Source organism: Nicotiana sylvestris, chromosome 1 (assembly GCF_000393655.2).
Source record: "Nicotiana sylvestris chromosome 1, ASM39365v2, whole genome shotgun sequence".
Lineage (NCBI taxonomy): Eukaryota > Viridiplantae > Streptophyta > Magnoliopsida > Solanales > Solanaceae > Nicotiana > Nicotiana sylvestris.
Window position 1 is genome coordinate 11132581 of NC_091057.1, and position 72089 is coordinate 11204669.

The following is a 72089-nucleotide window of genomic DNA, read 5'->3' on the forward strand; positions in this document are numbered from 1 at the left end:
AATATAAATCGCTTCCTAATTTGGGTGCCTCGTTGTGCCCGAGGTAAGACTAGCAACAAATTAAATTTGGAGAACTTATAATGCTAAATGCCTCATTTTATTGATAAAAACAAGACGAGTCTTAAAACAACTGAATGATAAAAATATCACTAATGGCTAGTGTCCTTATTACATTATGAAAGCAGAAAATAAGAGTCCTACTACTTGGTCCCAGAAGGACCTTCCCCAGATTCGGTACTCTTGCCTCCCTCGTACAGCTGCACCAGCTCGCGCAGTCCCAGCAGCAAGTAAGCTCGGGCCAGGTGCCCACCTTTATTACCCTCAGCATTCTGACAATTGTCGATCCTCTTCAGAAATTTACCTTCTAATTCCACTAAGCCTCGTTCCAGATACACCAGCCGATTGTTGGCGTTGACAGCCATATCCTTCCACTCGTTGATCAGCTTCTCGTGGGCTTCCTGTATTTCCCGATATTCGTTCTCGCATCCTTTTGCGCAGTTCATTATATTTAACCTTTGCTGTAGTCTTTTCATCAATAAGCCTATGACCATGGACAAACCCTGGGTGACCCAAACCAATGTGATCATCTTCCAACCAACCTGTGTAGTGTGGCACACACCCGGCATGATACCTGTCTGGTTCAATAGACTCTTTCCCTAAAACGAGCTTGCAGTGCCACATATGCTGAGCGTGACAACTGTACGGGCTGTCATCATCTTGAAAGTCGCCTATGAAATTACTCATTTTCTCTATCCTGGGTATGATTTGTTTCCTTCCGGCTTGCCTCATGACTCGGAGGGGGACGCAAGGATGAGTTCCCCTCAGGCCAATGAGTATGAGGAATGGTGCGTCTCGGGAACGGATAATGAACTCCCCTGTTGGGAACCACTCGAACATCCACTGAATTTGCTCTTCTTTTAGATTCTCGAACAACTCTACCCATCCACTGGCGTCCTCTGGCTGAGCGAATATGTTGGGCGTGAAGTTCATTCGCTTTGGGTGATGAAAGGTGATGTGGTCATCCCAATCCCTGCGTATGATTTCCTGTTTGTAGTCGCCTTTCTGAAGGTGTTCTATAAGCCAAAGCTGAAGTAACAGATTACAACCCTCGAAGTGCGGAGCCCCTTGTTGACATTTTCCCAAGGCTCGATAGATTTCAGCGATGATCATAGGTACTATGCTGAAAGACTGCCCGTCAATTCCTTCCATTAAGGTCTTGGTCACCATGGCTAGTCTGGTGTGGATCCTAGCCTTCTTCATAGGGAAAATTATCATGCCCAAGAAGCAAAACATGAACACAAACACCCTTCTATGTATATGCCCCAAAGAGATGAGGGCGAATTCGTCCATGTAGGTGCGATAGGACTTGTTGTGGCCATACCTCTCGTATAAGAAGTCGAAGGGTATGTAGGAGTCCTTCAAGCAAGAAAGGTCGGGGTTTTTCTTGAGTCCCATCATCTTAAGAAAGCCTCTACTTTTGCGATTCTCCGGCATAAGCAAACCCGGAGTTTCCCAAGGGATACCAGCTAGGCCCCCTATCTCTTCTAGCAGAGGGGTCATTTCCAAGTCTCCGAAACGGAACACTGATCGATCACCATCCCAAAACAAAGTGGCAGCCTCAATGATCTTGTTATTGGGTTGGATTTCCAGAAGTGAGGGTAAATTCCCTAAGTACTTGCGGACGAGGGTTTGATCACTACCATGAAGATCTTCCCACCAGCTTAGCAACCTTGGGTGGATGTTGGATACCATACCGAATCTGGGGACCTCGTGACTCATTTTCTGCAAAACAAAATGTTAGGCCCTTAACCCCCACCGAACTCGACTATTTAAATCAATAATTAGCAAAATGGCATTTAGTTCTTCAAATAAATGCACATAACGTTGAGGTGTCTGTTTGGGTTTCGAGGAAACCCGATGGACTTTGGTTTAGGCTATCTTAATGAGTCATTATGCGGACAACATAACTGACTTGGCTATGTTTGACCATGATGTATGAACAGTTTAATAGAGTAAGGTTTCTACTTTGAAGTGCTAGACAAGGTACCCTTGAGCGGACAACTCAAGAGGGAAAGGCGCGGAACCGTCGACTACACCGTTGATCGACTGGTTTTACCGCAAATATGCCTTTGCCACATTTAGGGGTTATGATATTCGGAAGGGCGCAACCACTCATTATAAGCGTTGCTATAGGATTTGTTTTGGCACGAGTGGGATATGATGTTGAGAGATGCAATTACAATAATGAAACAAATTACATGTATTTTCACGTTCATAAAGTAAAGATTACAATAAATGCTCGGAAATGAAAACGGAATTGAGATAATGGTAAAGCAGTAAAGGGGAAAGCAATTAAAGGAAAAGAAAACACGAAGAGTCAAGTTAGTATTCATGGAGAAATGATTAAAAGCAGGAAATAAAGGTAATAAAGGAAGCAATAAAGTCAAAAAAAGAACGTAATGGTAAAAGCCTTAAAGCATCTCCCCAGTGGAGTCGCCATGCTGTCGACGCCCCCCTTTTTCCCTAAAGAGCGAAATCGGGTTTACGACATTATGGACAAAATAACTCTTATTCCCGTTCGAGGAATCGGGTTATGGAATTTGAAGAGTTGCCACCTAATGATTATAGTGCATTAGGACACTTTTAAAGAAGATAAGATTTTTTTTTGAAAGGTAAACCAGAGTTCGGGTAAGGGCTTGAGATTATCTCGAGGGGAAGGTGTTAGGCACCCCTCAAGATCCACTAGTGTGGTTCACGGCCGTGCTTAGTTATGACTTTAAGAAGAGTAGGAATAAACAAGCAAAGTTTGCACATAACAAGTTGAAAATTTTTGAAAGAAAAAAGACACAAGTGATTTTAAAAGGAGAAAGCTTAGTTGAAGAAACATTAATTTAAGAAAACATCAATAACTAAAGAAGGAGAAAAGGGGTCCTAGGTTTGAATATAATATGAATCAGTTTGGTGTAATACCCAGCAATCATTCTCGCACGAGATATTAGCACACCGTCATCATCTCCATATTCTACCCTTCCCACCCCGTCAAGGTATTAAACGCGATTAGTCTCGTTTGCTTATTGCATGCTAATACCCATCCCGACCTATTAGTCCTGGGGTATTTGGACTTCTAATCTTAAAAGGGGAGAAAAGGGGTGAGGGCATGTATGGAGTTTAAAGGTAAAAACGCTAAGGCGTCAATCAAAAACAAATAGCACATAAGGGGAATAAAACAAACATACAAAGGCTGCACATAAAACCCCTTAAGCCATACAACAATTAGTTTAGCATGACTTGCAATTACTGATTTGGTCTTAAGATTAAAACTGACAGTGGACAGATTAGTTTAACACATAGAGTTGGATAATAAGTCTACTTTGAGCCCCTCAGGTCCGGTTTGTTAGAAATTGAAGTATTTTAGGTGAATGATTTAGAAAAATACTGATTTCAGAAAAGGTAATCTGATGCAGAAGAATTTTAAAGGAAAGTACAGATTTCGAAAGCATCAAACTGTTTGAGTGAAAAAGCCAAAGAGTTATGCAAGAATTTTGAAGGCAAGAGTATTTTTTGAAAAAAAAGGATTTGGTTGTAGAATTATTTTAAAGGCAGTTTCAGGGACTGATTAAAATGCTTAGGCAAAACTATTTAAGAAAAACTGTGTCTGGAAAAGAATGCAGATTTGTAGAGTCTGAAAGCACACATGGTTTACAAAAGAGTTTTGTTGAAAACATTATTTAAAGAAACGTTAAAAAAACCAATTGACAGACTGCTGTTACTTAAACGGATTGAGCGAGTTGCAATTAATCCTATATGCATGACATCTACGTTCGATTTTTTAAAGTGGGTTGTTAAAGCATTGGTAAAAGATGAGCGTAATTATCCTACAGTTTTCCTAACGCATGTGCAGTTCCTATAGACATGATTTCTATCATGCTTGCAATACAAAATCCTATAGGCATGATTTTCTGAATGGTATGCAATATTAAATCCTATAGGCATGGTTTCTAAGTGATTTGCAATGTTAAGGTCCTATAGGCATGATTTCTAGATGATTTGCAATATTGAAATCCTATAGGCATGATTTCTACCCATTGACTGATGCGAATAACATAAACCCCTCCCACACCCTTTTATTAATATTCCCCAAGTCTTTTTACAAAGTTATTACAAAAGTGGAAGGGAAAGACTAAAAATAAATACATCAAAACTAAAAACAGACCCGAGGAAGCCCAAAGCAACCTTAATGTCCAACACATGCATTTTACCAATTCCAGATTCCAAGACTTTCTCTTACTCAGAATATTTTCAAAGTTCGAAGGAGCTTCAAGAACTCCAAGCAATGCTTAACATTCTGAATAATTGATATAGTAACAGAATAGTGCAGTGTGGAAGTGCCAACCCTCAGGCATCCAAGTTCAGAGGGAGCTCTAGGGTCCCAAAGCATGGCTTACCAAAGGGGGACAGAACTTAAAGAACTAAGAGTAAGTGTAAAGTGAAGGGGAAATTGAGGAAACCAAAGCAAAGGGCGGTTATACCCAGCCATGGGTAAGACTGGCACACCCCTGACCCTTTACTTAGCTTAAACAGATAAAGAGCAAACTTTAGAAGTCAGACAGAAGCCTGGATGGTGATTAGAACACCACCAGACTCTAGTCAAGGCTCAACACATAAAGGGGAATAAAGGGAAAGGGATCACATGAAACATTCATATAAACATCAAGAAAAGCATAACAGAATTTAAAGATGCAGGAGCATGAAGCAAAAACATAACAGACTAATGTATAGTCATATAATACCAGAAGGCTAAACATGTAGTGAGGAATTATGTAAAGGTAGAAGTAAACACGTAGTTTTGGAGCATGATATTTAAATTATAGAGATATACCAGTTGCAAGTTTCAAATAGCAGAATGACAAAGTAAGAAAACAGCCAGAGAAGCAAACACAAGCAGGACAACCAGAGATTCCCAAAGTCTAGCCTTGGCTTTCAGCCGGCTAGACAGAGCAGTAACACAGGTAGCAGAAAAGAGAGGGAAGCTTTGAGTGTGTGTGTGTGTATTGAACTCTAAATGTTCCTCTGTTTGAAGAAAAGAAGTGAGGTATTTATAGTTTGAAAACAGGTAGTAAGTAAGGTAAAAATAATTAAATATCAAATCAGAATCAATTAGGAGAAGGGACTTCCTTTAATTAAGGAGTCGATCTTGAATAGTAAAGGGCAAGGTTTTATTTAAGGAAAGAAAATCAATAACACATTGTGCAATAAAAGGTGAATACAAAAGAGAAGTTCTTCAAATACGCGGTTCAGGTAAATAAGGTAAGAATAAAATCAACTAACACATAGTAAATCAAGGAATTAAAGATTCGACAATATTGAATCAAGTCAGAAAATAGATCCAAATTAGACAAGGGAAGAATCAAATAAGCTCACATAATAGTAGTTTGAAATCAATCCCCAAAAATTAGGGTTATTTTGAAAGGAAAATGTTTGACTATAAAAGATGCATAAACTTAAACATGCAGGGCTAAGATTAAACAAATCGAGTAGTCATGCAATCAAAAGTAGAAGAACATAGCTATGAGAGAAATCAGAATGTCTTGCAAAGCTTAGCAAGAATCAGAGAACATGAGACGAATTTAAAAAATTAGGGTTTTGAAAGTAAACAAGAAACAAAAATACTCGCACACAAGTAGTCTGAAAACCCCAAAAAATCTAGGGTTTCCTCCTCGCAGACGAAAGCATAGCGAATCAGGCAAAGAATAAACTCAGAAAGTCCAAAGAACATAAACATTCATGGAAGCATAATGAAAGAAGAGACAGTAAAGAATTTACTCGAAAACCCTAGAAGAAAATATAGTACAGAAAATGCCTAGAAATCATAGTGAAAACACTTAGGATTTACAGTGAAGCCAAATAATGTAAGAAATCACAGTAGAACAAGTAAAAATCACAGAAACCCTAAGTTTTGAGAAGATGAACAGGTTTTGAAAAGCAAAAACTTGAAATGATGTAAGAAATACTTTGAAAACCTCATAAATAGCACGAATCTAAAGCAGATATAGAGAGAAACAAGAAAACCTCGAAATGGCTTAGGGTTTCAGAGAAACCCTAGAAGATGAGAAAGGTCTGGAAAGGGGCTGGTCCGAGTCGAACGAGTCAGAGATGAACTCGTAGTGCTAGGACACGCCAGAGATGAGCCGGAGATGGCCATAGAACCTGAATCGGAGGAACTTTGAGCCAGGGTCTTCAAGGTCAGACCTTGAATCTTCATGCAAAAGGAGAATAAGGGTGAGTGGGGTAGATATAGGTTACACAGGGCCTGGGAAGCCATAATTTCCGGTGGAACGAAGTTGTAGATCAACGGAGAGGGCTAGGGTTTCAGAGGGTGGTTGAGAGCATTTTGAGAGACGATGGGATACAAGGACGGCTGTTCTGTGTGAATGATTAGAGTTAGGGGGTCGATTGGGTTAAAAAAGGAAAGGGCCAACGGGGACCGTTGCTTAAAACAATCAACGGCCCTGATTTAAGATGGGATCCGGGCGGGTCCGTTTGGTTGGGTCTGGGTCGGGTAAAATTCGAAATCGGGTTGTAATTGGGTTGGATTGGGGTTGAAATTGAGGGTGCAATTTGGGCTAAAATTGAAATAAAAAGAGACTGCAATTTAAATAGCCAATTTTCCCCATTTTGATTTTATAAAAATAGTAAATAGTGTTTAAAATCAAATTAAAAATACCGAGTTAATAAGCAATGCATAAGTATTAATTAAAAAATATTAGAAATGATTTTTTGATTACGAATGCTATTAAATCGAGAAATAGGCTAAAATTGTAATTTCATGCAATTTTAGTTTAAAAATACCAAAAGGACTTGTAAAATTATGCAAATCAGTTAATAGGCCAATTATAATAGTTTAAGCGACCGTGCTAGAACCACGGAATCTGGGAATGCCTAACACCTTCTCCCGGGTTAACAGAATTTCTGGTTCGCAGACTTCAAAAGGAAAGTCAAAATTTCCTCGATTTGGGATTTAAAATAAATCGGTGACTTGGGACACCAAATAAACTATCCCAAGTGGCGACTCTGAATTGAATAATTAATCCCATTTCGAATAATGTCACTTAAATTGGAAAAACTCCCTTATATACCTTCGGGTGTGTAAAAAGGAGGTGTGACAGATCCATGCGACTCTGCTGGGGATCCAAACCCAGAACTTCGGTTCAGGGTTCAAGAATTCGAGCTTAGAATAATTGTTATAGTTGGCTTGTTTTATCTGATTTTTACATGTTGAGCCTAATGTGCTAAATGCCGCTTTTACCGCTTTGATATTGTTTGGACTGTATATGAATTGCTACGAAACCCTCCTCTCTCTGAGTCTTCTAAATCATCTGGGAAGTGTGCACTTCGTGTGACTTCTTTTCTGTTAGAGTCTTATCCCAATTTTAGAACGAGGTTTGGACAAGTTGCAAAGCCGGTGAAGCTTCTGTATTCCCGGTACGCTGCCCCCTCGGCTCGAGCTGTCCGCTCGGGTAAGCCAGGTCTAGAACAATAAACCCAGGTTTTTAAACCTAGTATAACAAGCCTCATGCCAGATCCCTAGTAGGAACGTTTGTTTGCATCATGTGCATTTGACCTTGGAGACTCAACACATGGGTTGGGTCTGTCTAGGACAGGTGTATCCAAATGAAAAAGACCATCCTGATGCATCTTACGTGCTACTTGCGCATCTGTTTGTTTCGGCTTGCATGTTGACCGGCTTCTAGGACAGAGGAAGAAAATAAAAATAAAAATCAAAAAGAAAATAATAATATAGGAGTGAGAGGTAGGTATTTAGAAAATTCTGAAACTCTGCCGAAATTCCGGGAAAAAAAAAGTCATCTCCAAATGAGCCAAAGTTTTCAACTGCCATGTTCTATCAAAATTGGCGAACTACGCGGGTCTGATTCTCACCGGATGTGAGATACGTAGGCAAACCTCATCGGTTCTGGCCCATAATTTTCAAAAAAAAATCCAAAAATATTTTCCTTTACTTCCTCTCTAGAAAAGTCTTTTTTTTTAAACCCCAATTTTCAAAAAAAACAAAAAAAAATATTTTCCATTACTTGCTTCTTTAGAAACTAATTGTTTTTTTTTAAAAAAAAAATATACAAAAGTATTTTCTTTTATTGCTTCTTTAGACCCTAATTGTTTTTAAAAAATATATATATATACAAAAATATTTTCTTTTAATTTCTTCCAAAAATCCAAAAATGTTTTCATTCTTCTTTCAAAATTGAAAAGAAAATTCAAAATTCAAAAATATTTCATTTTTTTAGAAGCATTTTTTTCATAAATTCAAAATAAAATTCCAAAAATATTTTTCTTTCTTCTTTAGAAGTTTTTTTTTCTATCGAAATTCCAAAAAAAATAGTAAAAGTCTAAATTAAAAAAAAATCTTTCTTCTTTCGAAATTCCCCCCCAAAAAAAATTGAAATCAAAAATATTTTCTTTCTTCTTTATAAGTCTTTCTTGCGGAAATTAAAATATTCCAAAAAAAGAGTTAGTTTATTTACTTTATTTTTGGTCTTCCCGAACTACGCTAGTTTGATTCTCACCGGATGTGGGATACGTAGGCAACCCCCATCGGGTCCAACTTCATTTTTGTAAAAATAGCCCAAAAAGAACAAAAAATTTTGTTTTGATTGTAAATAAAAAGGTGATGTCATTCTTGTCTAAAATAGTTGAATGTCCCAAAAGGGCGCCGGAAGGCCGTTTTTGCAAGAACAACCACCTTTAGTAGTTTTTTTTAAGGTTTTGGCCGTTTAGCAAACACAGCCTTAAAATCTTCTTCCCCGAAGTGCTGAAAGGCCGTATCTGTAAAGCCGGATTTTTTATGAAATTTTTAAAAAAAAATAGTGATAACCTTTTCTTGAGTCAAAATGAGTCATAACCTTTTAAATTAAATTACCCTAATAAATGTGCAGGATGAGCACAGATGAAAACAAACCCTTCGCAGCTCTTGAAGAGATCCCCTTACAACTCCACATGTGGTGGAATGACCTAGGAAAATGTAGCTGAGGAACTGTGATAAAAGTTTTGGGTGGTCTTGTCGGACTTTTTAACATCAAGCCAAGATTGGACGTGATTGAAGTCTTGATACCTTTTTGGGATCCGACTCGCAATGTGTTTCGCTTTTCTGATTTTGAGCTCACACCCACGCTAGAGGAAATTGCGAGTTACGCCGGCCTTAGCGGAAACCTTAGAAGTCGGTACCCGGTGTCACCGAGACCAGTATCTCCTCACAAGTTTCTGGATATGTTGAGTATTAGCCGGGATATTCAGGATGGGAATTTATCTGGAGGGTTTTGCACTTTCCAGTTCCTGTACAAACGCTATGGAAATCCCCAAGGTTTCGAAGCACCGAATACTGGTCTGACCCATGCCGGAAATAAAGATAAATGGGAAGCAAGGCGGGGTTTGGTTTTTATAGTAGCATTCTTGGGTGTTATAATATGTCTGCGAAAAGATGGCAACATAGAATTGGGCCTCGTGGGAATGGTTGATGTCGCAATCAAGAAAGCTAATGGCACATTAGTTCCCCTGATCTTATCTGAGATTTACAGAGCTTTGACCATCTGTCGAGAAGGGAAAATTCTTCCAAGGCTGCAACTTACTACTACAATTGTGGATACTGGAACATCTCTGCCACCATGTCGGGTATATGAACTACGACATGCCCGGTTTGGATTGCATCGAAGAATTTGAAAGCCGAGTGGCGGGGGTTGAATTTCCAGAGGGTACCGAAGCTTGGTTTGCCCACTTGAGTTCTTTAACTTCGGATAAAATTGAGTGGACGTTCGGATGGCTCCCTACCACCGAAGTCATATACATGTCAGCTAAAGTGTGCTACTTTCTCCTAATGGGCATCCGGAGCATCCAACCATATACTCCTCACAGGGTTTTGCGCCAACTAGGAAGATTTCAAACCGTCCCCCATGACGAAGATTTGAGTGTACATGTCGTCGAATTGGGCCCAAAGGCTGTATTTCTAGAAGGAAGAGTTCGCCAAGTTTGGAATGAGTGCAGATTTCTCGAACCCAAGACTATGGTGCAGGATCTAGCTAGAGGTGAGGTGGACCACAATTATATGGTTTGGTTTGGTAAAAGATTTCAAATTCCCCGAGAGCCCGAGAGACCTGCTAAGAGACCTCATGTCCAACAATTCACTAACGACTCGCAGGAGCAGTGGGGCTGGTTGGCAAAAGAAGAAAGATATAGGGCTAAGATAAGTAAATTAGAGGGACAAATCAGGGACCTCAAATTTGGCCACAGTATCCAAGCTGCCGCAGATGAAGGGGAAAAGAAAAAGCTAACTCAGGAAAACGAAGCTCTCAAAGCTCAAATCCATAAAATGAGAATAGCTGCTAGAAACCCGGAAAGAAGCCGGGCAGATGAAAGGCTTATAAGCGGTCTGAGAAAGAAAGTAATTGAGTGTCAAGATGACCTAGAAAAATCTGAGGCTAGTCTAGCAAAAGTCCGAGCACAATTGGCAGAGAATGCAGAAGGGCGGGCAGAGTTTGTGCGACAAATGAAAAGAAAATATGAGGGGACAATCGCCAATTTAAAGAGAAAGCTAATCACCCTTGAAAATGAGGCGGACAAACAGGACAAGAATTTTAAAGACGATAGGGAACATTGTTATACTTTGATGGCCCAAATGGACGAAGATATGCAACAATTGCGAAATCAAAATCATCATGACACTCAAGTGTTGGAAGCCCGGAATCAGCAAATCGGGCGTTTACTTCAGGAAAAGGGTATTGTCCGAGAGAGGGTTAGAGCCATTGCCGACTACATCGTCATGAAATGCCACGCATGTGAGGATATGACTCAGACCACTTTCTTCGCTGCTGTAATGACATTTGTCTGCCAGATAATGAGTGATTTGGAGCGGCTTCAAGGGGATCTCGCACGTAGGCCCGTGAGACCGAATGATGTCCCACGGGCCCAAGGATTCGAAGCATTGATGTATTCATGATTTTTCACTTATTGAGTCTGTATTTTGGAAATTATTTTTTAGTCTGTTGGTAGTTTTAAAATTCCAAGAAAATGAGTAGTTTGAAGTCTTTTGTAATAGAAAGTTTAGGAGTTTTATTAATGAAAATTTGAAAATTCCCCAAAAATGTTTCTTTATTTTTCACACTTGTTTTTCTTGAACTACGTAATGATTTGATTCACGCGGCGTCGTGATACGTATGCAATCCTCATCGAATCCGGTCACGATTTTTGTAAATAACTCAAATAAGAGAGGGATGTGAAAAAGAGAGCCAAAAAAAACCAAAAGAAAAACGAAAAAAAAGGGCAAGGAAAGAGAGGAAAGAAAAGAGTGGAAAATGGGAATAAGAGGAGAAGTACAAAAGCCAAAAGTGGAAAGAAAAAGAAAATTGTGAAAATAAGCAGAGCCGGGATGAAACATGCAACCGTTGCGAAACATGTAGAAACAAATTTAACTGTATAGGTGCATCACACCCCAACGTGCGATTTCCTATGTGTTAATTGCTTCAAACTAACTGGTTTGTTGTCTACTATTGTAAAGGTTCTATAGTAAGGTGGTTGGTTTTGTGGTAGTCTGGCTTCACATTCATACTTCACAAGGTCAAAAGGAAGCGTTGAAATGTCTTCGGAAATTCCTCTGCCAACAGTTCCTATTCCAGAGGATAGTCCGATCTCGGCCATCCCAATTTCTGAGTCAGCAACAGCTGAGGAAAATAGAATTCTGCGTCTCCGCATGATGGAAATGTGGGACGCCTGGGCCAATGGAAAAGAACCGCCAAGTGCGATCCCTGGATTCCCTGAGCTTTTTCCCAGGGCAAGTGGGACCTCCAACATCCCCATAAGTTATTCAAATACCCCATTGGGATATCCTACCATTTTAGCCCACTTTGCTGGAACACCTTCTGAGTCTCGCCCCCAGGTGTTAGCTTCAAGTGCGGCTTCAAACATATTCACCGCGCCACCTTGTTCAGCTACGACACAACCTGCTTTACCCAGGCCAAACTTTTATTCATCTTCCTTCACATTTCAAGCACCATCTTTCTCAGTGGAACCTCCTCAGTTTCCTACTTATACTTACCCTCAACCACCCCAATTTGAGTTCACTGCGGAGCAAGAAAATACCACCAAAACTCCTGAGCAAGAAGAGATTGTGAGGAAGATGAGGAGTATGGAACAGAGTCTCAAAAGCATACAAGGCTTGAGTGGACAGAAAAGTGTATCCTATGCCGACTTATGCATGTTCCCTCATGTGCACCTACCATTGGGATTCAAAACCCTAAAATTTGAGAAGTACGATGGGCATGGTGATCCTATTGCTCATCTCAAGAGATATTGCAATCAGCTGCGAGAAGCCGGTGGAAAGGAAGAACTATTCATGGCCTATTTCGGAGAAAGTCTGGTTGGCATCGCATCTGAGTGGTACATGGACCAGGATATATCCCGCTGGTACATCTGGGATGATCTTGCTAGAGATTTCGTCAGGCAGTTCCAGTACAACATCGATATTGCTCCAGATAGGAACTCATTGACAAACTTGAAAAAGAAATCCTCAGAAAGCTTCCGAGAGTACGCAGTTAAATGGCGTGAGCAGGCATCCAGGGTAAAGCCTCCGATGGATGAGGTTGAAATGGTCACAACTTTCCTTCAAGCTCAGAAAGCTGACTACTTCCAAAATATGATGTCCACAATGGGTAAACCGTTCGCTGAAGCTATCAAGATTGGCGAAATGGTTGAAAATGGGCTAAAAATGGGTTGAATTCTAAGCCAATCTGCTATCATAGATACCTCCCAAGCCATTCAAGGTGGGTCTGGAGGAATAGCAAAGGGAAAGAAAAAGGAAGAAATATCCATGGCAGTGTCAGGTGCAAGGAGAAACTGTACTCCCAGATCCCTTTTCTCACAAAGGACCCCGCAACACTATTACCCTCACCAAGACTTGGCATATACTCCTCAACCATACTCGGTCATGAATGCTCAGCCTTATTTCCGGCCACAACAACAAGCCAACTGAAATCAAGCTCCATTTCCTAGAAACCAACCTCCTTACCAAACCCACTACAACCCACGTCCTCCACAAAATAATTTCCACCCTCATGAACCGCCCAAGAGGCCATATTTCACACCAATTGGCGAAACCTACTCCAGCCTGTTACCAAAGCTTGTTCAAATGGGTCTGCTACAGCCTGTTCCTCAAACCAGGCAAAACCCAGCATCACCCGCTTACAGAGCCGGTACCCGATGCGCCTATCACTCAGGGGCAGAAGGGCATGACACGGATGATTGCTGGACTCTGAAGAGAGCCGTGGAGAATTTGATAGAACAAAGGAAGATAGTGCTGAAGGATGAAGATGTTCCCAATGTGACCAACAACCCACTGCCAGCCCACAATAACTGGCCGGTAATTGGAATGATTTGTGAGGATAAGGAATTTGACCAAACATTGAAGGCCATCATTGCCATTGATGATGAAGAAAAGAAACCAAAAGCTGCCCCGAAGCAAGATAAAGGGGAGAAAAATAAAGAAACCACCCCTCCAAAGTCAGAGAAGAAAATTGAAGTTGAGACTGGGGCAACGCCTCCCAAAGATGTTGTTCTCTACGTCCCTCAAGGCCGTAAAGAAAAGCAGATGACATTGAGTCCTCCCAGAAGATTCGAGCTGAACAAAACAACCCAGATGTATGTGCCCAAGGGGGCTTATGTAATGCGGGGGCCAATTCAGCCGTCGAGGCTGAATGAGCCCGTGGTTATTGGACACGTGCCACATAAGCCCATGAAAGATCCTACTGATGTGCCCTGGAACTACAACAAAATGGTGGTGACCTATAAGGGCAAAGAAATCCCAGGAGAAGTTCAAGAAAATAACCCTGTTGAAAAGTATTCCAATTTGGAAGAGGTGAACAACGCTACTAGAAAGCGCTTCCCACTTAAGAAGCCCGTGAGTGCCGAAGAAGTGGAGGCTTTCTTTCAAAACATGAAAATGGTAGATTATGAGGTGATTGACCAACTTCGAAAATTTGCCGAACAAGTCTCCTTGTTGGCTTTGTTGATGAACTCCGCCGAACATCAGAAGGTATTGATCAAGACCCTTAACGAAACATATGTGCCTGTTGACACTTCTGTAGAGCAGTTGGAGAGAATGGCAGAAAGATTTTTTGCAATCAACCAGATCACTTTCAGCAAAAATGATTTGCCCTCAGAAGGGGCTGCACATAACAAAGCCCTGCACCTAACAGTCAAATGCAAAGGGAACTACGTGAAAAAGGTTATGTTGGACGGAGGCTTTGAAGTATACATTTGCCCACTTTCAACTCTACAGCGCATGGAAATCGGGACCGAAATAATCCGACCCAACAATGTCTGCGTACGTGCCTTCGATGGCATCAAAAGGGACACAATTGGAGAGATCGATCTAATTCTGACCATCGGCCCAGTAGACTTTAAAGTAACCTTCCAAGTTCTAGACATGGACACATCCTACAACTTTCTTTTGGGGATGCCATGGATTCATGCAGCGGGGGCTGTACCCTCTACTATTCATCAGATGGTGAAGTTCGAGCATGAGGATCAAGATATCGTGGTCCACGGAGAAGATGAGCAATCAATTTATCGGGACCCATCAATCCCATGTCTTGAAGCAAGAGAAGGGAGTGAGCACATAGTTTATCAGGCTTTTGAAATTGTGGTTGCAGACCAGTACAAATAAGGAAACCCTTGCCCCCAACCCTTCCTTTCTAATGCATCAATCATGGTGGCCAAAGAAATGATCGGACATTGCTTCAAACTGGGGAAGGGACTTGGAAAATCATTGCATATTTGAACTTATCACCCTGCCCACCAGTGAAAAGTTCTTCGGGGTAGGCTTTCGACCCACTCTAGCTAATATAAGATGGGCAGATGATAGAAAGAATGATGGTTGGGTCTTGCCTCAGCCGGTTCCGCATCTGTACATAACATTTGTCAAGCCAAAATAGTAGAAGAAAGAAGAAGATGAGGCCTTTACTGCCGAAGAGATTGAAGAGATCCGTGGGGCAATGAGGAAGATACTATATGAAACCCACATGGTCAAGCCAGGGGAGGGCTCAAGCACCGCTGAGGTGCTGTATATGGGACCCAATGCCAAGCTGCAGAATTGGAAGGCTACGCTATTCCCAATCAAGCGGGAGTCCCGGTAGACCTGTCCTGCCACATTTTCTGCATCGCGAGTTATGTCAGGGCGTAACTCAGATGTTTTTCTTTAGTTTCTTGTCTTTTAATTTCCAATGTAAACCCTGTTATCTTCAAATTCAAAGAAATGAAATCATATTTCATCGTCCATCCTTCTTTATTTTTTCTGATTTTGTTATTTTTTCTCTTTTTTCTTTCAGCTCTAATAATGTGGCTTTAAATAACATGACATGCTTGCGGACTTCATGCCCAGATCCAAACACGCTGTCTAACTGTGAAATAATGAACCAAGAACCGGAATATGATGAAGAAGAGGCTTTTAAGGAAATAAATCAAGAATTGGAACAATTTGAGAATAAACCTAAGCCAAACTTAAATGAAACTGAGCCGGTTAATTTGGGTAGCTCTGAAAAAGTCAAAGAAACCAAGATAAGCATTCATACAGATGAAAGAACCAGGGACGCATTGATCCAACTTTTGTTTGAATTCAAAGATGTGTTTGTTTGGTCATACGATGACATGCCAGGATTAAGTGTCGATTTAGTGGTCCATAAGTTGCCAACCTACCCCGATTATTCCCCTATCCAGCAAAAATAGAGGAAGTTCAAAATTTATACCAGTGACAAGATTAAAGAAGAGGTCACAAAATAGTTAAAGGCGGGAGTGATCCGAGTGGTCCGATACATCACATGGCTGGCTAATATAGTTCCTGTGCCAAAGAAAGATGGGAAAATCCGGGTGTGCGTTGACTACCGAGATCTAAACAAAGCAAGCCCCAAGGACAATTTTCCTTTGCCAAACATCCACATCCTTGTTGATAACTGCGCCAAACATGAAATACAGTCTTTTGTGGATTGTTACGTCCAGGTGTTGATGGATGAAGAAGATGCAGAAAAGACAGATTTTACCATACCTTGGGGCACTTACTGTTATAGAGTCATGCCATTTGGTCTGAAAAATACCGGGGCAACCTACATGAGGGCCATGACTGCCATTTTTCATGATATGATGCACCAAGAGATAGAGGTGTATGTGGACGATGTAATCATCAAATCCAAAACCCAGGACGACCACGTTCGGGACTTGAGAAAATTCTTTGAGCAGCTGCACAAATATGATTTGAAGCTGAACCCAGCCAAATGTGCATTTGGGGTACCATCCGGCAAACTCTTGGGATTCATAGTCAGTCGAAGGGGCATCGAGTTAGATCCAACAAAGATAAAGTCTATTCGGGATTTGCCTCCTCCAAGAACCAAAAAAGATGTTATGGGTTTGTTGGGAAGATTGAATTACATCAGTCGTTTCATTGCTCAGTTGACCTCCATGTGTGAACCCATATTTAAGTTGTTAAAGAAAGATGCAGAAATCAAATGGACAGTTGAATGTCAAGAAGCTTTTGATAAAATCGAGGAATATCTGTCAAATTCGCCAGTCTTGGTCCCACCTGAGCTAGGGAGGCCTCTATTCTTGTACCTGACCATCTTGGAAAATTCTTTTAGCTGTGTCCTCGGGCAACATGATGTGACCGGAAAGAAGGAGCAAGCCATTTACTATCTGAGCAAGAAGTTTACTAGTTATGAAGCTAAGTACACTTTATTGGAAAGAACTTGCTGTGCTTTGACATGGGTCGCTCAGAAGCTGCAGCATTATTTGCAAGTTTACACCACTTACCTCATAACCAGGTTGGATCCTTTAAAGTACATATTTCAGAAACCAATGCCCACTGGGAGATTAGCAAAGTGGCAGATCTTGCTCACGGAGTTTGACATAGTCTACGTCACTCGCACGACAATGAAAGCCCAGGCATTAGAGGATCATTTGGCTAAGAACCCGATTGATGATGAGTACCAACCTTTGAGAACTTACTTCCCAGATGAAGAAGTAAATTCAGTTGAGGCAATATCTGAAGACACTCATGCTTGGAAAATGTTCTTTGATGGGGCGGTAAACGCAAAAGGTGTTGGAATTGGGGCAATTTTGATCTCACCCACTGGTCAGCACTATCCAGCCACAACTCGGCTTTCGGTTCTTCTGTACAAACAACACCGCCGAGTATGAAGCTTGCATTATGGGTATAAACATGGCAATCGACCAAAATGTCGAAGAGTTGTTGATCATGGGAGACTCAGATCTGATTATCCGGCAAGCCCAAGGAGAATGGGAAACCCGAGATGTTAAGCTTATCCCTTACAAGAAGCATGTGGAAGACCTCAGTAAGCGATTCAAGTCAATAGAGTTCAGGTACATTCCTCGTTGTCACAACGAATTAGCCAACACACTTGCTACTTTGGCCTCAATGCTGCCGTATCCAGGCAATGCTCACATAGATCCCTTGGAAATTCAAATCCGGGAAAGGCATGGTTATTGTAATACAATTGAAGCAACACCAAATACCCAACCATGGTACCATGACATCAAAAAGTTTCTGAAAACTCAAGAATACCCCGAGCAAGCCAGTGGAGAAGAGAACCATTAGACGGCACGCGAGTAGTTTCTTTTTGAGTGGGGATGTCTTGTACAAGAGAACTTCGGACCTCAATTTGTTAAGATGTGTTGACGCAGAAGAGGCTGGAAGAATCATGCATGAGGTACACGCAGGAGTATGCGGGCCCCACATGAATGGGTATGTTTTAGAAAAGAAAATACTTCGAGCGGGTTATTACTGGATGACCATGGAAAAGGACTGTTTTAGTTTCGTTCGGAAGTGTCATCAGTGTCAGGTGCACGGTGATTTGATTCATGCACCTCCCACAGAACTACATCCCATGTCTGCACCTTGGCCATTTGTTGCCTGGGGCATGGACGTCATTGGGCCAATCGAGCCAAAAGCCTCAAATGGACACATATTCATACTAGTTACCATTGACTACTTTACAAAATGGGGTGAAGCAATCACTCTCAAGTCTGTCACCAAGAAAGCTGTGGTAGATTTCGTGCACTCCAATCTTATCTGCAACTATTATCATAGACAATGCTGCAACTATTAGCTTTCTTGCAACTATTATCACAGACAATGCTGCAAACTTGAATAGTCATTTGATGGGGGAGATATGTGAGCAATTCAAGATAATGCACCGGAACTCTACTCCTTATCGGCCTAAAGGCAATGGTGCCGTTGAAGCAGCAAACAAAAACATCAAAAAGATTTTGAGAAAGATGATTCAACGTTCCAGGCAGTGGCATGAAAAGTTGTCGTTTGCATTGTTGGGATATCGCACTACTGTGCGCACATTAATTGGAGCCACCCCGTATCTTTTGGTTTATGGCACGGAAGTCGTAATACCCGCCGAGGTTGAAATCCCCTCTCTCCGAATCATTGTTGAAGCCGAAATTGAAGACAGTGAGTGGGTTAAAACCCGTCTGGAACAATTAACCTTGATCGATGAAAAGCGAATGACTGCGGTCTGCCACGGGCAGTTGTACCAACAAAGAATGACTCGTGCTTATAACAAGAAAGTGCGGCCTAGAAGTTTTGAAGTGGTGCAACTCGTTTTAAGGCGTATTCTTCCCCATCACCAGGAAGCAAAAGGAAAATTCGCTCCTAATTGGAAGGGCCCGTACATCATCAAAAAGATATTGCCGAGAGGAGCATTGTATCTGGGCGATATCGAAGGAAATGATCCTGAAGCAGCTGTAAATGCGGATGCAGTCAAAAGGTACTATGTTTAGTCTTTCTGTAACAACAACATTGTCCAATTGGGAGGACGAAGGCTTTTATTCTCGCTACCCAAACACTATCTACCCTTTGCAAACCCATTTGTGCCGGTTACTCTTCTTTGATTGCCCTCTTTGGAACTTGAAAGTGTTATAAAAAAAAAAGAAATGAAAAAAAAGAAGAAGATGTTTTTCTGAACTACGTTCGACTTGATTCTGAAAGGATACGTAGGCAGCCTCTCTATGGGGTTCAGTCACACCAAAATAAAAATCCAAATTTCCTCAAAAGTGAAACTGGGGCAGATGTTGTAATGGTCATGCGATAATCCCGCTTGAATGGTTCCAAAGTTGTAATTCGATCCAAATCATTTTTACCCAAATCCTTTCAAGTCCTTCCGATCAATCGGTGAGAATGTTCAAGGATCAGAGAATACAACTACTTGGATCCGATGCAATAAAAATGAGAGAAATAAAATGAGAGAGTCTTATTGGTGAAAACCCACACGGGCATCATAAGGCGACGGTGAGCAGAAAAATTGAAAATAAGAGAGCCTGGTTAGTGAAAACTCGTAAAGAGTACTATCAGGCGACGGTGAGAAGAGAAATGAGAGAGGTCGATTGGCGAAAACCCGCAAAGGGCGCCGTTAATCGAAAAGAAGACACCCCCCACCACTGAAAGAGTCCTGTCCAGGTTTCTCGATTTGGAGATGTGGTTCACAATGAGTTGGATAGTTGTGCATATCGGGTATCCAGTCCAAGAAGTATGTCATGTCTATTGAAGTCTGCATGCACCCCAGATAAGTCCTTCTTTCCCCCAAAAGGGACGCTTCTCCTTAAATTCATTTTTTCTTGTCCTTTCTTTACTTTTCCTTGAATCTCTTTCGGTCTAACTCTGTTCTGAAACTAATACAAAGAAAAGGTGGCAAGATTGGTTTTACAGGGTTTTGTTTAATAAAAGCCAAGTCCAAAGAAAAGTACCAAGCCTCAGTGGGTGCATCAAGTCGATCCCAACTGGCCATGATAGCCGATGCTCTGAAATCAGAGTTATTGAAAATGAAAAGAAATCCAAAGTCAAAATCCCCTAGAAGCAGATTAAAATGAAAGGGCCAAATCCCTATACGGGTGAGCCGTCATGATAAATTTTGAAAAGTTGAGTTCCTCGGTTTTAGGAGAGACACCAATCTTTAAGAAAAGCCAACAAGCGGCAGAGGTTCTCGCCAAAAGAGTTGGGCCGAGATCAAGTGATCAAAAACAATGAATGCCACAAAACCGACCACCGTTTCAAACTAACAATTGTTCTTTGTTTGAAAATTGAAACAGGTGCAATCCAAAGCAACAGTGCAAGAAGCAGGTGTAACCAAAATGGAAAATGAAATGTGCAAACGCTAGAAATAGCTTAGCAACAATAATCAACCCAAAAGGGAAGTCTCCTCCAAATTCTTTCCTGCATTTTTTTACTAAAAAATGAATTGAAAGAAAATATATAAGAAGAAAATAAAAAAAAGGTAGTTTAGAAGCCCCAAAATCAATCTTTTACCTTTTTGCCAACATTAGGGCTCCAATCCCTAAGTTGAGATTTTAGACATAGGGCCTTCGTTCCCCAGTCGCATTTTGCCAACATTAGGGCTCCAATCCCTGAGTTGAGATTTTTAGACATAGGGCCTCCGTTCCCTAGTCGCATTTTGCCAACATTAGGGCTCCAATCCGTGAGTTGAGATTTTTAGACATAGGGCCTCCGTTCCCTAGTCGCATTTTGCCAACATTAGGCTCCAATCCCTGAGTTGAGATTTTTAGACATACGGCCTCCATTCTCTAGTCGCCTTTTGCCAACATTAGGGCCCCAATCCCTAAGTTGAGATTTTAGACATAGGGCCTCCATTCCCTAGTCGTATTTATTGCCAGCATTAGGGCCCCAATCCCTGAGTTGAGATTTTAGACATAGGGCCTCCATTCCCTAGTCGTCTTTATTGCCAGCATTAGGGCTCCAATCCCTGAGTTGAGATTTTTTAGACATAGGTCCTCCATCCCCTAGTCGCCTTTTGCCAATGTTAGGGCTCCAATCCCTGAGTTGAGATTTTTAGACATAGGGCCTCCATTCCCTAGTCGCATTTTTTGCCAACATTAGGGCTCCAATCCCTAAGTTGAGATTTTTAGATATAGGACCTCCATTTCCTAGTCGCCTTTTTGCCGACATTAGGGCTTCAATCCCTAAGTTGAGATTTTTAGACATAGGGCCTCCATTCCCTAGTCGCCTTTTGTCAACATTAGGGCTCCAATCCCTGAGTTGAGATTTTTAGACATAGGGCCTCCATTCCCTAGTCGCCTTTTGCCAACTTTAGGGCTCCAATCCCTAGTTGAGATTTTAGACAGTCGCCTTTCTTTTCCAACATTAGGGCTCCAATCCCTGAGTTGAGATTTTTAGACATAGGGCCTCCATTCCTAGTCGCCTTTTTGCCAACATAGGGTATCCACTTCCTAGTCGAGGTTATTTTAGATATAGGGCATCATTCCCTAATCTCTTCCTCCTAAAGACACGCAATCCTTATTTTACCGCTTTCAAAACAAAAAAAAGTTTAGATTTTAGTTACAAATAACTTACGAAATTTTCCTAGTGAAAACTGGGGCAGAAAAATTTCGTTCGTTTGTTTGTTTTGGTGTCTGAGTAGGTTTGGCCTCGAGGCACAAGGTCTGAGACAACCAAAAGAATGAGTCTCAATCCAAAATAAAAAAAAGGAGAAAAGGAGCAAAAAGAAATGAACTCAAGGTGTTGATGTGGAGAAAGATGTGGACTGTTCAAGATATGATTGAAGTCACAAGCTTCGCATGTCCCGCCTTGATCCGAAAACCTGAAGAAGAATGAACCAGCAGTTGCAACTAACGAGCATCAAGATTCATATCAGAGTTTGCAGGAAGAACCAGTCAAGATCAAGGACAAGTTTCACAAAACTCATAGATAGGAATCTTGTAACTCATAGCTTATAGGCTTGTTTAGTTTCTCTTTGATTTTTGATATAATAACAGGATCGCGAATCGGAGCCTCAAACCTCACTCGACTCCTCAACTCATCATTCCATCATTTTTCTTGAACTACACGCGACCTGATTCCCTTATAACCCGGGATATGTAGGCTGTCCAAAACCAAAACTCGGTTGCACCCTTTCTCTTTTTTCTTATCCTTATTTCTTCTCTTTTGAATAAAGATATGTTCAAAAATTAGTCACATGACTCACCTTATCTTTGCTTGAAAACTCTTCATGTTTCCAAGCAAAGATGGGCAGCTGTGAGCACCTAATTTTTGACAATATTTAATTTTTTTTGTCACTTCTTCTATGTAAATATTCTGGGGGGTTTTAACATATAATTTTTTAGCTTTGTTATACTTTTTATTAGAGGTTAAAAATACATAATTTTAGAAGGTGAATTATTACTATTAATACTATTTTATTTTTATGCTTATTTTTAAATAATAATAAAAAAATCTGAAAAATATTAATTTTTTTTAAAATTTTCGGGAGAGATTTAAAAAAATAAGAAAAAGGGAAGTATGAAATTAAAAAAAAGAAGTAAAAGTAGGTGAAATTCTCTTTTAAAAAAGTAAAAGAAAGTGAAAAATTTTAAAAATGAAAGTAAAGTTTTGTGGAAATTTTTAAAAATAAAAAGTAAAAGAAAGTTGGAATTAAAAAATAATATAAAGGTTGCTGAAAATTTAAAAAAAATTAAATTAAAATAAAGTAGAATTTTTTAAAGAAAAGTAAAAGAAAGTGGATTGTTTTTTTAAGAAAAGTAAAATAAGTGGAATTCTCTTTTAAAAAGGTAAAAAAAAGTGGGATTTTAAATAAGATAAAAGTAATTAAAGTTGGAATTTAAAAAATAAAAGTAAAGAAAGATGGTAATTCTTTTTATAAAAAAAGAAAAGCAAAATGTAAGTGAGATTTCTTTTAAATAAAAAAATTAAAAAAAATCTGATTTTTTTTGAAAATTCTCCTATAAATTGAAGAGAAATATTTGAAGAAAAGAAGAGAAGAGAAGATGGAAGAATATTGAGAGAAAACAAATTTTCTTCTTCTATGCTAAAGAGAATTTCTACTAGTTTTATTCTTTCTACCTATTTCTTTCAACAAAAAAAAATTATATAGTCATTCATTACCTTGTTTAAAAAAAATACCTCAAAAACAGGAGCTAAATCACACCAAAAATCAAATCCAAAAGCTTAAAACTCAATTTAAAAGATAGCCCAAAATACTAGCCCGAAGAGGTCGAAGTCGAGTTCGGTTCGAAAGGTTTCCGCTCGTTGCCTCTGATTGTGGTTCATTTGCACATTAAATTTGATGGTTGTTTGCTCCATATGTATTGAATAAGATCTTCATCTATAAAAGGTTCATTCTTTTCTTAACCAATGTTTCCATTATTTTTCTTTCACCATATTTCCTTTTGATTTGTATATTATATTTTGGTTATCTACCAACTTGAAAGATATGAACAAAAAAAATGAAGGAAGAGCATCAAGAAATAGAATTCGTGAAAGACAGAATGAGTTTCTTCAATGAGATTGTAGTTCATAGGGAAAGATAGGAAAATGTATTCAAAATGGAGAGAGAACGATGTAATAGCTTGGATCCAAATTAAAGGATGTTAAGTCAATAGCAAATTTGATACCGACATGGGTGATTAGGTCCATAATAACTCAAATCATATATTTCTTCAATAATAATTCCATATTCATAAATCATGACCTTGCAATAATCTCAAAGTAGTTTTAGGAAGAAACATAATCATGAATATTTGTAGTTTGCTTTAAATTGAATACAATCCTTTTAGAATAATCGAGGCGCGCCATGCCAAATAAAATCTCAAAACTCATGGCCCTCATTTAATTAATTTTAATCCTTAGAAATCGAGGCGTGCCATTTAGTTGAATTTTCCATGGCCCTCGCAAACTTGAAAGTGCATAGTTGCTTTAGGCGCACTATTTTTTTTTTAAAAAAAATTAATTTCCTAAACTCGGGTGTGCATTTTATGTGACCCAAATCCAAATCTCAACAACGTTAGATAAAATGTGTCGTGGACCGCGGGTGCATTTCTTGTGACGTGGTTCAATACGTGTTTTATATGATGTTGAATTTTTCCAAAAAAAAAAATTAATTAAAAGCGGCTAATAAGTTAAAAATATACTATAGGTTGAAACATGTTTTAAAAATTACATAATATGCCAATTGTAATAGTTTAAGCGACCGTGCTAGAACCACGGAATCCGGGAATGCCTAACACCTTCTCCCGGGTTAAGAGAATTCCCTACTCAAAATTTCTGGTTCGCAGACTTCAAAAGGAAAGTCGAAATTTCCTCGATTTGAGATTTAAAATAAATCGATGATTTGGGACACCAAATAAACTATCCCAAGTGGCGACTCTGAATTGAATAATTAATCCCATTTTCGAATAATGTCACTTAAATTGGAGAAACTCCCTTATATACCTTCGGGTGTGTAAAAAGGAGGTGTGACAGATCCATGTCTCCCGGCAAAGATATAACATTACCAAGTTGGTCTAAATATAACATATGGATCCCTATCTTCTTTATTGTAACGTTGTCCGACCACACTTCTATCATCTGGCCTTCAAAAAGTTCATCCAAGTCAGATCTGTAATATACACATGACACTTCTCTGTGTCCATCAGTTATATCAATATCATCAGTTATATCAATATCATCAGTCCACGTTGTAATTAAAGTCTCTTTATGGGCAATACTAATCCTGAAGCATGGATTATTCCGGAATACATCCAAAGCGTCGACAACAAACCAGAGAACCATTCCTAAGAAGTTATACTCCTCATTATTATGTGTCGGCACAGTCAAACAGATAGATGAAGCTCTTACTTGATTCCTGCACCATTTTGGAATCTCATTGCATTGGAAATAAATATCTAATCCACCCTGCATCGGACAAAGATTCAAGATCATTAAGATGATAGCAGAGAGAGAGAAAGTGAGTGAGAGATAGAGACTAACCATATCAGGATCTTCTTTTCTAGATGCATACAGAGCAGGTGCACTGAAAAAGCCTTCATTGAATGGATTCTGCAGAGAACTACAATTCATCATGATAATCCGCTCTATAGAAGGGAGGTTGTCCAACTCTGTAATCTTGACCAATTTTAGGCAATTCTTAATTTGAAGTATTCTAAGATTCTCTAAATTTGATACTGACGGGAGTATTTGAAGATTCTCACAGTCATTCAAATACAACTCCGCCAATAATCGTAACTTAGAAAAATCAATGGGTAGACAACAGAAATTGTTGCCACTCAAATCTAAATATTCTAAGGAGAATAAGCTTCCAATATCCCTAGGAATATCAGCTTCGGACAAATTACAGTATGTAAGGCTCAGAAACGATACAAAAGTTGACAAGGAATATTGTATCTGATGGACTCCTCTTCCAGAAATACTCCATTTGGCCTCTAACTTTTCACCTTCCACTCTCAAAGTTACAAGATTTCTTAGCATTTCAACAGATCTAGGCAATTGTTTTATACCTGTATAAGATGCATGAAGATATCTTAGACTTTTCATATCTCCAAGGTTATCTGGCAGTGTTTTTATAGATGAGCAGCCATCAATGTCCAAGTAATCAACGGATATTAGCTGGCATATGCTGCTTGGAAGATCCGTAAGTTTTTCGCAACCAGACATATATAGTTTAATTAGTCTGGACAAATTTCCTATTGATGGGTGGATCTCCGCCAGACATGAGCAACCATAGAGATACAGTGTCTCAAGACTCAGTGAACCATTGAAGTTTGGAGTGCTTCTGAGTTGCTTGCAACGAGAGAGATCCAACTTCTTCAAACTTCTACAGCACTAAAAGTAAACCAAATATAGTTTCAATTAACATTTTCTTTCACTCAGTTGCAATAACAGTACACATGAAATTGTAAAATTGAGTAACAAACCTGCAAATTCAATTGAAATTCTTGGATATCACTCTCCTGCATATCTAGAACAACAAGATTCTCAGCTGGAAAATTTGATGGTATACATTTTAAAGGACATTTTTTCCAAGACAACCATCTGAGATTCTTGGACAACAACCCAAAATCGCCACTAATATGTAACTCATTGATTATAAGCACCCTAAGATTCTTCATTTGCTCAAATGCTTTGGTGCTCAAGTTCACTCCCTTTAATGTCCCTGGATCTACCCTCAGTGCTTCTACATTTTTGGAACCCTGTAGTTCAGTGAAAAGATTAATATCTTAAGACCATCTTAAGTCCCACATATTAAGAGGGAATTTTTTTTATATATATACTAATTGAAGGTCAAACAAAGAGGTTACAACATATGTATCAAGAAAAATGAACTTACACATTAGAGGATGTTAAAAAAGAATGTAAAATTGCTCAGAAAGCTAAGATGAGGGTCTTTCAAAAACTAGGTAGCATCATTCAATAAATTCACATGGTAATATCAATGGGAAAAAAACATAAATAAAGAGAACAAATTGCATCCTGAATGCCTGATGATAGTATCAATTAAAGATAGAATATTTATTATATTATATTATATTTAAAAGAATATTTTGTATATACTGTTCTAGAAATAATAACATAAATGTTCCACATATGTACCTATTCAACAGTTTTCAAAAGCGAACATGCCTAATTTCTTCGAGAGCAAGCTTAATTTCCTCAATTAGATAAGCATAGAAAGTCAGTAAGAACATAATTAAACAAAAAAAATGATGAATTGAGAAAAAAAGAAGAAGATAAATGCAAACATCTCTCAATAACTAATCTTGGAGATAATATGGTCTATGCCTACAAGTGTGTGTGTGTGTATATATATATAACCAGAGACGAAAGCACAAATGAATTTAATTCTTATGATGACAATAGAAATTATAAGTGGAAAGAGAAAAGTATTACTGACTTTATTTCCTTGTAGAACATCACAGACTTCTTGAGGGATGAACAATCTACTCCGTTTTCCAGGGTCTCGAGCCGATTCCGTCCGAACTAGATCATGCATCTAGATCATGCACTAGATCATGCATCTGCAAATAATACGGAGATCTTTGGAGCAAGTGTTTTTGGACTAAAGTTGCAATTGTACTTTTAGCATGAAAGCCACATGCAATTAATATTTCAGTAACTTCATCCTCAAGAAACCCATGGAAGGCGCACGCAATATCAAGGAAAACAGTTTGTGTTTCATCATCAAGTCCATCAAAGCTTATTTTGAGAATCTTTTGGATATCACTATGAGGAATTGCTCTTAGTTTTTCGACTTCATATCCCCATTCTTCTATAGAACTTCCTTGTAAATGTGACCCCAATGTCACAAGAGCTAATGGTAGCCTACCTGAATATTCGATTATGTCGTGTGCCAAATTAACATAATCTTGTGGCGGAAAATGACTGTCAAAAGCATGCCAACAAAAAAGTAACATAGCTTCATTGCCATTTAATAGTTTGGCCTCATATCTCTCTTTTTCTCCAAGCCGACATAGCAATCGCTCGTCTCGGGTGGTAATGATTATTAAACTACCCGAACCAAACCAACTTCTTTCTCTTGTTAAGGCTTCTAACTGTCTTTTATGGTCCACATCATCAAGAACAACTAGAACCTTCTTTGACCCGAGTCTTGCTTTGATTAGATTGATGCCTTGAGCAACACTGCCAACTTTGATGTCCTTAGTTTTGAGAATTTGTCGAAGAAGTTTCTCTTGTAGCTTGACAAGACCAAATTCTTCAGCTTCTGATCTAACATCTGAAAGGAAGCAACTACTATCGAAGAGTCGAAACATTCGATTGTAGATAGCTTTTGCCAGAGTTGTTTTCCCTATGCCACCAACTCCGTGAATACCAATCATGCGAACATCATCTTCACATTCATTTTGCAATAACAACTCTATATCTTTGACACGATAATCTACACCAACTGGGTGCCAAGCAACATCTAGAGGTGTCTGGTTGACCTCTTGTAAGACTTGTTGTATAATTTTTTCAATAAACTTTGATTCATGCCTACAATATTTTTTAGCAAAATCAAAAAATTAAAATAAATACGTATACTACCCCAGTAAATAAAACTTTGATATTTGAAAATATTTGACGGACAAATCAAAATCGATAGCCAAGACATAACGCAGTGGGATGAATCTAAGCAACAAAACAGATAACTTACGGCGTCATATAGGATACTTTAAGAAATAATTTAAGTTATATATAATGATAGTGTAAATATTTCGATAATGTCAATACATAGAACATAAACTCTTTTGAATAGTTAGTATCACATCCAATAAACAATTGAACAAATAACAAGCGAAATAATATACTTGAATCAAGAAAATGTACCCGTCAGCAACATTTTTCAAATCCCATCCAGATAAATTTGCAGCTTCAGTAAGTGCAGCTCTCCATTTCTCCACCATTTGAGCTCCAAATGGTCGTTCCTTGTGTTTAGCCAAAGCTTCACCAAATAACCCAGTTTGCTTTCGTACCTCAGACGGATCAACATCATAGAAAATAGGCAAAACCATCTGCTTTAATTTCTCTTTGCATTCAAGAATTTTAACTAGTTCTATTAGACACCAACTAGAGGAGGCATAATTTCTTGAGAAAACAATAATGGAAATTCTTGACTCTTCAATTGCTTTCTCTAGTTTACTAGAAATCACGTCACCTTTTCTCAATTCCTCATCGTCAATGAAGGTATTAACTCCAACATCACATAATTTGGAATAAAGATGGCCAGAGAATGTTTTTCGGGTATCTTCACCTCTAAAACTGAGGAATACTTCATAAGAGAAGTGAGAAGATGTAGATGATTCTCCTCGAACTAATTGAGTATCCATTTGATTTGATGAGAATGCAAGAATTAAGGGATGATTTTTTAGTAAATCTTTAGACCGAAAACACAGAATCTAATCCATGGCCGTCCCCTACCCAATACTAAAGTTCACATCTCACTTTCTATCTCCTCCATATTCCTTCCTCCTCCATTTCTTCTTTCCTTAACCCTCAACTCTGCAAAAATTCAAGCTATTAGCCCAACTCGAAGCCCAACAACTAGCCCAGTCATTCACCTCCGCCGCGGTAAAACTCTCCGCATGCTCCTCGCCCGCAGCAGCAACGCCGGCAGTGACGGAGGAAGTGATCGACGGCTATTGTCCGAGGACGATGCGTCGCCGGATCAGATTTTCAGCGACGGAGATTCGCCGGATATAAAGGAGGGGGTGGGGGTGAGAAACAAGCTTAAGGATTTGTTCGTTTCGTCGCCGGAAAATTCGAGAGAGGGATTTTCACCGGAAATTTCTAGAGCTAATTGCGCTTATTAGAGAATAAATAAAGTAAGTTTTGAATCCTATTTATTTAAATAAAAAGAGGGATGTTTTTTTAGTAAAGGAAAAGTAGCTACGCAAACTTACACATTATTAAATTTAGAAATAATTCAATTTTAAATTTTTATATTTTATTCATTTATAAAATTTTTATAGCCATACAAATATCATGATCTCATAAATTTTTTACCCATTAACCTTTTAAGACCAAAAGTTTCAAATATTTCTTTTTTTTTTTCTTAAACTTCGTGACGAATATATGAAACGGAGGGAGTACAACTCTTCCCTGTAGGGCTGTTCATTCGGATCGGATATCCGAAATCCGAACCGATCCATTCAATTTTGAATTTCGAATTTCGGATTATGTTTATTAAAATTTCGGATTTCGGATCAGATTTCGGATTGGTATATTTTAATCCAATCCAATCCGAAATCCGAAATTATTAGGACATGTATAAATACTACACTTTAATTTACATCAACCTCCAAGTTATTACCTTACAATTGCTAGATTTAGCTATATTGGCACCATAGTACTCTCATAATTGCATAAACATGAATTTTTCTTAATGTATTGCCTCTTTTACAAAGAAAATATACATATTAGTTCAACTTAAGACATAATAATACGATCCGATATCCGATCCAATCCAAACTTTAAAATCCGATCCGATCCGATCCGATATAATTCGGATCGGATTCGGATTGCATTTCTAGAATCCGAAATTCGAAATTCGAATCCGAAATATGCTAAATCCGATCCGACCCAATCCGTGCACAGTCCTACTTCCCTGTATGTTTCTTAGACTTTGTGGTTGGAAACTTAGTTCTTGGGTCAAAGTCATCTACAACCTTACAGGAAGTTATTATAACCTAAATAAAAGAGAAGTTTTCCAAGATTTTTCTTGGATATCTTTGTTAAGCAAATTTTTACTGCTATAAAAAGAAATATATGGTGATAAGGTTAGTGATTAATTTGATTATCTCAAAGGTGTAGCTTTACGAGACATTTTCCGTTAATAGTATTTTCAAGAATATTAAACTATTTAGTTGAATATTTAAGTAGTGCTAACTACTCCCCTATTAGCCTATATTAAAATAAAAATATTTCTTAGATGCATTTCTTGTATTTTTTTTAAAGGAGGTACCATCGCTTTTCTCAGGTGAATTGAAGATTTAAATTTATGGGATCATATTTAGGGGTTTATCAAAGAAAAATATGAAATTGAAAAAAGAGCTACAAAATAATAAACAAATAAATAAAATAAAATTAAGATGCATCTGATGTGGTGGTGCGTGTAAAATATTGGCCACCACAAGATTAATTCTTCATTTTTAGGAGAGTAATGGACAAATACACACTGAGAATTTGAAGGAGACGGGTACCAAAGCAAATTGTTCAATCAATATCTTCATCGGACTTTTAATTTTAAGCGTTGTAAGCAATATATATATATATATTTATATATTCAAAAAATTGGTGGAAGTTAACGGGATTTAATAATCTGTATTCCCGAAGCGTAGGTCCACCTCTAATAATGGATATTTTTAGGAAAAAATGAAAAAAAGAAAAGGAAGAAGATATTTTTACGCTGTGACAATGACAGCGTCGCCCTAATGTACATAGCTATCATTAATCCTTTAGTAAAAGTTAGAAAGTATTTAGCAAAACAATATTATAGTTAAACTTTTAGTTTTTTCACGTCTTATGATTAATCTTTTTTTCCTATTTTATATTCGATATGTGCCGTACATCGAGATTGCATTAAAGATGATGTCTGAACTTGACCAAAAAATTCTTCTGATGACTTTAACTTACAAAAATCTTCTTTCCCAAAATATATTGTTCCCCATTTCTTCAAATATTTCTTGCTGGAGAAAACCAACTTTAGAAAGAGGAGCTGGAAAAAGACAGCAAATTGTGAATTCCCAAAATAAGAAGAAATGTTTGAGGTGCAATACTCTTTATGAAGACGAAGATAATTCCCCCATTGCATGCTCTTTCCACGGCCACACTAATGGTAGTTAATTATCCTCTGTCAGTTCTTGATTTTGCTGCTTAATTCCTGTGTTTTATTTTCTCTGTATAAAGAATATGTGATAAAAGTTATGTTTCTTGGTAGGAAATAAAAATGGTTAGAAATAGCTGAATAATAAGTACTTCCCAGGAAGGTTTTGAAGTGAATTAGAACGCTTAGTTCAATTGTTGAAAGCTTAAGTTGCAAGAGTTGACCAAAGTTTTACTTTCGTGTAAATGACTTTGAATTGGTGATTTAATGGCATGCTTTGGAACTTCACTTTTGTCCAAAAGTTTGCCTTTTGCCCGAAGGAACTATTTTGTCCCTTATAATAAGGCACATAAAGTGATAGCTCAAAATAATCCTTTCAAATTAGTGTTTGCCTTCATTACATCTAGAGGATGGGATTATAAAAAGGGCAGCTTGGGCGTCTATTATACCCTGCCTTAACCTACATTTCTGTAAGAGATTGTTTTCACGGCTCGGACCAGAGACTTTGTGGTCACATTGTTTAACCAAAAATCTGAGTCTTTGGTCAAAGCTAAAAAGAAATTCGGGTTACTGATAATCAGGAGACAAAAATAAAATACTTTTGAGAATGATGGTAAAAAGCAAATAGATGTGTATTTCAATAAATTCTCAATAGTATTTCGTGTCCTTACAAATGATGATACTTCTTCCTTTTATAGATAATTCTAGGTAAAGGAATGAAGCCTCAGCTTTAATGATATAATCATGAGTAATAAATGACATTAAACAAACCGTTATACAATCATTCCTATTAAATACCAATTTTGTAACGTATCAAGTATTTAATAATGAATTCGGACTCCTTTCTGTCATCAGATCTTTGCCTTCAATGCCTTCTAATCCGTTGGCTGTAAATAATTTAAATTGGTACGAGACTCGTATCTATACGTCGTCTCGTGCCTATTTAAATTCTTCTTCCCGTGGCTGTCTCCATCCGTGCCTCTTAGTCAATTGCTGCGCTTTGACCATTTAACTAATCCACGTGTCATGCCACATCATCTTTAATATAAACTCAGTTTTTTCCCAATACAGATAGTCCCCCCACTTTCCATTTTTTTATCAATTAAATAATTGGGAAGTGGATCTTCATGTAAAAGGAATTTTTGCCACAATTAATGCTCATGACAGTATTAACGCCTCAGCAGTCTTTTCCATTTAATGTTCTGCCCATGTGTCATTTTCTAATTGATTCCGATATTCATACCCTTTTTCGAGACTTCTTCATTCTCACTATTTACGAAGTGATAGCTGTCTTTATTATAGGCTTTTCATCATTACACTTCTAAAGTTGACGGTTCCCATTTTACACATAACTTTGTCTTCCTTTGTCTTCTTCACAAATCTTCAGCACATACTTCCTTCTTAACAATGTCTTCTTCAAACCCTAACCGTAAAAAAGTTCCAATTCTAGATCAATTCCCCAACGCCCCTGTTAGACACAGAAGAGGCGGAGGAGGTAGGCTTCGAACAGGGTTAGAATCTACGCGAGGCGGCTCCTCTGGTTCTTCTTCAAGGAGTTCTATCCCAAAAGCCCCTTCTTCTAAAAGTAGGGAAATTCTTGATTCTTCTCAAGAACCCTCAGTTGATGATATAGTTCCCAGCGATTTGTCTTTTGAAAGTGACAAAACGTCTCTTCAAAAACAAATTAAAAATTTAGAAAGAGCCGATACTTACCCAACAATAGTAACCGAGCTTACAATCCCCACCATAAGAAGAGATTGTAACTGGAAGGATAGTCTCCGAATGTCAATTCCTTCCCCAAATCAAAGAATTTCCTCTTTTAGAAGTGGGTATTCTTCTGTGTTTATACTTACCCCTTCACTTTAGGTTTTAATCCTCCGATTGACCCAGTTATTCTCGATTTTTGTCGTTTCTTTACAATTTGTTTGGCCCAAATCGGTCCATTAGTGTGGAGAACAGTGGCTTGTTTGAGATATTTATCCTCCAAGGCCAATGTCAATTTCACCTTTTCTCACCTTATTCATCTATACCATCCTAACTTAATACGCCATGGAGTTTTTACGTTAACTGCAAGGAGCAAAAAAGTTTTGGTAAATCTTGAGGATGACAAAGATCGTGGATGGTATATCCGTTACGTTGCTGTTCGTACGGTGGACTTGATTGGCGAGACAAATATTCCCTTCCCTGAGAAGTGGAATTTTGAACGTAGGTTTCCTTTTATTTACCGTACCTACTTTTGAGAATTTCAAAAGAAAGTTTGTTTTTAACCTCGTCCCTTCTTATTTTTTTGTAGCAACCATGGGAGATGTGGAACCTATTCCCAACTTCCGTGGTTGGGTAGACTCACTTTTGAAGATTGCTTCTAGGGAGCAGAGAACTTGGAAATCAATTTCTTCCTTACATGGCTGGAAGGTCAAAACACATGGTATCCCCCTTTTTATATGATTTTTTTTACATGTTAAGCACTTTTTCCTCAACTTTAATCATGTATATCCATCCTTTAATCAGGATTTGGCATTAGAGGAATGACAGCTGAAGTAGCTATGGCCATTCGCATGTCTGCGAATGTTGCTCTTGATTTGGATAAGGCTCGAGCCTTGCTGCCTAAAAGGAAAGCTACAAAGGAAAGTTCTGAAGAAGAAGAGGAGGGTACCTCCCTAATTACCAGGCCAAGAGTCAGGAGACGAATAATCATTGATGATGAAATTGAAAACACTCCTGCTCGAACCTCCACCACCGAGCCTGTTTTGATTCATTCTGACGAGGACGCCGAACCAAGAGATAATAATGAGTCAATTCAACATCTTTTTGACAGTGGTTTCGGGAGTGGCGAGCTCAGCCCTGTTTTTGATGAAGCTCCTCTTTCCTCATTTGTTCCTATTTCCTCCATTCCTCTGCCAACCGTAAGTATTTCTTTACCAGTTTTGACAACTTCCGTTCTTTTGCCAGTTTCTACCGCTCCTATATCCGTTCCCTTGGCTGTTTCTACCGCACCTGCTTCCGCTCCTACGTTGGTTTCTACATCTTTTCCTTCCATTCCTTCCATTGCTCCTCTTCCCTCTGTTCATCATACAGAGACAGGTTCTAGCAGTGGAAGTATGACTATGAGAAGTGTTACTTTGGAGGTTCCTGCCAATCATAGCCTCTTGAGGAAGACCGGTAGAGTCGATGTTTGGCTCGAACCTCTAATTGGAGATATCGAGAAGAAGAAGATGGAGAGCCATAGCTGCTTAACTCTGATGAATGACGTAGTTCATTCTACTTTGAAGGTATTTTTACCAACAAGTTTTTTTTTAATTATCTTCAATCTCTCATTTCTATGACTTATCTCTGTAGGCTAACCTTATTGGCACGGAATTAATGGGAAGAATTTCCTTACTGGAAAGAAAAGCCCGTGAGTCTGAAAAGACTGTCCACGAGGCCGAAGAAATAGCTAGGGGAGCCCAGCTTGAAGCAACCAATTGGAAGGAGCAGTTCGAGAATGCTCAAGGGACCATAGAGGAGTTGCAAGAAGATAAAAATCTCCTGGAGCAGCAAAACCGTGGTTTAACTTCTGAACTGGCAACTGTCAAAGCCTCTTCAAGCCAATTGAAAAGAGACAAAGAGCTTTTGGAATGCTCTTTGTCAGAACAATTATCCAGGGCTAGTGAAGAAGTTAGGGAGCTGAAGGCACTTTTGGCTAGGAAGGAAGAATATGCAGGAGAGTTAGTGCAAAGCTTGACTCAAGCTCAGGCTGACTTACAGACTTCTTCTGACGAGATTCATGCCTTGAAGAGTTCTCATGCTTCTCTTGAAGCTTCCCTTGATTCCCATTTAGCTGAATATCAAATCTTAAAAAACGATCTTGCTATGTGGGAAAAGGAATATGGACTTCTAGAGGAAAATTTTAACATAGAGGTGAGTTGGGCTTTCCTGAAATCTCGTTGTGATGCTTTGACGGAAGCTGCTCAAGAAGGTTTTGACTTGCAGTCTGAACTGGCCAAAGTCGTAGATACCATCGAGAAAAGCCAACAGTCTACTGATACTCCTTCTCCTGCACTTGAAGTTCCTGGAACAGAAGAACTTTTAAATGAAGAAGTGACTACTGCAGCAATTGGGATTACAATTCCCGCTTCAGCTGAAACCGTTCATGTTGCTGCTTCTTCAGAAGTTGCCACCGTGCCTGTGGTTGAAAGTGAAATTAATATTGCAACTTCGGATGTGCTAACCCCTTCAATTGGATGATGGTTTTATCCCTTAGTTTTTAAGGGATTTTTTGGTGAAAGTCCCCAGTTATCATAATGGGGCACTTGTATAAACCTTTATTGACTAAGTTTCTACTTAGTCTTTTTAATTATATTAAGAAGTTTCGTTAGTACTTCAATGTGTTCTATTCTTGCCTTTTCCTTACTTATTTAGGACTTATAGAGTAGTTTAGCATTTTTATCCTTTGAAAATGCTTTATGATTCTTCTCATGACTTATTAACATGAGGCTTATAAAAGAGGGCCCTTTTATTTTATCGACACTTAATGAAGAAGACGTCTCAACTTCATAATGGTGTTATAATACGATGAAAGAAATAGGAATACACACGTTTTGTATGAAACAACTTTGGCAAGTTTTTATTTTATAAACTTTTAACAAGTGTTTGACTGTTACATGTATTACAATACATCTACAACTTTCTCGTAACTGTTTTTCTTGTAACAGATTTGTGAATAACATAAAATAAACAAGGTTTTTCTTCATAACCTGTTTCAGTACATAGTCATGACCCTATCTTTACATATTAAAAAGGGTTTGAGAGGTGACTTTGTTTATGAGTTTGAGAGATGACTCTGTTGTTCTCATGAATGCTGAAGTTTTCTCAACACTTGACTTCTATCGTTCGATATTCGTATCTGCATTTCTACATGTATCTGTGTACAATATTGTAGTCCCTCAAGTGTTTGAGCGGTGAAGTATGAAGCCTCGAACACTTGTTTATTTCTTTTACTTTAGCCCTTTTTCCTGAAACAGAAAGATATACGGGACTCGAAGGTGCGATTATAGATGAAGACTGCCTAACTCGTGTGTATTTCCATCAGATTAATTGTAACCCTGGGCTAGGAATTTAAGAATACTCCATTTTGCCTTGCAGGTTGTGACTCATCATTTGGCACGAGTTAGGATATTTTGCCTAGCATCTAAAATCGTTAGTAAAATATTAATAAACCAAGAGAGAAATTTTAACATGATGATACCTGACCGTAGGTACTTTCTCAAAAGTAATATCTTTTTAAGTGGACAGCATTCCAATGTGAGGGTAAAACTTTACCATCCATTGTTTCCAACTGGTATGCTCCTTTTCCCGCAATGCCACGGACTTTGTATGGTCCTTCCCATGTTGGACTTAGCTTTCCTGAGTTAGCAGCTTTTGCAGATTGGAACACCTTTTTAAGCACGAAGTCCCCAATTTTGAAAAATCTGAGGCGTGCTTTCCTATTGTAATATCGTTCTATTACTTGCTTTTGTGCTGCCATCCTTATCAAAGCAGCTTCTCTTCTTCCTTCAAGTAAATCTAGGCTAACCCGCATCTCTTCATTATTAGATTCCTCCGTTGCCTGATCGTATCGTGTGCTTGGCTCACCTATTTCAACTGGAATTAAGGCTTCCGTACCATAAACCATTGAAAATGGTATTTCTCCAGTGCCTGTTTTGGTCGTTGTACGATAAGCCCATAATACTCCAGGTAACACCTCAGGCCAATTACCTTTTGAATCTTGTAACCTTTTTTTCAAGTTATTGATAATAACTTTGTTAGTTGATTCTGCTTGTCCATTCCCCACTGGATGATATGGCGTAGACGTTATTCTTTTGATCTGCCAACTTCGAAGAAATTCTGTAACTTGAGCTCCAATGAATTGTGGTCCATTGTCACACACGATCTCCTTTGGTACTCCAAAGCGGCATATTATATTTCGCCATATGAAGTCTTTAACTTCTTTTTCTCGTACCTGTTTAAATGCCCCTGCTTCTACCCATTTAGTGAAATAATCTGTAAGTACAAGTAGAAATTTTACCTGACCTTTTGCTTGTGGAAGTGGACCTACGATATCCATTCCCCATTTCATAAAGGGCCATGGGGCTAAAACAGGATGTAGTAACTCAGCTGGTCTGTGCATATTATTGTCGTACCTTTGACATTTATCACATTTGGACACGAAACTGGTTGCCTCTTCTTCCATCTTAGGCCAATAATATCCTGTGCGAATTAACGTTCTTACCAGTGACCGTCCTCCTGCGTGATTCCCACAATGTCCTTCATGTACTTCTCTCATGACATATTCGGTTTGAGAGGGTCCGAGACACCTTGCTAGTGGTCCGCCGAACATCTTTCGATAAAGATTTCCTTGATATAAACAATATCGTGCAGCTTTTTTGCGAAGCGCGTAAGCCTTTCCTTTGTCATTAGGCACGGTTCCGTGCTGTAAAAAGGCAACAATTTCATTTCTCCAATCCCATGTTAGATGATTAAAATTTACCTCGTTTTTATCAGATTCAAGAACGGAATGAAATAGATGTATGACTGAAGCATCTGTATTGTTTGCCACGTCTGCTGCGGATGCAAGGTTTGCTAAAGCATCTGCCTCTACATTCTCATCTCTTGGGATCTGCACTACTTTCCAAGTTTGGAATTGCTTTATTAACTCCCGTACCTTTGCGAGGTATTCTTGCATTCGTGACTCTCTGGCTGTATAAGTCCCCAGCATCTGATTAACCACGAGTTGAGAATCACTCTTGATTATAATCTGTGTTATGCCGAGTTCTCGTGCCAATTCTAAACCTGCAATTACAGCCTCATACTCTGCTTCATTGTTAGTTATAGAATGACATTTTATAGCCTGTCTAATGGTCTCACCCGCAGGTGGTACGAGGACTATTCCTAGGCCTGCCCCTTTTACATTAGATGAACCGTCAGTGTATAAAACCCAAGTCCCCGGGTTCGCACCATTAAAAACTAGTAATTCTTTTTCTGCTTCTAAATGCATCCCCTGGCTAAAATCAGCCACGAAATCAGCTAGTACTTGAGACTTTATAGCGGTCCTGGGTTGATAAATAACTTCATACTCACTTAGTTCTATAGCCCATTTTGCTAATCTTCCTGAAAGTTCGTGTTTATGCAAAATATTTCGAAGCGGAAAAGCAGTAACTACAACAATGGGATGACATTGAAAATAAGGTCTTAACTTTCTAGATGCCATGATCAAAGCTAATGCTAATTTTTCTAGCTGTGGGTATCGTGTCTCAGCTTCCAATAAGGACTTACTTACATAATAAATAGGAGATTGTTTACCTTGGTCCTCGCGGACTAAAACAGCACTTACTGCGACTTCAGATACGGCCAGATAAATGAGAAGTTTTTCCCCCACCTTCGGTTTTGCCAACAACGGTGGTTTTGACAAATAAGCTTTCAAATTTCTAAGGGCTTGTTGACAATCTTCATTCCATTCAAAATGATCTTGCTTTTTAAGTGCAGAGAAAAACTTAAAACACCTTTCCGAGGATTTGGAAATAAATCTCCCCAAAGCTGCAATTCTTCCCGTTAATCTTTGTACTTCCTTTTTATTAGTAAGTATATCCGGGATTTCTTCTATTGCTTTGATCTGAGAAGGATTCACTTCAATACCACGATTAGAAACAAGAAAACCCAAAAACTTACCTGATGCAACTCCAAATGCACATTTTTCTGGGTTGAGTTTCATATTAAATTTTCGCAAAATTTCAAAAGTAATAGATAGATGAGAAATATGATCATGAGATTGCTGGGTTTTGACGAGCATATCGTCTATATATACCTCCATTGTTTTCCCTAAATGTTCTTGGAACATTTTGGTGACCAACCTTTGATAGGTTGCCCCAGCATTTTTGAGGCCAAAGGGCATTACTTTATAACAGTAAGTCCCCCTGTCTGTGATGAAAGAAGTTTTTTCTTCATCACCAGGATCCATTTTAATTTGATTATATCCCGAGTATGCATCTAAAAAACTTAAAAGTTCATGACCTGCGGTTGCATCAATTAGTTGGTCTATATGCGGTAAGGGAAAGGAATCTTTTGGACAGGCTTTATTTAAATCGGTATAATCTACACAAACACGCCACTTACCATTTTTCTTGGGTACAACCACCGTGTTAGCTAACCAAGTAGGATATTTTACCTCACGGATTGATCCGATTTTTAATAATTTTTGGACTTCATCCTGAATCACCTGGTTCTTGAAAGCACCTTGTTTCCGTTTCTTTTGCTTTATTGGTGTGAAAGAAGGGTCCTCATTGAGTTTGTGAGTCATCACATTTGGTGGTATCCCTGTCATATCAGCGTGGGACCAAGCAAAGCAGTCTAAGTTAGCTTTTAAAAATTCGATTATCATACCTCGCATGTTCGTGCTTAAATTGGCCCCGACATAAACCTTCCGTTCAGGCCATTGATCAAATAACATCACTGCCTCAAGCTCTTCAATTGTCGTTTTGATGCTTTCATTTTCTTCAGGTTCTTGAATTGTGTCAGGTCTTGAGTCCAAATCCGTCTTTTCCTGTTCAGTTGAAGTTTGATCTTTTTTACCTTCAACTGTTTCCTGTAATTGCTACTTTTCTTTATTTTCGGCGCTCGTACTTGTTACAGCGTTGACACTTTTAGCCATCTGCTGATCCCCACGAATTTGGCAAATTCCCCATGGTGATGGGAATTTAATAACCTGATGTAGAGTTGATGGGACAACGTCCATATCGTGTATCCATGGTCTCCCCATGATCATATTGTAGGCCATTTCCATATCAACTACCTGAAATTTAGTTTCCTTCACAACACCCATAGCAAAAGTTGTTAGAAATACCTCACCTTTTGTTACTACACTTGAATTGTCGAAGCCTGACAAGGTGTGCGCCTTGGGTATCATTTTGTCTTCAGCTTGCATTTCTCGTAGTACCCTTAGTAATATAATATTTACAGAACTCCCTGGATCAATCAAAACTCGTTTTACATTAGTATCATGTACAAGTAAAGATATTACCAGTGCGTCATTATGTGGAGTTGTCACTCCTTCGGTATCTGCGTCATCGAACGAAATACTTTCATTTTCAAGGACCTGCCGCACCCGTTTCCCGTGTGTAATCGTTACCTTAGAAACCTTGTTGGAGGCTGTGTAGGTTACGCCGTGAATATCTTCTCCCCCGCTTATGACATTCACTGTCCTCTTGGGTGAAGGAGGTTGTGGTGGCTCTTGTCTGTTTTTCATATAAGCTTGTTTTCCTTTCTCACTAAATAACTCAGTGAGGTACCCTTGCTTCAATAAATGATCCACTTCACTCTGCAGGAATCTACATTCTGAAGTTTTGTGCCCGTGATCGTTGTGAAATTCGCACCAATGATCCGGATTGCGTCTACTTGGATTTGACCGCATCTCTTTTGGCCACCGTACCTTATCTCCCATGCTTCTTAAAACAGCTACGAGCTCGGAGGTAGAGACATTAAAATTATATCCACCGAATCGTGTCTTTAAACTTCTGTCATCATCTCGTGATTCTTGTCTGTTCCGATCATTCCTGAACTTTGAAGAAGAGCCAGAATCCCGGTTCCTCGATTTTTGATCATATTGCTGGCTATCTTGTTTCGACCGTGGGTCCTTTCCTGCAGGTCCCATATATGGATCGTACCTATTTTTACCTGATCTTTTTTCGGTTTCTGACCTTCGGGTACCGCCCCTTTCTTCATGATGAAGCTTAGGTACGGTATCTTCTTCGATTCGCAGCTTCGTGCTATACCTGTTGTAAACATCATTCCATGTGGTTGCAGGAAATTCTCGAAGACTTTCTTTGAGTCGTCTCGTGGCTTCAGAACTTTTGTCATTTAAATTACTTGCAAAAGCTATAGCAGCCCAATTGTCAGGCACACGAGGTAGAGTCATTCTTTCACGCTGGAATCTATCAACGAAGTTTCTAAGCAACTCCGAATCCCCTTGTTTGATTTTGAAAATATCTTCCATTCTTTTCTCAACCTTTTGTGCTCCCGAATGTGCTTTAATAAAAGAATCTGCAAGCTCAGCAAAAGAATTAATAGAATTTTCAGATAAAAGAGAATACCAGGTTAATGCACCCTTGGTGAGTGTTTCTCCAAATTTCTTGACCAATACTGATTCAATTTCTTGTTTGGTCAAGTCGTTGCCTTTTACGCCGGTTGTAAATGCAGTCACGTGGTCACGTGGGTCTGTAGTACCATCATATTTCGGGATGTCAGGCATTTTGAACTTTTTCGGAATTGGAAGGGGAGCAGCACTAGGCTTCCATGGTTGTTGTGAGTATTTGTCCATGTCTACTCCTTTTATTACAGGCGGAACTCCAGGGATTTGTTCAATACGCTCATTTTGTTCCTTAAGCTGTTTCTGCAAGGTTAGTACTAAATTTTGCAAATATGAATTATTTAAATTACCTGGTCCCCCTTCTTGTGGTTCACTGGGGGTTGCTCCGTTTCCAGAATTATCAAGACCAGAACGGGGGTTCTCCAATGTATTATTATTAGGAGTTGGTGTAGGTGGCGCAGCAGGCAATCGACTAACAAGTGCCTGAAGAGCTTTGCCGACCTGTGCATCAATTAGCTTTTGCAAAGCTTCAGTTGTAACTCCTTCAAAATGTTCAGATTGCTCTTGTTGATCAGCACGGGATTCAGTAACAGGAGTGCCTTCACGAGATTGACGTGGTGAATTTAGAGGAGAGGGAAACACGTCATCTTGATTTTGATGTATTTGATTCTCATGGTTTCCCAATGTGTTATTACTATTGTTGTCGGCGTTGTTGTTTGACATGGTGACGACAATAGATAAGATATAGCTTAAAAGGAAAGATTATCAGATTCCCGGTAACGGAACCAATTTGTTTAACCAAAAATCTGAGTCTTTGGTCAAAGCTAAAAAGAAATTCGGGTTACTGATAATCAGGAGACAAAAATAAAATACTTTTGAGAATGATGGTAAAAAGCAAATAGATGTGTATTTCAATAAATTCTCAATAGTATTCCGTGTCCTTACAAATGATGATACTTCTTCCTTTTATAGATAATTCTAGGTAAAGGAATGAAGCCTCAGCTTTAATGATATAATCATGAGTAATAAATGACATTAAATAAGCCGTTATACAATCATTCCTATTAAATACCAATTTTGTAACGTATCAAGTATTTAATAATGAATTCGGACTCCTTTCTGTCATCAGATCTTTGCCTTCAATGCCTTCTAATCCGTTGGCTGTAAATAATTTAAATTGGTACGAGACTCGTATCTATACGTCGTCTCGTGCCTATTTAAATTCTTCTTCCCGTGGCTGTCTCCATCCGTGCCTCTTAGTCAATTGCTGCGCTTTGACCATTTAACTAATCCACGTGTCATGTCACATCATCTTTAATATAAACTCAGTTTTTTCCCAATAGACACATAGTAGCAATTTTACTAGTTACGCCAAGGTTCCCCTTCTGAGGATGGAATTGTCCTTAGGAATTATTCCACACCATTAGCATGATTATTGTGTCTCTTTCCAGTGGCGGACGCACGTGGTGGCAAGCGGGTTCAACTGAACCCGTTTCACCAAAAAATAATATTGTATATATGTATAAATTATGATTAAAGCTATATAAATTTTGTATAAATATTTTATTTAAACCCACTTGACAACTACAATTTTACGAATAAAGTTATATACTTCTAAGATTGAACTCGCTTGTAGAAAATCCTGTGTCCGCCATTGTCTTCTTCCCTTGTTTTTGTGTCGCATCGCCAACTTAATTATATGTGTCTTATCAGAAGTTTCTAGTTACCAATTAGGTGGTCGATTCACTTTATTTTATTTTTCTTACCAAAATGGAAAAGTTTATCTGGTTACTATGTTGCTCGAACTCTTAAAAAATATTGCTGCATATGTGTCGGATCCTCCAACATTCGAAAATATTGGAGGATCTGACATGGGTGCAGCAATATTTTAGAGGATCCAAGCAGCATAGTTGTTTACGGCTCTTCATATTTATGAGGAAATTGAGCAGTAGAATAAGAAGTCCTAAGGTGTTGGGAGTAAAAAAGTTTTCAGTTTTGTCACATTGAGTTTGCTAATACTTCTTCAAAGTTATTTGTTTAGATCAGTGAACCTCACCTCAGTTAAAAGCCCGTCGTATCCCTCTTTTGCTTCTTTCATTAGTAGATGAATCTGGAATATATAGGAAAAATGGGATAATGTTAAACAAGATAGTGTTCCCCTGCCTCTTCCATCAGTGGCTTGCTTCTGTGTTGATTTATTGTCTACCCCAGCCCTTATGATACTCAACTTTTCCCAACATTGATGAGATTGAAAGAGCTTGAGACTTTTATAAACTTGGTTTATGGGAGTGGGTTTTGAGTTTTTTTGGAGACAAGAAAAAGTTGACTCTTGTTGCAGGCAACTACTCCCTAGTATTCGGATATTTCTTTGTACATTAGCCCTTTCTTGAATTGGGAGGTTTTCTGTGAGATAATAAAGAAAGCCAAATGCTCTATATCATCAACTGTTATTTGATGGAAATCACCTTATCGCCAGGATCTCAGTGGCTGATACACTTGCAAATCATGGCCTATCCCTTAGACAAACTACATGGTTTAATAATATGGAACAACTACCAAGAGAAGCCAGGGGAGAGTACAAATTGGACAAAATGCAGCTACCTTCTTTTCGAATGAAGCAGACAAGAAGCATCCATTGCCTAAACAGAAGTCTCGATAGAGTGTATCAGTTTGATGTTCCATGATGCTGATATTCTTTATTTATTTATACGGGAGAGGGTTAAGTCCGTCTCATATTGCGGGAGATCTAATCTATCTTGGACTTGAGAAGTCATTTTTCTTAATTTGCGTACCAAACACCGAAAAATAAATAAGATTACTACTTGTTTTCCAAGAAAACATTTTCCATTATACCAAACACACCCGATATGTTTAAAAATATAAGTTTTAAAATCCACAAAAATGACAAGCTTAAGATTACAAAATATAATTTTTTTCCTTTTTTTAATTAAATTTATTTTGACTTTAACTATATCAAATAAATTGAAACGACGCCAAATAGTAGCCACTGATATCAGTTCACTTTCCAGCTTTCCGTGAGCAGCTGCAAACCATTTCTTCATTTCTCATGACTTTAGTTTACAAAAATCTTCTTTCCCAAAATATATCGTTCCCCATTTCTTCAAATATTTCTAGCTGGAGAAAACCAACTTCAGAAAGAGGAGCTGGAAAAAGACTGCAAATTGTGAATTCCCAAAATAAGAAGAAATGTTTGAGGTGCACTACTCTTTATGAAGACGAAGATAATTTCCCTATTGCCTGCTCTTTCCACGGCTACACTAATGGTATTTATCATCTCCCAATTCTTGATTTTGCTGCTTCCCTTTGTTTCTATTTTCTCTATATAAAGAATATAAGTGTTATGAGTTATGTTTCTTGGTAGGAAATAAAAATGGTTAGAAATAGCTGAATAATAAGTACTTTTAATTTCCGGTTCCGAGAAGGTTTTGGAGTGAATTAACTTAGTTCAATTGTTGGAAGTTTAAGTTGTAAGAATTGACAAAAGTTTGACTTTCGCGTAAACGACTTCGGATTGGTGATTTGATGGTTTGGAACTTCACTTTTGTCATCTGAAGGAACCATTTTGTCCCTTATAATAGGGCACATAAAGTGATAGCTCAAAATAATCCTTTCAAATTAGTGTTTCCTTCATTACATCTAGAGGATGGAATTGTAAAAAGGGTAGCCCGGTGCATTAAGTTCCTGCTACGTGCGCGGTCCGGGGAAGAGCTGGACAGGGGTCTATTGTACGCAACCTTATCTTGCATTTTTACAAGAGGTTGTTTCCACGGCTCGGACCGGTGACCTCGTGGTCACATGGCAACAATTACTAGTTACGCCAAGGTTCCCCTTCTGAGGAGGGGATTGTCCTTAGGAACTATTCCACACCATTAGCATGATTATTGCATCTTCTTCCCTTGTTTTTCTGTCGCATCGCCAACTTAAATATATGTGTCTTATCAGAAGTTTCTAGTTACCAATTAGGTGTTCGTTTCACTTTATTTTAGTTTTCTTCCCAAAATGGAAAAGGTTATCTGGTTACCTATGTTGCTCGAACTCTTCAAAAATATTGTGGCGTGTGTGTCGGATCCTCTAACGTTCAAAAATAATGGAGAATCCGATATGGATGCGACAACATTTTAGAGGGTCCAAGCAGCATAGCTGGTTATGGCTATGCATTTTTTGAGGAAATGGAGCAGCATAAGAAGTCCTAAGGTGTTGGAGTAAAGAAGTTTTCGGTCTGTCACATTGAGTTCGCTAATACTTCTTCAAAATTATTTGTTTTTATCAGTGAACCTTTCATTAGTATCCCTCTTTTGCTTCTTTCATTAGTAGATAAATCTGGAATATAGTAAAAAATGGGGGTAATGTTAAACAAGATTAATAAGTATGAGGCAGAGTGTTCCTCTGCCTCTGCCATCCATGGCTTGCTTCTGTGTTGATTTATCGTTTTCCAACATTGATGAGATTGAAGGAGTTTGAGCTTCTTACAAGCTTGGTTTGCGGGAGTGGATTTTAACTTGGATTAACAAATTTTGTGTAATTGAGGTCCAATTAGTGTAGTAGTAACAAATTTCATTATTTGATGGTCCCTTCTTCCTGCCATTGGCTTCATATGTTACTTGATTTGGGTATTTATTGGAGACAAGAAACTGTTGCCCACAAGCTCGCGATATTTCTTAGTACATTACTAAAAGCTCGCGAGATACAACCGTTTCCGTCTAATATAAGTTATAGATGAGCAGGTCAGATGAGGATAATGGGTTTGGGTTGTACATCGTCTAGTAACATGTTGTCATCTGAAGGAAACCAATTGTGTTAAATCTGCTGCAACTTTCTATGCCAGAAGCTGTAAAAAAAGCGATTGAGGTCCTAGAAAAAATTAGAGATGTATGAGATAAAGAAAGAGGAATGCAAGATAGATAGAGAGAATAGATTTAGGGCCAAATAGGAGGAAGAGTGTTACACCATGACGGAGGCTGGGCGTACAAGGACGGGTCAAAGAAAAGGACCGACAGGCTTCTAGGCCAGCAAGCTTATGAAGAAAGGACGCACATGACACATTCGATGAATCTCATACTGGAATAGGATAAGAAAATGAAGAGTTTCATAAGACATAACACAAGTTCACATGGTATTCGTGCTATTGGATTCGATGATGGCGTAGATCAATGGACAAATCCATGAGATCTGTTTGACCAAAGCGGAAAATATGTGATGGACTTAGGCTGTTACAATGGGAATTTCCAGGAATAGTCCGCCGTGCGTTTGGACATCTAAAATTGCCACTGTCTGAGTTCTGTTTTAGTCTGGAGCTACGTATGTAGTTTTCAAAGATTCTAATAGGTTGAGGTGAATAGCAGTAGTTGAGTTACCATGATATCTTCCATTACTGCTTGCTTCTGTGTTGATTAATCGTCTACCCCACTTAGAGGAGTACTTACTCAGACCCTTGTTTCACCCTTATTCCTCCACTTGCCTTCATATGTTACTTAATTTGAGTATTTATTGGGGACAAGAAATTGTTGCGGACAAGTACTCCTAGTATTTGGATATTGTTTTTGTGCATTATTAAAAGTGCGCAAGATACCATTTCCATCCGATATAAGTTATTGATGAGCAGGTCAGAGGAGGATAAGGCATTTGGATTGTATAGCGTCTAGTAACTTGTTCTCATCTGAAGGAAAACAATTGTGTTGAAGCTGCTGCAATTTGGTACGCCAGAAGCTGAAAAGAGAACTTGAATTGTATGTCAAAAAGCAAGAGGAAGGAATATAGAGAGAATAGATTTAGGGCCAAATAGGAGCATGGGGTTTCAAGGGGTAGTACGCCGCAATATTGCTCACCCTCAAAAATATTGCTACAACCGTGTTCGAACCTCCAAAAACGTACTACTTTTGGAGGATCCAACAAGCAACCGAAGGCATTTTTGAAGAGTCCGAGCAATATAGGTCTTCTGTACATTAGGATACCTAGAATTGCCACTGTCTGAGTTCTGTCTTGGTCTGGAGCTATATATATAGTTTTCAAGGATTCTAATAGCCATAGGTTTAGGTGAATACCATCGTTTGAGTTACCACGATGTCTTGTCATTTATGTTTAAGTTGTGGAGCTAGTACATTTTGCTTGCACTCTTAAAAATACCGCCGTATGCGTGTCGGATCCTCCAGCATTGTACCACTTCCAGAAGTGTACCGCTTGTACCACTTCTGGAGGATCCGAGACAGGTGCGGCTGCGTTTTGGAGAGTTCGAGCAACATAGATAGTAGGTTTAGGTGAATTAGTTGAGTTGTCACGATGTCCTGTCATTTTCTCTAAATGGTATTATACCCAGCTTTTATCTAGATCAATGACTCTTGTCCTTATCACACAAGATAACAATAACATAAACCAATATAATCTGGGGAAAGTAGTGTGTACGCAGACCTTATCACACAGGATCAAATTAATTATTTAAAAAATCTTCCTTTACATGGACCCTTTCCCTTAATCCTAGTACCGTTGCTTTCATTTGCTATTTCACTGCTGAAACTTTTAGTTTAAGAGGACAAAAATACAATATTTTGACGTGAATAGAAGGCATTTCTCAGTAGCGTTTACTGTGGCAAATTAATCAGTTGTGTGAGGTTGATGCATGATCAGTGAGTCATTTGACTTTCTAGCTTCTATTCATTAATTTCTTTCGCAGCTATTCAGTTTTGATCATCATATATATAGATATAGATGTTTGCTTTTTGAGCGTCGCAGGGGATAAACGATTATTTTCTCTGGCTCCGCCTCACCAATGAATCGATGGAGAATGGAGCGACGGATCTGGAGTAATCGTCTATAAGTGGAACGACAAGGATAAGAGGCCAAATACATGAAGAAAAAACTGGAAAAAGAGATGGAGCTGTTGTTCTGAGTATGATGAAAATGCTCCACCTTGTAGGCAAGGATGGCATGTCTCATATGATGATGGTTTCACATTATACTAATCACATGTGATCAGCATCCGTGAAAACAGCCTTTTGTAGAAATACATGGTAAGACTGTGTACAATAGACCCTTGTATTCCGCCCCTTTCCAGACCCCGTGCATTACTATTATTTTTCTGCATATATCATATTATTAATTGTCTCACAACTATTTATTTAAACTATTTCAAATCTCACAATCATATTTATAAATTAATATATTTTCACAAAAGTTAGGTTTTGGTTGATGGACTAGTGCGGTCCCTCTGCTTCTTAGTGTGTCTTCCACTATCAAAAAAAAGCAAAATAAAGCCACTATAATGACAGCTACAAATAATAGAACCAACTATACCATTCACACAAAAACAAAAAATGGAAGCTCCAATTTTCACAAAACTCATATATATCTTCAGTATTTTTCTTACGCTTTTATTTATAATCACATCTGTAACAGGCCAATCACCATGCAATGGTACAATAGCTGAGTGTAACGAAGAGTTGGAGATATTAATGGAGTCTGATATTAGTAGAAGATTTCTTGAAGAAAGAAAAAAGTATATTTCTCCTGGAGCTTTGAAAAGAGATCAACCGGTTTGTAACGGCGGCGGTGGCGGCGAACCGTATTCCCGAAGCTGCCTTCCGCCGCCGTCAAATCCGTATAATAGAGGTTGTTCTAAGTATTATCGTTGTAGAGGTGATCAATGATATAAAAAAAGGGTGACTCTGAATTTTATGTTTTTTTTCGTCTTTCTACTTATAATGTTGTGTTCATGTGGATGAAATTGTTTCTTTCAATGCTAACTATTGATGTTATTTTTTTTCTTCTAACTATGATGTCCGGATTGCACGACCTAGCTACTAATGTTAACGTTGATATTTCTTTATGTACTTAATTATACTTGGCAATAATTTCATTGGATAACAACAGGGAATCTAGGATTTTTCGCAGAAATTATTTTTGATAGATATTATAGTTTTGGAAACTTCAAGGAGGTTTGACATCTCTCTAGTAAGTTATTTGGAACGATAAGGGCTTTAATGATAATTTTATACTTCAAACGAAGTTTTTTGAATACATCTCCAACCCCTTAAACTTGTCCTCTTTTTCCATTTAGACACTCGAACTAAACCTTGTTCCTACTAACACCTAAACTCAATTAAAAATGTATCAATTAGTGACAAATTGCTCACATGTTAAAGTGAGTGTAATTCACCTCCTTTGAGAGTGTGAAGTTATGTTTCTCTTTCTCCTTCCACCATCTCCGATCTGCTGCATCCCTACACTTCCATAACACTAGCTCCAACACCATATCTTGCTCACATCCACTATTATAGTCATTATTCCCATTTTTTTGAACCACCACCAAAAAGGCCATTGTCCACCAACAATGGAAACTACCGTCCAACTCCACCATCACCATTTTTATTCATCAAGAAAATAAAAAACATAGAAGCAAAAGTGAAAAGGATAAAAGCAGGAAAATTTATTATGCAAATGTGTAGGTTGAATTGGGGAAGCCACATGGATTCAATTTCAACAATGTTTCACATTCAAACTAAATTAGAATCTAATAAGAACCAAGTTAGATACACCAAAAATTCTTTTCTTGTAGGAAGATCAATAACCCAATTGGAGAATTGAAAGAAAACTATTTGATAGTAGGATCTCATTAATAATCGATTCTTCTTCACATTTTATATGTCAAGTGGCAATTTGATAATTGGGTCTTCTGAAATTGCCCCAACTTTTGTAAATATAGAAGACGAGTTTGAATGGGATGTGATCAGTGCTAGAGGGAGCATTTGTTGTTGGTGGAGGTGGTGTCGAGTGGAGGACAGAACAAGGGTGGTGGATGCCGGAGGCGAAGTTGCTAATTAGCGATAGTGTGGCTGGAGGTCGTCGGTTGTGATCCTTTTATGCCGCTCCGTCAAGTGCCTTTACCGGTGGCATCGTCGCCTCAAAACTTATCACCATAGAAGTTTCTGTAGTTTTTATGTGGGTTGTATTCCCTGAATAAGAAGAAGAAGATCCACGTTTTTTCTTCTTTCAATTTTTTTTTGTTGATGTGCCTTTTCTTTATTGGTTTTATTCCATGTCATCTGTGTGTATACTTTACGCGTTTAGATTTTAGGGTAGGTTATTTGTAAGGGGTTTAATAGATACAGTTTCTAACAAGATAAAGTGTTCAATAGGAACCGAGTTTAGTTCAAGTGCCTAAATGAAAAAAAGGGACAAGTTTAAAGTGTACATAATTATTTTTCTGTTGTTTATTAATGTTAATACATTAACCCGAGAGGGAGGAAGCTCAATAAAACCGCAATTTATTAAGGACGATGGGGAAAAAGAAGATTTAAGGAATTTTTATCACCTATAACAAAGATTAACACCTTATTTATTTTAAATAAATACCATTTAAAAAATTATATTCTATAGATACCTTTTAATGTTTATAGCAAAATATCTAATTTTGGTTACCTCCTACCCCTAAGCCACTAAATACACTATTCAGTTACACTATTTTCTTTATCTCTCTACTTTGATACATGTTATTTTCTTCCCTCATTCCCTGAAAATACGATGCTCAGTCTCAAAATTCCTCTCACCCGCATCACCTACCATTAGTCACCCTTCCCAAATTTCAATATTTCCAGAACCTACGCTCTCTTCTCTCTACTTCGCTAGGGTTTCGATACACAGTTCCGTTTTTCCACTCACTCTGAATCATCTCGATCTAGTAGTATTCCATCTATAGTTTAGTCAATCTCGATCTGAAAATGGCATCTTCAGCGGCAGTTTCGGCGCCCCTTGCTGCTCCTTCATCTAAAACCGAGACAAATTCCTCTCACCCATCTCAAAATTTCTGTTAATATATTTTAATGTATTTTCAACGTATCACGTTGTATTTTCATGTATTTCATTGTATTCATTGTCTTTTTTTCATTGTAATTCAATGTATCTCACTGTATTTCATTGTATTCACTGTCTTGTTTTTCATTGTATTTCAATGTATCCCATTGTATTCTATGTATTTCATTGTATTCACTGTCTTGTTATATGCCATGAATGTATTCATATGTTTTTTAATTAATATAATTTATGTATTCAGATGTATTATATAATTTCTCTGAAGATTGTTATGTTTTTGGGGTATTTTTCGGTTGAGAATCTTTTTTATAACTAGAAATACAAAATTTGTGTGTTATAATTGAGTTTGTTGAGTTATATTAGGAGTCTATTATGTTAATCGATTCACTTTCCGTTTAAAACAGTGTAATCCCCTATTTCACGCCGTGTAAACCCCTGTTTCACGCCGTGAATACAGTCGAATACAATAATTTGTCCAGCTGTAATCACATGTTTCACGCCATGAATATAGTCGAATACACTCGAATACAACAATTGATTAGCTGGACTTCCCTGATTCACGCCTATCTTTGCTAGAAAGAATTACGGCACTTGTCACTTGGTCTAACAGCCCAACCGAAAATGGCCCAGATTTAAAGCTCTTACCCTATTTAGCCCATGTTGTACATAACTTGAAAGAAACTTTTCAGCCTTTAGCCCATTATTAAAGACACACTTTTAATTTTTATTATTTTCTTCTTTCTTCATTCCTGTCTCACCAAATTCTCTCTCACCGCCTCTCGCTTCTTTCTTTCCAACGCACATAGATCCCTCATCCTCTCTTAACCTAGCCCCCATATTTCCCCTCCCCTACCCCCTACGCAGTTCTGCCATCAATGGCTCGAAGAAGGCTCGGGCTCCTAATCCGTCGTCCATGGTGGCAAACAGAAGAATATTGAGGATTTTTGAAGTTGGTTCTGGCTCTTTGCACTTTGAAACCATAATTTCCAATGTCTATCGAGCTCCGAGGAGAAAAGATCGGAAGCTAAATCAATCTTCAACACAATGAAGCATAAAGCTACAGACTTGCTTGTTCTTAAGCTTGTTGACCTTCTTGGCTCATCGCAAGTTATTGATTCTCGTGATATGTGTGTTGTCCTCCTTGAAGTCTCGAATCTGAAACTGGGTGTATCATATCTGTGCGTTGAATTCCGAATCTTTGGCACAAAATTGCTAACCTATAGACGAGTTGAATCATGCAATACCTTCTAATATAACTCGAGGCTTGGATAAAAATCATAACTATGTAGCAGTTTGTATAAACACTGTATAATAATGTATAATTGTGTATATGAATATACAAACACCTCTTATACACTATTATACATGTTTATAAAAGTTATATAGTATTGTATAATTGTGTATAATTGTGTATAAATGTGTATATTTGTGTATAATGTTGTATAATTATATATTTTTTCAGTTTATAAGGATGTATATACATTGTTAGTGTGTAAGAGGCCTCTACGGAAGTTTGACATTTCCTTTTCTTGTTCTTTTTCGTGTATATGTTGTATAAAAAAGATTTGTACGCGTTGGAGGGATTTTACAATTCATTTACCAATTTTTTTTCCTTTTATAATGTTAGATTGCTTCAGCAATTGCACATAATAGTGTATGAAAACAATTGGTTGTATAAAGAGGGAGCAATAATCGTAGTTGATTGTGTGAAATAAGCTATCTTTCGGGAATTGGCCTATTATTTTTGGGCTATAAATTTGCAAAGTGGTATCTAGGCTATTGTCACACCTCCTTTTTGCGCGCCTACCCCGAAGGATAAATGCGTGAGGAAGTTTTTCCAATTTAAGTGACAATATTCGAAATGAGATTATTTATTTAATTCAGAGTCGCCACTTAGGAAAGGTTTGGCTTTTGGTGTCCCAAGTCACCGGTTTATCTTGAATCCCAAATCGAGGAAATTTTCGACTTTCCAAATGAAGTTTGCGAACCAGAAATTCTAAGTAAGGAATTCTGTTGACCCGAGGGAAGGTGTTAGGCACCCCCGAATCCCGTGGTTCTTGCATGGTCGCTTAAATTGTTATAATGGCTAAATATCTGATTTTAATACATGTTATAACTTGTGTGCTTTTATTAGGTTTAAACCGCTTTTATTATTATTATTTATTTTTTATGGAATTGCAACGTCGTGAAAATGCATTTCGAACCACGCCACAATCAATGCGCCCGTGATTGTTAATACATTCCGACTCCGTTGAGATTTGGATTTGGGTCACATAAATGCGCACCCGAATTTAAGAATGCAATTTAATTAAATCGCGCCTAAAGAGTCTAACGCGTTATCATCTTTGGGGAAGGCAGTGAAATTCACTAAATAGTCCATCCCAAATTCTAAGTATTTTATTATGACCAATTATTGAGGGCCCCGCAATTTGCATTTTTATTTGGCGAGGCTCGTCTCATAATTTTTTTTTAAAAAAAAGGGATAATCTTAGAATGACTACATTTTCTTTTTTTGTTTGCCTCTAAAACAAATGAAGAAAAGGTCATACTTTATTTACATACTTTCGAGTTTATTATAGTTAAGTTCCGAAAGTGAGTCGTTAAATCTGAAAACGATACAATAAGAGCAGTTAATTAACAATTATGGGCCCAGGTCCGATGTATAAGGGGTAAAACTGGATTTGTGTCATCCTCATTTAGATTTTGGGCTTAGCTGAATGACTCTACACATGTTCGACCTTTAAAAATCTGAAATGAAAGTGGTACCTAATGAAAACCATTTTTACGAATTCAGATGAACAAATTGTTAACTAAAATAGTTTAAACTATTGAGTAATCGCCTAAAGCCTGATACTATTTGGAAACATGCTGTTTAATCGACCAAATTGAACTAGCAGAATGCTACAATTAACTGTCAGTCCATTTAAGCTAAAAGTCTACGGGGAAATAGTTTACGACTTAAACTGCTATAGGATAAAGCCCATGTTATACATAAACGACAACCAACTGATTCTAGTTCAAGCAACTAGCTAACATATATACAAATGAGATTCAATGTGTAAACAGAGTTTACATAGGCAGTGCATAGAATGTTAAAATGCAGACAATACAAAAACTACACTAAACTATAGCTTCAAATCTTTCCCATTTCTCGCATTTATGCTTCGAGTAGCTTACAAGATGTACCAGTGTATTCAGTTTGTGTACCTGGTATTTGGAAGAGCAAAGAAAGGAGATGAAGATCAGTGGAAGCAACAGTAGATGTTCAGCAAATAACAATAGCCAACAGCAGCAGTAGCAACAAGGCAAAATAAACCCCAGTGAACAAACAGAAATAAACCAATGAACATAATACCAATATCCACCAAAACAGACTCGGGAGACTCAATTGAGACCCGAAAATACCAATGTTGATCACAGGCAGAAAACAGGTGAAATCTGAAACAAAAGTGAAGCAGTAATTCCTGATTTTCGGATGCTCAAAGAAAGAAACCTAGGTTTCAATAGAACAAAGCAGGTAGTGATGATTTCAAAACAGAAAAGTGAAGGAAAGCAGAATTTTCAGCTTCAATAGAGCAAACAAAGGTTTTTTTTTGTTTATTGTCTTCTTAGGATTGAAGTCCAGGAATGAGCTTTCTTTTCTTTGCAAGATCAGCTCCCTTGGGTTCTCACCACTCTTTCTGAATGTCCTCAGCCCTTTTTTCCCTCCCCCCTCTTTCTGTTTTTTGGTTCTCTTTTTATATCTGTTAGAAGAGAAGAACCCCTCCTAAAAAACAGGCTGCCTATGGCTTAAAATAAACCCTCATGGCTGTCATTTCCACTTAGGATCCTCTAGGCATGGAGTTTTTTTTTCCTATTTTAATCTTCTGAAGTTCAAAATGTAGTGAATATCCTACTGTACAGCAGGTTCCACTACCATTCTCATGTGCATTTTCAGCTTTTATCATCAAGCCCATGCTGTTACTGATTTCCAGCTACTAAAGATACTTAACATATTATCACTCCCACTATTGATCAATTAATTTCATTAGATTAATTAATATTTTAGTACCCTACTGTCAGCCCACTAACACTTAAACATTTCAAAAACTTTTAAAACCCCAGAATACCCCCGAAACTCCTGTGATTTATTGTATTGCCCTTAATCTTAGAAGTCTGAAGTTATAGCCTATAAACTTACTCCTAAGACTGGTTTCAGGTTAACTTACAGTTCTACAGCTATAACCAATTCATTCATTCATTGATTCAAACTCAGTCAAACAGGGGAGTTAATCCAATGGCATGAGTAGGTCATATTGGGAACCAATCCTGACCAAATCAAAGCCAAAGGATCAAGCAGGCAACTGAGAATGCAAACAAAGATCAAAACTATACTGAAACCAGCATATTGATACGAGTTTTCTTAATATAGAGAAAAGGAATCATGCCAGAAATTCTACTGGAATGGGCAGACTCATGTTTTTTCTAGTTTTCGAGTGAGTTTAGTTGACGACACTTACTTAATTGACCATATGAGCTACAACAGATAGCTAACAAACAATAAAATATATCAAGCAGGTCGTCAGATGGCTTTCAGTGACTTTAGATGCAACAGGGGATTTTAACTCGAACTTAACTATCCTATGATTCTAAATAGGTTGGACACATAATTCACTGGTAAGTACAAGTAACAAACAATCAGAAGAAAAATGACTACATAAAAGGTCTTATGAAGACGGACAGAATTGAAAGAAGATAACAGAAAAAATCAAACAAATTAACTAATCATGCAAGCAAATACAAGTAGAACACAAACAAGAACAGAAGGAAAAGAAACTTATCTCGGAAGATTAAGAACAAAACGAACCAGGCTCGAACTGGACTCGACCTCTTTTCAGATCGAACGGACTTTAATTGAAGTGTTCTCAACTGAGAACTCCTCGATTAAGGTCTATTAGAACTCAACCCTTCGTTTAATTGGACAAACCCCCAGGTTTTGGATTTCTAGGGTTCTTGGGGCTCAGATTAGGGGTTCGAGCTTTTCTGGTTAGATCCGAACCAAACCAGGCTTAGTTTGGTCATGAGGGAGGTCAGGGGAGTAACTGGTGTGCATTTAGGGTGGATCGGCATAGGCTGAGGTTTGGCTCGAATCTTCAAATAAAGATTCGAGACGATGGGGGAAGATTTGAAACCAACGGTTTGCAGATCCGTGTCCAGGGGGTCGAGATGCACTAGGGGTGTTAATCTGGTGGTCACCGGCACCGTTGCCACCGGGTTTATGGTGAGGGGGTGGAGAGGCGGCGCTTATGGTTCTGAGGGGTGTTTGGTTCAGTCTCTGAATTGAGAGAGACGAGGATGAGGGAGGGGGTCTGGCTTAGGGGGGCGTGGGGGTAAGGGATTGGGGTTATATAGTTAGGAGGGAAACTTGATCTTGATCGTTGGATCAAGAATGATCAACGGCCAAGATCTTTCACTGGGGTGAAACAGCATCGTGTTATTTAAGTGAGACTGGGTCGGTCTCTGGGGTTAAGTGGGTCGGGTATCAGGCGTGGGTATGGAGACGTGATCTTGGCCATTGATCAATCTGAGATCAACGACCCAGATCAAGTATGATCAAAACGACGCCATTTGGACGTTCTCTGAGGTTGGCTGATCTGGACCGGGCAAAAACAGTGTTTTGGGCCTGATTTTGGGTCCAATTCAAATGGCCCAATTCCGATTTCATCCAGTTTTAACTCATTTATTTTCTTCTTCTAATTCCTTTTCTAAATACTAAATCTACCAAAAATCCTAAAATAAGTTGCAAAACTACAATTATATTAAAAGACATTAATTGACTCACACAAGATCTAACATCAATTAAACTGCAATGCTTGCTGTTACCGCTGTTGTTGCTGCCGCTACTGCTTTAACGACCTCCTTATTACAACCAAGAAAAATTGAAACTAAACTAACTACCTATGCCTGTCAACCACTAGTTACAAGATTCCTATCTATAATTCTTTGCAACTTGATCTTGAGTCTTAGTTGATTCTGTTTGTAGACTTCGATCCAAATCTTGATGCTCGCAAGTTGTAGGCTCTTGTTTATTTCTGCAGCATTGAGTGAAACGGGATTGGCGGAGCTCGTGACTTCAATCAGATTTTGAGCGATCCGCACTTTGTTTACACCAATATTTGGGAACATCTTTTTCTTCTTTTCTTCCTTTCTTTATTTTGGATTGAGACTTACTCAGTAGGTCATCTCGATCCATGTGCCTCGAGGTCAGACCTACTGAGACAACAAAACAAACGAACGAAATTTTCTGCCCCAGTTTCACTAGGAAAATTCTGTGAGTTAATTGCCATAAAAATCTACAGAATTGATGAGGGGATTGGAAACCTCAAGTCTAAAAGGCGCAACTCAGGGATTGGAGCCCTAATGTTTGCAAAAGGCAAAATGCTCAATTCAAGGATTGGAGCCCTAATATTGGCTAAAAGAGAAAAACCGCTCGACTCAGGGATTGGAGCCCTAATGTCGGCTAAAAGAAAATCGCTCAACTTAGGGTTTGGAGCCCTAATGTCGGTTAAAATAAAAATCGCTCAACTCAGGGATTGGAGCCCTAATGTCGGCTAAAGGAAAATCGCTCAACTCAGGGATTGGATCCCTAATGTCGGCTAAAGGAAAATCGCTCAACTCAGGGATAGGAGCCCTAATGTAGGCTAAAAGAGAATCGCTCAACTCAGGGATTGGATCCCTAACGTCAGCTAAAAGAAAATCGCTCAACTCAGGGATCGGAGCCCTAATGTCGGCTAAAAGAAAATTACTCAACTCAGGGATTGGAGCCCTAATGTCGGCTAAAAGAAAAATTGCTCAACTCAGGGATTGGAGCCCTAATGTCGGCTAAAAGAAAATTGCTCAACTCAGGGATTGGAGCCCTAATGTCGGCTGAAGGGAGATCGCTCACTCAGGGATTGGAGCCCTAATGTCGGCTAAAGGAAAATCGCTCAACTCAGGGATTAGAGCCCTAATGTCGGCTAAAAGAAAATCGCTCAACTCAGGGATTAGAGTCCTAATGTCGGCTAAAAGAAAATCGCTCAACTCAGGGATTGGAGCCCTAATGTTGGCTATAGGAAAATCGCTCAACTCAGGGATTGGAGCCCTAATGTCGGCTAAAAGAAAATCGCTCAACTCAGGGATTGGAGACCTAATGTCGGCTAAAAGAGAATCGCTCAACTCAGGGATTGGAGCCCTAATGTCGGCTAAAAGAAAATTGCTCAACCCAGGCATTGGAGCCCTAATGTCGGCTAAAGGCGACTAAGGAATGGAGGCCCTATGTCTAAAAATTTCAACTTAGGGATTGGAGCCTTAATGTTAGCGAAAGGCGACTAGGGAATGGAGGCCCTATGTCTAAAAATTTCAACTTAGGGATTAGAGCCTTAATGTTGGCAAAAGGCGACTAGGGAATGGAGGCCCTATGTCCAAAAATTTCAACTTAGGGATTGGAGCCCTAATATTGATAAAGGTGACTAGGGAATGGAGACCATATGTCTAAAATCTCAACTTAGGGATTGAAGCCCTAATATTGATAAAGGCGACTAGGAAATGGAGTCCCTGTTTCAACTTAGGGATTGGAGCCCTAATATTGATAAAGACGGCCAGGGAATGGAGTTCCTATGTCTAAAATCTCAACTTAGGGATTGGAGCCCTCATGTTGGCAACAGGTGAAAGATTGATTTTGGGGCTTCTAAACTAACCCCTCTTTTTGGAATTTTCTTCTTATTTCTCTTTTCGTTTTTATATATATATTTTTTATTATTTATTTTTTTACGTTGGAGGCAATCAACATCATGATCAGTCGATATTGGACTGTCGCACCACTGAGGCTGGGTATTTTCTTCACTTCTTGCTAGACGGATATCTGACCGGTCCTGCCACCTTTTCTTTCTAACATATTTGGAATTTAGAGTTAAAACGAAAGGGATTCAAGGAAAGGTAATCAAAGAGCGGAGAAACGAATTTAAAAGAGAAGCGTCCCTTTCGGGGAAAAGAAGGACTTATCTGAGGTGCATGCTGGTTTTAAACTGACATGACATGCCTTTTGGACTGGATGCCCGAACCTCACGAACTTGCAATTCCTCATGAACCAAAAACGGATCTATGTTTCCCAACCAGGGAACCTTGCCAGAACTTTCTGCGGTGAAATCATCTTTTCGGCCGACAGCGCCCTTTGCGGGTTTTCGTTAGTCGACCTCTCATTTCTCTTCTCACCGTCGCCTGATAGCACTTTTTGCAAGTTTTTACTAAACAATCTCTCTCATTTTCGATTTCTCTGCTCTCCATTGCCTTACGGTGCCCGTGTGGGTTTTCACCAATAAGACTCTCTCGTTTTATTTCTCTCATTTTCGTGCCTCGGATCCAAGTAGCTGTAAACTTTTCTCGCCTCACAACTTTGGAACTATTCAAAACGGGATTACCGCGGGACCATCATAACATCTGCCCCGATTTCATTTGAGGGAATTTGGATTTTTATTTTGGTGTGAATGAACCCCTCTGAGAGGCTGCCAACGTATCCTTTCGGAATCAAATCAGACGTAGTTCAGGCCAATCATCATTTTTTTTTCAACGGTGCTTTTGGATTCCAAAGAGGGTAGCCAAGGAATTGTAACCGGTTCAAAGGGTTTGTAGAAAGAGTTGATAGTGTTTGGGTAGCGGGAATAAAAAGCCTTCATCATCTCGAATGTGCCAACACATCACCGAAGTAAACTCAGACATAGTACCTCTTGACTGCATCCGCGTTCACAGCTGTTTCAGGATCATTTCCTTCAATATCACCCAGATACAACGCTCCTCTTGGCAATATCTTCCTGATGATGTACGGGCCTTTCCAATTAGGAGCAAATTTTCCTTTCGCTTCCTGGTGATGTGGCAGAATGTGCCTTAATACCAGTTGACCTACTTCAAAATTCCTGGGTCGCACTTTCTTGTTGTAAGCGCGGGCCATTCTTTGTTGGTACAACTGCCCGTGACAGACCGCAGCCATTCGTTTCTCGTCAATCAAAGTCAACTGCTCCAATCGAGTCATAACCCACTCGCTATCTTCAATTTCTGCTTCAACAATGGTTCGGAGCGAAGAAATTTCTACCTTTGCCGGTATCACAACTTCGGTCCCATAAACCAACAAGTATGGGGTTGCCCCTACTGATGTGCGCATTGTAGTGCGATATCCCAGTAAAGCAAAAGGTAACTATTCATGCCATTGTCTAGAACTCTGGATTGTCTTCCTCAAAATCTTCTTGATGTTTTTGTTTGTTGCTTCAACAGCGCCATTGGCCTTGGGCCGATAAGGAGTGGAGTTCCTATGCGTTATTTTGAACTGTTCGCATACATCCTCCATCAAGTGACTATTCAGGTTTGTCGCATTATCTGTGATGATAGTTGCAGGAATACCGAAACGACAGATAAGATTTGAATGTACAAAATCCACCACGGCTTTCTTAGTGACTGATTTGAGAGTGACAGCTTCAACCCATTTTGTGAAGTAATCAATAGCGAGCAATATGAATCTGTGCCCATTTGAGGCTTTTGGCTTGATTGGCCCAATGACGTCCATGCCCCAGGCGACAAAAGGCCACAGTGCCGACATAGGATGTAGCTCTGTTGGAGGTGCATGAATCAAATCACCGTACACCTGACACTGATGACACTTTCGAACGAAACTAAAACAGTCTTTCTCCATGGTTATCCAATAATACCCAGCTCGAAGGATTTTTTTCGCCAGGACATACCCGTTCATATGAGGTCCACACACTCCTGCGTGTACTTCATGCATGATTTTTTCTGCTTCTTCGGCGTCAACACATCTTAACAAGTTGAGATCCGGGGTTCTTTTATACAATACCTCGTCGCTCAAAAAGAATCCACTCGCATGCCGCCTAATAGTTCTCTTTTGATCTCCAGTAGCATGTTCGGGGTATTCTTGTGTCTTCAAGAACCTCTTAACATCATGGTACCATGGCTGGGTACTTGGTCCTGCCTAGATTACATTACAGTAACCGTGTCTTTCCCTGATTTGGATTTCCAAAGGATCGACGCGGGCATTGCCTGGGTAAGGTAACATTGAAGCTAAGGTGGCAAGTGCATCGGCTAGTTCATTGTGACACCGCGGGATATACCTGAACTCCATTGATTTGAATCGCTTGCCGAGATCCTCCACGTACTGCCGGTAAGGAATAAGCTTGACATCTCGAGTTTCCCATTCACCTTGGGCTTGCCGGATAATCAGATCAGAATCCCCCATAATCAACAAATCTTCAACATCTTGATTGATCGCCATGCTCATGCCCATGATACAAGCTTCATATTCAGCTGTATTGTTCGTGCAAAAGAAACGAAGCCTAGCTGTAGTCGGATAGTGTTGACCAGTGGGTGAGACCAAGATTGCCCCAATTCCTACACCTTTGGCATTTACGGCCCCATCAAAGAACATCTTCCAAGAATGAGCGTCTTCCGATATTATTTCTATGGTGTTTATTTCTTCATCTGGAAAATAAGTACTCAATGGTTGGTATTCCTCATCAACCGGGTTCTCAACCAAGTGATCCGCCAATGCCTGGGCTTTCATCGCCGTGCGAGTGACATAGACGATGTCGAATTCAGTAAGCAAGATTTGCCACTTTGCTAATCTCCCACTAGGCATCGGTTTTTGGAATATGTACTTCAAAGGATCCAACCTGGTTATGAGGTAAGTAGTATGAGCTTGGAGGTAATGTCTAATTTTCTGAGCGACCCATGTCAAAGCACAACACGTTCTTTCCAACAAAGTGTATTTGACTTCATAACCGGTGAACTTCTTGCTTAAGTAATAGATCGCCTGCTCTTTCTTTCCAATTATGTCATGTTTTCTGAGGACACAACCGAAAGAATTCTCCAGGACCGTCAGATACAAGAACAGGGGTCTCTCTGGCTCTGGCGGGACCAGGACTGGAGGATTTGAAATATATTCTTTGATCTTGTCAAAAGCCTCTTGACACTCAGTCGTCCATTTGATTGCTGCATCCTTCCTCAATAGGTTGAATATGGGCTCACATGTGCTAGTCAGTTGGGCAATGAATCGACTGATATAGTTTAACCTGCCCAATAGACTCATCACATCTTTCTTCGTTCTTGGAGGAGGTAGATCTCGGATAGACTTTATCTTTGTTGGATCTAAATTGATACCTCTCCTGCTTACTATGAAACCCAGAAGCTTGCCCGATGGGACTCCGAAGGCGCACTTAGCCGGATTTAGCTTCAAGTCGTACTTTCTCAACCTCTCAAAAAATTTCCTCAAGTCTCGAACATGATCGTCCTGAGTCCTGGACTTGACTATCACGTCGTCTACATACACCTCTATCTCTTGATGCATCATATCATGAAAAATGGCAGTCATGGCTCTCATGTAAGTTGCCCCGATATTCTTTAAACCAAACAGCATAACCCGATAACAGTAAGTACCCCAAGGTGTAGTGAAGGCGGTTTTCTCGACATCTTCTTCATCCATCAACACCTGATGATATCCGGCGTAACAATCTACGAAAGACTGTATCTCATGTTTGGCACAGTTATCAACAAGGATGTGGATGTTGGGCAATGGAAAATTGTCTTTGGGACTTGCCCTATTCAAATCTCGATAATCCACACACACCCGAGTCTTCCCATCTTTCTTCGGTACCAGAACTACATTAGCCAACCACGTAGTATACTGGACTACCCGAATTACTCCTGTTTTCAACTACTTCATGATTTCTTCTTTGATCTTATCACTGATATTAGTCTTGAACTTCCTCTGCTTCTGTTGAACTGGAGGACAATCAGGGTAAATTGGCAATTTATGCACCACTAGATCAACAACTAATCCTGGCATGTCATCGTATGACCAAGCAAACACATCTTCAAATTCAAAGAGGAGTTGAATTATTGCATCTCGCGTTTTCTCATCTGTGTGAATGCTTATTTTGGTTTCTCGGATTTCTTCAAGAGTTCCCAAGTTAACCGGTTTGGTGTCATTCAAATTCGGCTTAGGTTTATTCTCAAAGTGTTCCAGTTCTCGATTTATTTCCCTTAAAGCCTCTTCTTCGTCATATCCCGGTTTTTGGTTCATTATTTCACAGTTAAACAGCTCGTTTGGATCTGGGCGTGAAGTCCGCAAGCATGTCATATTATTTAAAGCCGTATTATTTATAACTGAAAGGAAAAGATAAAAGAAAAATAGAAAAAATCAGAAAGAATAAAGGAAAAATGATGAAATACTGATTTTATTCCTTGGAATTGGGAAGATAACAGGGTTCATAATTCAGGAAGTTAAAATAGGAAACTAAAGAAAAACATCCGAGTTACACCCTGGGATAACTCGTGATGCAGGAAAGGTGGCAGGACAGGTCTACCCGGACTCCTGCCTAACTGGGAACGGTGTGGCCTCCCAATTTTGAAGCTTAACATTTGGCCCCATGTATAGCACCTCAGCGGTGCTTGTGCCTTCTCCCAGCTGAACCATGTGAGTTTCGTAAAGTATTTCTCTCATTTCCCCACATATTTCTTCAATCTCTTCGGCCGTAAAGGCCTTGTCATCTTCTTCTTCAATGTACTTTGGTCTGACGAAAGTTTCGTACAAATGTGGCAATCGTCGAGGCAACTTCCACCCCTCATTTTTTCTCTTCTTTTCCCAATCTTCATCTTTTGGAGTAGGTTGGAAGCCTATCTCAAAGAGTTTCTTAGTGGAAGGCAAGGTGATAGGTTCAGTTATTCCTTGCAGCGTTCTTCCAAGCCCTTTTTTCATGGTTTGAATCCCTGTCGGATCATTTCTTTAGCAACCATGATTGAAGCGTTGGACAAGAAGGGTTGAGGGCAAGGTTTTCCTTCTTCATACTGCTCTGCCAGCACAACTTCAAAAGCCTGATAAACTGTGTGCTCACTCCCTTCCCTTGCTTCAAGATATGGAATGGATGGGTCCCGATAAATAGATTGTTCGTCTTCTCCGTGGACCACAATTTCCCGATCTTCATATTCAAACTTCACCATTTGGTGGAGAGTGAAGGGTACAACCCCTGCAGCATGAATCCAAGGTCTTCCGAGGAGAAAATTGTAAGATGTGCCCATATCCAGTACCTGGAAAGTTATTTCGAACTCCACCGGCCCTATAGTCAATATCAAGTCTATTTCCCCGAGGGTGTCCCTCTTGACGCCATAAAAAGCTCTTACACATACATTATTGGGGCAAATCCTTCCGGTCCCAACTTCCATTCTTTGCAGCGTAGAGAGCGGACAAATGTTGACACTCAAACCTCCATCCAACATTACTTGGTTGACGTAGTAGTCTTCACACTTGACCGTCAGATGTAAAGCCTTATTGTGAGCCGCTCCCTCCGGAGGTAAATCGTTCTTGCTAAAAGAAACTTGATTAACCGCAAAGAACCTTTCTGTCATTCTTTTAAGTTGTTCAACTGAAGTCTCAGCCGGTACATACGCTTCGTTCAAGGTTTTGAGCAAGATCTTCTAATGTTCGGCAGACTTCATTAGCAAAGATAGCATAGACACTTGCTCAGGGTACTTGCGCAACTGATCCACCACTTCATAGTCAGGCATATTCATCTTCTGGAAGAAAGCCTCTGCTTCTTCAGCGCTTACAGGCTTCTTGGGTGGGAAGCGCTTCCGTGTGGCATTGTTCACTCCTTGAATGTCTAAATATTTTCTAGCAGAAGTATTTTCTGGAAGTTCCCCCATGATTTATTTCCCTTTGTATGTAACCAATGTTTGTTGATAATTCCACGGTACCGTAGACGGGTCTGTCATTGGCTTCTATGGCATGCGTCCGATAACCACTGGCTCATTCATCCAAGGCGGTTTAATTGTCCCCCAGACCACATAGGCCCTTTTCGACACGTACATAGGTATTGCCCTTTTTATTTCGAATCTCTGTGGCTTCTCTGATCGACCTCGCAGAATATAGAGAATCTCATTCTTCGGAGGCACCATCTTCTCCGTCTTTGTCTCTGCCTTCTTTTCGGGTTCAATCTTGACAGTATCAGTCTTCTTTTCCCCTTTCTTACTTCGGGGCTGCTTTAGGCTTTCTCTCTGCATCGACAATGGCGATTATAGCTTTCAGGGCAGGATTGAACTCCATGTCCTCACAGATCATCCCAATCAACGGCCCATTATTGTGAGCGGGCAACGGATTGTTGGTCACATTTGGGACCTCCTCGTCCCTTAATACTATCTTTCCTTGTTCTATTAAATTCTCTACCACCCTTCTTAAAGTCCAACAATCATTGGTATCATGCCCTTCTGCTCCCGAATGATAAGCACACCTGACACCGGCTTTGTAAGCAGGTGATGCTGGATTGTGCCTTGTCTGAGAGACTGGTTGCAGGAAACCCATCTGGACTAGTTTTGGGAATAGGGTAGAATACGGTTCACCAATGGGTGTGAAAGTTTGTCTTCTAGGTTGTTCTTGAGGACGGAAATTATTTTGGGGTAGTTGTGGATTATAGTGGTTTCGGTAAGGAGGCTGATTTCTGGGAGGTGGAGCTTGGTTCCGATTTGCTTGTTGTGGTGGCCAGATATAAGGCTGAGTATTCATGACCGCGTAGGGCCGAGGAGTATAGGCCGAATCCTGGTGAGGGTAATAGTGCTGTGGGGTCCTCTCTGAGAAAAGAGGTCCGGGAGTATAGTTTCTCCTTGTACCCGACGTTGCTATGAACGTTTTTTCCCTTTTCTTTCCTTTTGCTATTCCTCCAGACCCACTCTGAATGACTTGGGAGGTAGCTTTGATAGCAGATTGGCTTAGAGTTCGACCCGTCTTTAGCCCATTTTCTACCATTTCTCCGATCTTAATTGCTTCTGTGAAAGGTTTCCCCATGGCCGACATCATGTTTTGGAAGTAATCTGATTCTTGAGCTTGGAGGAAAGTAGTGATCATTTCTATTTCATCCATAGGAGGTTTTACCCTTGATGTTTGCTCGCGCCATTTAATAGCGTATTTTCTGAAGCTTTCTGAGGTTTTCTTCTTCAAGTTTGACAAAGAATTCCTGTCTGGTGCGATATCAATATTATACTGAAACTGCCTTACAAAATCTCTAGCAAGATCGTCCCAAATGTGCCATCGGGATATGTCCTGATCCATATACCATTCTGAGGCTATGTCCACTAAGCTTTCTCCGAAGTATGCCATCAACAATTCTTCTTTGCCGCCAGCCCCACGCAATTGGTTGCAATACTTTTTGAGGTGAGCAATGGGATCGTCATGCCCATCATATTTCTCAAACTTCGGTGTTTTGAACCCTACGGGCAAGTGCACGTGAGGGAACATGCACAAATCAGTATAGGAAACACTCTTCTGCCCACTTAAACCTTGCATATTTTTTAAACTCTGCTCGAGGCTCCTCATTCTTTTTGCCATTTCATCATGTTCAAAAGCTTTGGGATTTTGGTATTGCCCAAGCGTAAACTCGTATTGAGGCCGCTGAGGGTGAGTGATGGTGGTAAGCCGAGTTGGTTCCAACGAGAAGGATGGTGCTTGAAATGTGAATGAGGAAGAGTCAAAATTAGGCCTGTGTATAGTGGGTTGTGCCGCAATTGGACAGGGCGATGCTGTGAATATGTTTGTAGCCACATCTGTCGTTGGCATCCGGGGATAAGAATCAGAGGGTGATCCAGCGGAGTGGGCTGGAATGGTAGGGTACCCGAATGGGGTAGTCGGATAACTTATGGGGACGTTGGAAGTCTCACTTGTCCTAGAGAACAACTGGGGGAATCCAGGGATTACACTCGGCGGCTCTTTTCCATTGTTCCAGTCATCCAACATTTCCAACATGCGAAGCCGCAAGATTCTGTTTTCTTCAGCAGATGCTGATTCGGAAGTTGGGATGGCCGAGATTGAACTCTCTTCGGAGACAGGAATTGTTGGCAAAGGAATTTCTGAAGACATCTCTACACTTCCCTTTGATCTCGTGAAGTAAATGTGAATACTTCTTCTCGACTTAGTGACGGGTAGCTGAACAGTTCCTTTCAACCTCGTAAAGTATGAATGTGAGGCCAGACCTCCACCAAACCAAACCACCTTTCTAAAAACCTGGTCTTAGCAGCAAGCAAACGGTTAGTTTGAAACAAATAACGGAAAGGTAATCTCACGTTGGGGTGTGATGCACCTATACAGTTAAGTGCATTTCTACATGTTTGCATCGATGACAGGCATCATTCCGGCTTCTCTTTATGCTCCCCTCTATTTATTATTTTTTCTTTATTATATATTATTATTATTTTTTTATTATTTTTTTATTATTTTTTTTATTACTATTTGAAGTTAAAAACGTGACCGGATCCGATGAGGATTGCCTACGTATCACGATGCCGCGTAAATCAGATCATTACGTAGTTCGAGACAAACAAATGCAAAAATAAAGAAACAAGTGTTCATTTTGCATCGTGCTCATCCTGCACATTTATTAAGGTGATTTAAGCAAAAATGATTTGACTCAAAAATGATTTGACTATATTTTAGAAAGAAAGATCCGATTTTTGAACACGGCCTTTTAGCACTTCGGGAATGAAGATTTTAAGGCTGTGAGGGTCAACCTGATCAAAACTCTAAAGGATGATTGAAAGTGGCCGTTTATGCAAAGTCGACGCCTTCCGCCGTCCCTTTCGGGAACATTTGGCTGTTTTTGACAAAACAACATCACTTGATTTATTTATGAATCTTTTTTTTTTCAAAATAGTGGCCCGACATTGGGAACACGGCCTCACAGAGCCTCGGGGATGAGGATTCTAAGGTTGTTGGGCAAATTGGTCAAAATTCAAATAATGACCAAAAGCGGTTGTTTACGCAAAGTCAGCCTTCCGGTGCGTCCCTTTCGACTACATTCGGCTACATTTGACAAAAGAGGCATCACCCGGCTCATTTATGATGAAATTAAAATTCTGACATTTTGGTTATTTCTAAAAAAGGGGAGGTTGGACCCGATGAGAGTTGCCTACGTATCTCACACCCTGTGAGAATCAAACCGGCGTAGTTCGGTCGATCGTGAATAGAGTAAGTAAACTAACTCTTTTTTTTTTGGAATAATTTTTTTTAAAAAAAAAGAAAATGCTTTAAAAGAATAAAGGTTTATTTTATTTTTTTGGTTTTTTGTTTCTTTTGGATTTTTCTAAACAAAATGCTTTAAAAGAAGAAAAGGATATATTTTGGATTTTTGAATTTGACTCAATTTTTATTTTTTGAAAGAAAGACTTCTAAAAGTTCCTTTTCTTTTGATCGGAACTTTGAGAATTTTAGAAGTAAAAAAAATATTTTTGTTTGAATTTTCATTTGTTCTCTCTTTTTCTAAATAAGAGAGAAAATATTTTCTTTCGATTTTGGTTGTCGCCTCTTGATTTTCGAATGAGGCACTTTTAAGAAACTATTTTGGATTTTTGAGTTTTGTTTTTATTTATTTACACAAGCACTTTTAAAGAAAAGCGAAAATATTTTTGGACTCATATTTTCAAAGTTTTTATGGATATTTACAAAATAAAGACAACTAAAGAGCAATTTTTCTGGATTTTTGTTTCTGATATTTTTTTGGAAAAATACTTCAGAATGAAGGAAACCCGTATTTTAGATTTTTATTTTTATTGATTTTTCTTTTTTTTTTGTATGAAAGATAGTAGAAAGAAGGAAACCATTTTTTTTTTGAGTTTAAAAACTTTTTTTAAAAAACATTTAAGGAAATATTTTCAAAGAAAGGACTGGAAGAAAATATTTTTGGATTTTTTTTTGAAAATTAGGGTCGGAACCAATGAGATTTGCCTACGTATCTCACATCCGGTGAGAATCAGACCCGCCTAGTTCGGTCATTTTGACAGAACATGGCAGTTGAAAAATTTGACTCATTTGGAGATTTCGGAATTTTCTACCTACCTCTCACTCCTATATTATTATTATTATTTATTTTATTGTTATTATTATTTTTTTTAAAACAATTTTTTTTTTATTTTCTCCTTTTTTTTATTTTCTTCCTCTGTTCTAGAAAAGCTGGTCAACATGCAAACCGAAGCAAAACAGATGCGCAAATAGCACGTAAGATGCATCAGGATGATCTTTTTCATTTAGGTACCTGTCCTAGACAGACCCAACCCCTGTGTTGAGTCTCCAAGGTCAAATGCACATGATGCAAACAAACGTTCCTACTAGGGATCCGGCATGAAGCTGAGTTATTCTAGGTTTGTAACCTGAGTATTTGTTCTAGACTGTGTACCCGAGCGAACAACTCGAGTCGAGGAGGGGGCTACGTACTGGGGACCCGCGAGATCGTCCGGCTTTGTAACTTGTCCGGCCTCTTTCTTATTTCAGGTATTGACACTAACAGAATAGGGAGTCTTGACCAGCAAGCTCCTCACCGGAGGTAAGAAGATAAGGGTTTCAGCACAGTTTATATACATTTCAAACAATCTCAAAGCGATAAAAGCGGCATTTAGCATATTAGGCTCAACATATAAAAATCAGATAAATCAAGCCAATTATAACAGTTATTCTAAGCTCGAATTCTAAACCCTGAACCGAAGTTCTGGGTTTGGTTCCCCAGCAGAGTCGCCAGAGCTATCACACCTCCTTTTTGCGTGCCTACCCCGAAGGATAAATGCGTGAGGGAGTTTTTCCAATTTAAGTGACAATATTCGAAATGAGATTATTTATTTACTTCAGAGTCGCCACTTGAGAAAGATTTGGCTTTTGGTGTCCCAAGTCACCGGTTTATCTTGAATCCCAAATCGAGGAAATTTTCGACTTTCCAAATGAAGTCTGCAAACCAAAAATTCTAAGTAAGGAATTTTGTTGACCCGAGGGAAGGTGTTAGGCACCCCCGAATCCCGTGGTTCTAGCACGATCGCTTAAATTGTTATAATGGATAAATATCTGATTTTAATATTTGTTATAACTTGTGTGCTTTTATTAGGTTTAAACCGCTTTTATTATTATTTATTTTTTATGGAATTGCAACGTCGTGAAAATGCATTTCGAATCACGTCACAATCAATACGCCCGTAGTTGTTAATACATTCCGACTTCGTTGAGATTTGGATTTGGGTCACATAAATGCGCACCCGAATTTAAGAATGCAATTTAATTAAATCGCGCCTAAAGAGTCTAACGCGTTATTATCTTTGGGGAAGACAGTGAAATTCACTAAACAGTCCATCCCAAATTCTAAGTATTTTATTATGACCAATTATTGAGGGCCCCGCAATTTACATTTTTATTTGGCGAGGCTCGTTTCATTATTTTTTTTTTAAAAAAAGGATAATCTTAGAATGACTACATTTTCTATTTTTTGTTTGCCTCTAAAATAAATGAAGAAAAGGTCCTACTTTATTTACATACTTTCGAGTTTATTATAGTTAAGTTCCGAAAGTGAGTCGTTAAATCTGAAAACGATACAATAAGAGCAGTTGATTAACAATTATGGGCCCAGGTCCGATGTATAAGGGGTAAAACTGGACTTGTGCCATCCTCATTTAGATTTTGGGCTTAGCTGAATGACTCTACACATGTTCGACCTTTACAAATCCGAAATGAAAGTGGTACCTAATGAAAACCATTTTTACGGATTCAGATGAACAAATTTTTAACTAAAATAGTTTGAACTATTGAGTAATCGCCTAAAGCCTGATACGTATTTGGAAACATGCTGTTTAATCGACCAAATTGAACTAGCAAAATGCTACAATTAACTGTCAGTCCATTTAAGCTAAAAGCCTACGGGGAAATAGTTTACGACTTAAACTGCTATAGGATAAAGCCCATGTTATACATAAACGACAACCAACCGATTCTAGTTCATGCAACTAGCTAACATATATACAATGAGATTCAATGTGTAAACAGAGTTTACATAGGCAGTGCATAAAATGTTTAAATGCAGACAATACAAAAACTACACTAAACTATAGCATCAAATTTTTCCCATTTCTCGCATTTATGCTTCGAGTAGCTTACAAGATGTACCCGTGTATTCAGTTTGTGTACCTGGTATTTGGAAGAGTAAAGAAAGGAGATGAAGATCAATGGAAGCAGCAGTAGATGTTCAGCAAATAACAATAGCCAACAGCAGCAGTAGCAACAAGGCAGAATAAACCCCAGTGAACAAACAGAAATAAACCAATGAACATAATGCTAATATCCACCAAAACAGACCCGGGAGACTCAATTGAGACCCGAAAATACCAATGTTGATCGCAGGCAGAAAACATGTGAAATCTGAAATAAAAGTGAAAAAGTAATTCCTGATTTTCGGATGCTCAAAGAAAGAAACCTAGGTTTCAATAGAACAAAGCAGGTAGTGATGATTTCAAAACAGAAAAGTGAAGGAAAGCAGAATTTTCAGCTTCAATAGAGCAAACAAATATTTTTTTTTGTTTATTGTCTTCTTAGGATTGAAGTCCAGGAATGAGCTTTCTTTTCTTTGCAAGATCAGCTCCCTTGGGTTCTCACCACTCTTTCTGAATGTCCTCAGCCCTTTTTTCCCTCCCCCCTCTTTCTGTTTTTTGGTTCTCTTTTTATATCTGTTAGAAGAGAAGAACCCCTCCTCAAAAACAGGCTGCCCATGGCTTAAAATAAACCCTCATGGCTGTCATTTCCACTTAGGATCCTCTAGGCATGGAGTTTTTTTCCCTATTTTAATCTTCTGAAGTTCAAAATGTAGTGAATATCCTACTGTACAGCAGGTTCCACTACCATTCTCATGTGCATTTTCAGCCTTTATCATCAAGCCCATGCTGTTACTGATTTCCAGCTACTAAAGGTACTTAACATATTATCACTCCCACTATTGATCAATTAATTTCATTAGTTTAATTAATATTTTAGTACCCTACTGTCAGCCCACTAACACTTAAACATTTCAAAAACTTTTAAAACCCCGGAATACCCCTGAAACTCCTGTGATTTATTGTATTGCCCTTAATCTTAGAAGTCTGAAGTTATAGCCTATGAACTTACTCCTAAG

At 38.9% G+C, this 72089-nt stretch overlaps 3 protein-coding genes and 1 long non-coding RNA gene across 6 annotated transcripts; 2 read left to right on the forward strand and 2 right to left on the reverse strand.

Annotated features, from left to right (window-relative positions):
* The first annotated feature begins 13189 nt into the window (after nucleotides 1-13189).
* On the forward strand, nucleotides 13190-14725 carry LOC138890128 (uncharacterized). Its single transcript, XM_070173492.1, has one exon. The coding sequence runs from the start codon at nucleotides 13190-13192 to the stop codon at nucleotides 14723-14725; it is 1536 nt and encodes a 511-aa protein (XP_070029593.1).
* Nucleotides 14726-23996: 9271 nt separating this feature from the next.
* On the reverse strand, nucleotides 23997-29187 carry LOC104240901 (disease resistance protein RUN1-like). Its single transcript, XM_070173507.1, has 5 exons — nucleotides 28202-29187; nucleotides 26869-27868; nucleotides 25795-26070; nucleotides 24851-25702; nucleotides 23997-24775 (listed from the first exon to the last, which is right to left on the reverse strand). The coding sequence occupies exons 1-5, from the start codon at nucleotides 28699-28701 to the stop codon at nucleotides 24287-24289; spliced, it is 3117 nt and encodes a 1038-aa protein (XP_070029608.1). The 5' UTR covers nucleotides 28702-29187; the 3' UTR covers nucleotides 23997-24286.
* Nucleotides 29188-31091: 1904 nt separating this feature from the next.
* LOC104226143 (uncharacterized) lies at nucleotides 31092-49076 on the forward strand. 3 transcript variants are annotated; one of them, XR_011404891.1, is made up of 5 exons: nucleotides 31120-31208; nucleotides 41544-41602; nucleotides 41688-44576; nucleotides 48040-48317; nucleotides 48703-49076. It is a non-coding gene; the product is annotated as an uncharacterized lncRNA (long non-coding RNA). The 3 variants fall into 3 exon arrangements; XR_011404699.1 differs by having other exon boundaries at nucleotides 31125-31208; nucleotides 41372-41602; XR_011404892.1 differs by lacking the exon at nucleotides 41544-41602 and having other exon boundaries at nucleotides 31092-31208; nucleotides 43769-44576.
* Nucleotides 49077-61108: 12032 nt separating this feature from the next.
* Nucleotides 61109-61771, reverse strand: LOC138890149 (uncharacterized). The gene is made up of 2 exons (XM_070173513.1): nucleotides 61531-61771; nucleotides 61109-61440 (listed from the first exon to the last, which is right to left on the reverse strand). The coding sequence occupies exons 1-2, from the start codon at nucleotides 61769-61771 to the stop codon at nucleotides 61109-61111; spliced, it is 573 nt and encodes a 190-aa protein (XP_070029614.1).
* Between the last annotated feature and the right edge of the window lie 10318 nt (nucleotides 61772-72089).

Bases quoted from the DNA above. Each gene is read 5' to 3' on its own strand.
- LOC138890128 (XM_070173492.1), top strand. From the start codon at position 13,190: ATGGGTCTGCTACAGCCTGTTCCTCAAACCAGGCAAAACCCAGCATCA.
- LOC104240901 (XM_070173507.1), bottom strand. From the start codon at position 28,701: ATGGATACTCAATTAGTTCGAGGAGAATCATCTACATCTTCTCACTTC. The intron at 27,869-28,201 runs GTACATTTTCTT...AAAATATTGTAG, and splicing joins TTGAAAAATGTTGCTGACGG to GCATGAATCAAAGTTTATTG. The intron at 26,071-26,868 runs GCATGATCTAGT...ACTGAACTACAG, and splicing joins ATCTAGTGCATGATCTAGAT to GGTTCCAAAAATGTAGAAGC.
- LOC138890149 (XM_070173513.1), bottom strand. From the start codon at position 61,771: ATGCCTAGTGGGAGATTAGCAAAGTGGCAAATCTTGCTTACTGAATTC. The intron at 61,441-61,530 runs GTGTAGGAATTG...CGAACAATACAG, and splicing joins TGGGGCCGTAAATGCCAAAG to CTGAATATGAAGCTTGTATC.